The following is a 69,806-nucleotide window of genomic DNA, read 5'->3' as shown; positions in this document are numbered from 1 at the left end:
AAGAATTTGACAAATATTTCAAGCCTTATACAGTAAAGCTTTGTTTATCCATGCCTCAGACATCTGATGCAACCAGTCTACCAAAACTAACGTAATGAGAAAAATGTCAGTGTTGTAAAAGTGAACTCTGTTGTAGGTAATTGTTGAAATGTCTTGTTGATATTTACTGTAAGTAATAAGTTGAAATCAGTGGTTTAAACAATGTTTAAATAGACAGTAGAAAGCATTTCAGAGAATGTGTATTTAGACTACGCCTGAAATTCATGAGCCAGTTGTTCAAAAACACAGGTGAATATCCTTAAAAATATAACTTTTTTTTTTCGTTAATAAGGAAAGGTACTCAGATGACTTATGATTTCAGTGGGAATACATAATAAATCATTTTGTAAGAGTACTAGTTTGTTTTGTTTTCAAATGATGGATATCTCATTTTGGAATTAAACTCTTTAGTAGATTGGATATAAGCTTTTACAACAGAGGATTTTCATCTTTCAAATGTTGAAAAAAACCCCCAAAACAATCCACTTGCTGAATTAAACGCAATGAAAAGGAAATTTAATCCATCTCTGGCACCAACACATTTTGTTATTGTGCAGCCTATAATCAATTTTCTTCCATTTGTGCTCTCTGACACTGAAGGCTCAACTATCATTCTGAAGAAGAAGTTCTCTGCCTCTCAGTTCTGGGACGACTGCAGGAAACACAATGTGACAGTTGTGCAGTACATAGGAGAGGTTCTGCGGTACCTCTGCAACACACCCAAGGTAAAGAGCATCACCGCATTCATGTCATTACCAATCACAACTTTTCACATAATGCTGTAACATTATTCTAAGTAGGAATAATGTCTGTTATTACAAGGGTTTTGACTGATATGGGTTTTTTAAGGCTAACACCACTAATACAGATATTTTTAGATTGAAATCACTGATAGCCTTTATCTTAAAATGTTTCCATTTTAATGCCAAAAATGGCAAATATCCACTGTTTACCTGAGAAGTTTTTTCATGGTAGGGTGGAAGAACCTCTGAAACAGCATTTAGACCATGTGACCCTTAAAACTCTCCATTGAAACCCAAACTTTACTGTATTGTACTGTATTGTGTCTTTTGCATATTCCAAAAATAAAAAACTATTATATATATAAAAACTAATGAATCTTGTTTTAGGGTTAGCAGCTCCTCTAGGCAGGTTGACCCATCACACATATTCAGTGGTAGAGGAAACTCTGGGATAATTTACTACCTATAAAATTAAGAATTAATTTACAAAAACATTATTGAACAATTAAATTCATGAATAAAATGTGCAAAGAAAATGTTGTGTTAAAATGTTGTTGCAGGTTTGGCCAGCTGTGGTCAGGGAGGAACCTCCATCATACTGTTAGTGGACTAGTGTGACAGGCCGATATCCCATATTTAATGAAAGGACAATATTAGACATATCAGTCTAGCCCTAGTTATTAGATTCAGATTCAGAAAGCTTTATTGTCTATCACAAGCAGCAAATTGTCTTTGATGTGGCTTATAAAAAAGACATTAAAGACATATCACGTCAAAACAAATAAACAGACATAAGGGTCATCAATTTACAAATTATCTATTTACTGAAATATCAGGTTTTTAATTATCAAAGTGAATGCTTGAATATACAGTAAATGTCTTCCAGCATTTGTTGCCCACTCAGGATCTCTGGCGCGGCACTGTGGGCGCTGTGCTTCCTCTCTGCCATCTTACCCGTGCGTTTGCTCAAAACAGCTGCAGAAGCAGAATACTGTGACCAGCCTGCAGCAGGCTGCCATTGAGACAGATCTACTTTCCAAATCTGTACATTCCCACTGCGCAGCACAGCTGGCTTACTGAAATAGAAATCGTTAAAATCTCGACTATCAGGTTCCAGCCCTCAGTGTCATAAAATGTAAGCGTTTGAAAGGGTTGGAAAAGCTTCAGACATTATTGCTCGGTGCAAATTGTTGATATAATAAATGGACATTCTTTATATGTCAGAATCATGATAGCATACATTCGAGATCTTATGAAGGCTGGGTGGGGCATTTTTGGGAGTAGGGTAAATATTCTGTCTATGGCCATTGAAACAGTATCTACCAGAATCACGTGGAGCGTACTGTAGTCTCAGATTTCCGCGTGACTCTCCACCAGTTACAGGAGGTGGGTTTGTCTGTATCTGGTCTTCTCTAGGAATAGACGCTGGCCTTTACTCAGGAATACCATATCAAGTGGCTTGGCATCCAGATCGCCCTCTGTGATAGAATGTACTAGTGTATGACTTTAGGGTCACATTTATTCGAGTGATGGGCATACACGTATGTTTGTGTGGTTGATGTCAGGAGAAGTATTATTAACAGTGGTTGTATCAGTGGTTTTGCTAGTGTGGGTTTATTTTTAGTGCCTTAGACCAGGTTTCTACACATACATGGGGATTAGGCGTCATGGGTCACTTTTTTGGGGCGTTTTGGTTCCGGGAATCAGACCAGCATCCCTTCTGCTAATAGGCAGTCTTCCTAAACAGCCTGCCAACCAGCCCTCCAACTGACTTAGGGGACTGTCTCTTTATTATAGCCCCATTAAAGGGTATGGCATTATACTGTATGTGTTTAAAAGCAAAGTGACGATAGGAGTTTTTTGGCCCATCACCATTAAAGTTGCCCATCCTTGTTTTTTTTTAACCTTTGCATTTTGACAATAATGATTCCCCAATTCTTTGATATGAAGTATTTACAGTTATCTATTTCTAGTACATTCAGACTTGAATTGATCAGATATGCAGTCATTCATTTACTTAATATTTGCAAAATGCTTGATCAGTTTCTTTTTTATTCTTTTTACATGACAACGCAGAGAGAAAATGACAAGGCCCACAAAGTAAGACTGGCCATTGGCAACGGTGTCAGAGCGGAGATATGGAGGGAGTTTCTCAATCGCTTCGGGAAAATTGAGGTCCGAGAGTTTTATGCCTCCACTGAGGGGAATGTGGGATTTGTCAACTACGCAGGGAAAATTGGAGCTATTGGACGAGTCAACTTCTTCCATCGGGTAAGAATGAGCTCAGTCCAGAAAAACATTTATGCCTCTATTGTGAAACTTTTTAAGACTTATTTATGATTGGTTGAAGCAGTTCAAAGCTATCTAAATATTATATTTTGAGTCACTAGAGCTCATCCCAAAACATCCTTCATTATTGTGATATGTATCAACAAAGAAATTCTAACAATTATACTTAATTAATAGAATTGCCAATATTTTCTTCATTACACCATGACACCTTTTATGTTAACTGGCCAGTTCCATCTGAGTCTGACTTTCAGATAAATTAAGGTCAACTGTATTATGGAATGATAATGTTTTACTCTGCTGCTGGTATAAAGAGGTATTGAGCACATAATGCAATATACTGTAATGTGCTGTTTCCTCCTGTAGAAGCTGTTTCCCTACACTCTTATTAAATATGACACAGAGAGAGATGAACCGGTTAGAGATGCAAATGGCCTCTGCATAGAGTCACCCAAAGGTGAGGGAAACTTCCTCAGCTGTCCCTCTGAGCACAGTATAGTATTAATACAGTATGGCATTAATAGAATAATGTAGGAACAGTGTAACAGACGTGTCTCCTTTCTCCTCTTTCTTGAAGGTGAGACGGGACTGTTGGTATCGAAGATCACAGAAGTCGCTCCTTTTGTCGGCTACGCACAAAACGAACGGCAAACGGAGAAGAAAAGACTGCGAGACGTTCTCAAGAAAGGAGATCTGTACTTCAACAGCGGAGACCTGCTGAGGATCGACAAAGACAACTTCATTTACTTTCAGGATCGTGTAGGGGACACATTTAGGTACATGTTGTATTACTGTTTTGCTTTTGAAATCCACAGTTTTTATAGAATAATTGTTTTTTTCCATTTTTATGTAGCAATTTTGGCCATATCCTCCAACCACAAATGCAAGACCAAAACTAATGGTGAATAAAACAACATGAGCTCACAAGCTCTGAAATTACTGCCTTCCTCTTACCTTCCTACTGTTAAAAAGACTGAAAGGCCAAATCCAAATTGGGGGGAAAGTGGTTGAAGGAGAAAAGTGCTCAATTAGAAATATATTACATAATTTTTCTCTTTCCCAAAACTAGAAACTTGGGCCTTCTCTGGTCAGTGATACCTGAAAACCTGAAAATGATGCCATCTATGGGTCAGTGACCAATAAGGATCCACAAATCAGTAAAAAATACAATTTAAAGCTTTTTCTATTTTAGAAGGGAATCTAATAAATACTGCTTTCCAACAAAGGGGATAAATGTTGTATTGTCAACTCAAGAAAACCGAATTATGTTGTTTTACAAGAAATATCTGCATTATCCCGTTCAAATGTGGGGACAAGTTTCCATACAGGACGATGTCTAAATATACCTAAACACTTCACACACTATATTAAATTAGATTAGATTCAACTTTATTGTCACTGCACAGAGTACTTAGACAATGAAATGCAGTGACAGGCAGTGGGGTTGACCAGTGCAATTGATCAGCAGAACAATAAACCTCCTTGAAGAGCATGACTTGGGCTCTGAGAGAAGTTTTGAAGCAGTCTGTCCAGTGAACACAGTGAACCTCCTTGGCTTTAGCACTGCGACATTCTGATTTCAAAAGCCGATTGCTGGAACTGCAGATCAGAAGAGTGACAATTTGAGCTTCCTGTTTTTTTACAGGATTCGTTTGAGGCAAACCAAAAAATAACAGTTTCATTAATTGGACACTTATTTTGTCAACTCATGCTTGCTTGAACGGAAATGAGTTTCGTTTTATAGTCCTCCTAACATTTACACAAGATAAACGAGAATATTTATTCTTAAGGTAGAGGAAATTGCAGTCCAGGAGTCCAAGGAGTTGCATTGGCTGGGATTGTGGAAATTGTATGTCATGTTCTAGTACCTTTTTTCATAATACTAGGTGTTCAATCAATAATCAGGTGTGACTCCCCCTCATAAAAATGGAAGATAAAGGAAATTTAATACCATTTTTTTTCAACCATCTTAGGCAGTACAACTCTTATGTAATATAATTGGATTTTTCTTACCTTGAGAGCTACTAAAGTTTCATAAAACTACTACTACTCTTAAGAAAATGTATGAAAATGTCTACTTTGCAGAATAATATCATTTTAAGCCAAGTTTGGTTGAATTCCCCATTAAAGAGGTGATGCACTAGGGAAATTGTCAAAACTTGCACTTTGTTCCCCAGACATGCGCTTTTATTGGGCAAACGGGACAACATGTCCCCTGTTTCCTCTCTGCATGAGGCTAATGAGGACCTGGAAAGTTTACTTTTGCCCTAAGTCCAAATACACATGTACATATAAATTGGTAACTTCTTTGAACCCACAGGTGGAAAGGTGAGAACGTGGCCACGACCGAAGTAGCTGACATCCTCACGATTTGTGATTGTGTCAAAGAGGCCAATGTTTATGGAGTCCAAGTACCAGGTGATGGACATTTCCTCTCTACATTTTACTTTGTAGTATGTTTGATGGTTTATATTCGGAATTCAAAGTATCAGAACGACGAAGAGGAACTTTTATTTGGTAATGAATTTGCTTCTCTGTTTGTCTGGCTCTTAAATGTTGGCGTTTTATCCTTCTAGGGCATGAGGGGAGGATAGGGATGGCAGCTGTCACTATAAAAGAAGACGCCCAGTTTGATGGAAGCAACATATACAGCCATGTGGTCAGCTACCTTCCGTCGTACGCCCGGCCTCGCTTTATAAGGATGCAGGTAATTTCTCATGATTTTAAGCATTTAGAAATCGATATACAGCGCATTTTTGGTCTGTGTGTTTGCTGCATAGAAACCAGAGGCAGGGACTCGAGTCAGACTTGAGTCAGAATTGTAATTGCTTGAGACTTGACTTGGGTTCTGGTGACTTGGAACTTGACTTGGACTTTGATGACTTGAATGACTTAGATTGAAAGTGATGAGATTTGTTCCACCAGACGACTGAATTTAAATTCTAAGTTTTCTGAATTTGTATGGAATGATTGAATCTACTGAAGTTGAAACTGATTATAGAAAATGATATTGCATTGAAAACTCCTAGATATTTAGTTTTCTTTAAGATATGAAATTGATACTGGACTCTTGATTTGTTCTGACTTGGCTTCTACATTTAGACTTGAGACTTGACATTAATGACTTGGACTTGACTTAGTAATCTACATTTAGACTTGAGACTTGTGCCTCAAGACTTGAGACTGACTTGGGAGGTGAGCAAAGTTGACTTGGTCACACCTCTGATAGTAACAAAAGCAGATGATGAGATGTCAAACCTGTTGTTGTACCTGTGTGTGTGTGTGTGTGTGTGTGTGCACTTCCCTCTCCTCTAGAATGCAGTGGAGGTGACCGGGACGTTCAAGCAGATGAAGGTGAAGTTAGTGGAGGAAGGTTTCGACCCCGGCTGCGTCCAGGACCCGCTCTACATCCTTGATGCCCGTGAGAAGAGCTACATGCCAGTGACGGCTCAGATCTACGGCTCCATCACTTCAGGAACCATGAAACTATGAGGAGGCCTGCTCTTGATATTCAATAACTGTGCGTTGGCCGATCAATCTAGCCATATAGATACATCTGTTGTTACTGATGAACATCCAGCTCAGGGACTGAACTGATCTTTTTCATATTGATCATACCGTGCATGTGTAGTAATAGAAAATGCAGGCAAAATAGCATAATATTGTGTTTGTATAAAGCAATACATGGGAATCAAAAGTGTAACAAGTTTAAAAGAATTTTGTAAGGATTTATCTATGTTACTATTTACATGTTAGGCAGTTTTGTAGAAAGGGACCAAATATGATTCATATTTATGTGTCAATGTATGGTAAATGCAAATTACTTTCATAGAAAGTAAAGTAATTCTTATTGTAAAACAACATATATTTTGCACATGTATTTCTACCACAACATCAAGAGAATCCTCCTGTTTAAAGCCACAGGGTGGTGACAAATACACACTATGTGGTTCTGTGTTGCTTAATCAGGATTTGACAGCCTGACAGCTTTTTGCTTTTTACTGTGTACATTTACTGTGTATAGACATGAAGCCTTGCTCATCATCATCATCATCATCATCATCATCATCATTCTGTTCTATGATTGATCAGTTAGATCTAGTTAGGACCATTCTTTGTAAAGTCCATTGAGACATGCTTTTGATGAAGGGCTATATAAATAAATGAACTTGAACTTGAACATGGAAGGCATATCTAATGTTGTTTCCAATGATAAAATCACATGTTTCCAATGATAAAATAAAAGGAAGTTTGATCTCCACTCTGCTGTAGTTCATCTTTTGGTAAGACTGGTTTCAGACTGGGCATGAACTAAATTACTCATTATCCTCTATTCTTCTATGACATCAAATTTCCTTCATGATTGCATGCCATGAACATCCACAAATTTGTCAAGAGAGAGATCCAAAAAGCAGAATTCAGGAAGATAAAAAATTTGCTAAACCTTACTGGATTGTTTCTTGGATCTGAAGATAACCCAGCCTGACAAAAATAAGTTCATCACCTTTCAGAGTGAAGTGTACAGCTTCCAGGATGAGGACCAACACACTAACAAAGTGTCCAGAGCTTTGAGGGAGCATGCTGGGCTGAAACAAGAGGACACTGTGGCTCTTTTTACAGGGACCAAATATCTAAATCTAGATTATAGCTGGGCTTTTCTAAACTGTCCTGTGCTGCTGCTAAGCCCAACTACAACATAAGATCCAGATCTCTGCTGCCACGCGTCTCTTGTCGGGGACCAAAGTCCTCATCGCTGCTGCAGGCACACAGGACTAACATGCTTGTACAAATAGAGTCCAACTCAGTCAATTACAAGCCAATTTCAAATGCCAGTTCATTCGCACTTGGTCGCACGTTGGCTTTTTATAATGCAAGAAAAATGAAGGAGAGCACATTTCAGTTCTCAGGATCTCTCCATAGCTGTCTCCCTTTCACTGCCCCATTTTAAAAAAAATATTTTTCCTCTGTGAACTCCCTACCAGTTCTCTTTGTGTCTTCCCCATGGTGCTGTAGAGCAGCGATTTCTTCTATACAAATTTATTGTCATGTCTATTTTTTCAGATTTTTCTCTATTTTTTTTATTTTTTCTTAAGGCTCTAGGCCTCCTCTGATAATTAGTCCTTTTCACCACTCTGCATAATGCAACCTGTGACGTGACGGGGGGTCACGAGTAAGGCTGCACTTTGTTTTAAAGGGTCACGAGCCAAAAAGGTTGAGAACCGCTGCTGTAGAGTCGGTGTTGGTTCATGTGTTGTCAGACAGGTTCGTAAAACTGAGGGAAACTAAAGTCTCTCTGTCAAGCTCCAGGAGGCCTCAGACCAACGTCTGTCACCTCAGCGCAGGGTTAAATGGTTGTCAAAATGCCCAGACCACAAGTATAAACCATATTCATGTATACAGTCAAATAATGATCTGGAATAACTTGTATTTCTGTGTTATTTGCCAACTCAAAGATAGTTTGGAAAGGGTAGGGACCCAAAAACGGCAGAACAACCAGAAGGAACAGGGGCAGGGCTTCCTTGCATGTAAAAAGTCACTTTAATAGAAGTAATTGTGTCCACAGATGGCACATCCTCCAAAAGTCAAGAACAAAAAAAAAACATTCAGGTACTAACTTACACACTTATACACAATTTAAAGCCATGTTAAAAGTCCATGTAACTGAGAAATGCAACTGCCTTAATTGAGCTGGATATAGTCTCTTCCTTGTGTGTTTGATGTTTGTATTCCCTCTCTGTTGTGTATTATTTCTATTTAAACTATAACTGTAACTGATGTTTGTATTCCCTGTCTGTTGTGTTTTATTTCTATTTAAACTGTAACTGGTGTGCTGTCTTGGCCAGGTCTCCCTTGGTAAAGAGATTTAAATCTCAAGGGACTTCCTGGTTAAATAAAGGTTATATAAAAAAACACACAACGCGTTTCAACCAAACAGGTTATTTGCCTTAACCTTGAAGCTTGGCAAAGAAGCATAGAAGGCATCAGTGACTTTTCACAGGATGTGATTTACATTCCTCTTCCTCTACCATGCTGCTGGGTGCCATGTTGGACTGGAAAGGACGACAGAGAGAGATAAGACTAACAGTATAACACCATAATCTCAGAAGAGTCCATATTGGAGGATAAAGAGTGTAACAACAACTATTGTGTCTCGACAAAGAATGATCCACCTGCACATGCAGGACAAAGGTGGATCATTCTTTTATGGTGTCTGTTTGCTGTTTTAGATTAAAGCCAGAGAGAGAGAGAGACATGAGGTTAATCTTTGATTTGATGCTGTTTCTAAAGTTCAACAAGCCTGTTTTTCATTGTTATTGCAATGCAATTAAATGACACATAACAACGGATGGTTTTAGGCAGCAGGGCAGATGAATGGTTTTTGTCAAAGTGTAACTTTCTTACACTAACTTGGTTTTAAAGTATAATAAAAGTATTAGAGCTACACCAAGACTTAATGTGGATTTGAATTAGTCTTGCAAAGAGGGAGTCCTCACTTAGGATCCCAATAGCAGTATAGGCAAACAGACTATAGTAATGAGAACAACTTTGCATCACGGGAGGCTAAGGATTGTACAGTAAATGCAGACAATCCTTGATAATGTTAGTAAAGCCTTCATTTACCATTTATCGACTATTTAATCAGCGTAGTCTCATTTAGATCAATGTTTTTTCTCTATATGTACATATATATATATTATATTATAGGATTAATATGATTATTAGTCATTTTTCATGAGGGCCTGTTCCAAAATACTTTTTATAATTTTTTGCACCATAATAATAAAACAAAGCTATAAACCTTAAAATGCTAGAAAGGATGCAGTAAAAAGCATAGAGTATCACAAAAGGTTTTGGACAGACGAGCACAACACAGGAAAAAATCATGTTACCACCCAAGAACAGATATTGGCTGATCTAGTTACAACTGCTGTGGAGAAAAGCGCTCAAAGGTCACGAAGCGCTTACTGAACAGTTGAAGTTTTCAGGACCGAAGCCGGTAGGACTGAATCTTTTGTCCAGAATACAATATGAGTGCGTATTTTCTATATACCGCTCTTACAGGTTTGGCAATTTTGCCATTATTGCTTTACATACGGAATCCTTATTTTTTTAAAGACTTACGTTACACGATCACTGCACTTCACATCGTTTTTCGCATGACCAGATACAGCAAGCGCAAACCCTTCTACAGCATTTTGGAATGTTTCCTCGACAAAGTGGCGAAGCATCCGCACAAGCCGTTCATTGTTTTTGAGAAGAGCTCGTACACTTACAGAGAAGCCGACGAGGAGAGCAACAAAGTGGCCCGGGCGCTGTCGACACATGCCCAGCTGAAGGAAGGAGACACCGTGGCCCTCTTCTTGGGCAACGAGCCTCTGTATGTGTGGATGTGGCTCGGTTTGGCCAAGCTGGGCTGCACAGCTGCTCTCATCAACTACAACATCAGATCCAAATCCTTGCTGCACTGCTTCTCCTGCTGTGAGGCAAAGGTCCTGGTGGCTGGTGCTGGTAAGCTGGGAGAAAACGGGAATGCAAAAGACAAAGTGACTGGGATGAGATTAATACAGTATATGAAATGCATTGGCTTGCATTGGCTTGTGGTCAAATACATGTCACTTGAGTCAATTCTAGATTTTCCTGTAAACTGCATTTTGATTGCATGCTCAGTTTCTAATGCCAGTTCATTTGTACTTTGTCAACATTGCCTTTTTATTATATGAGGCTCCTTTCACTAAACATATTGCTATAGTCCTTCCAGTCAGGCCAGTTTGCAGCATTTGAACTTTGAAATTTACCCCTTTAAGAAAACAATTTATTTGCAAAACATCATAAAGGGTATTCTAATCTTGAGCCATATTATATTTGAAAACAAAATCCTGAAAACTGAATATGCAACCTTTAAAGATAATACATTTAATTTCTCCTAATCTTTCCCCGGTAGCTCCTTATCTGTCTCCCTCTTGCTTCCCCCCATTTTTATGATTTGTCCTCCCTGAACCCGTGGCTCGCTCTCTCTGCCCGTCTCTCTCAGAGTTGCGGGGCGCTGTAGAGGAGGTGCTGCCCTCCCTGCAGCAGCAGGGGGTCCGGGTGTTCATCCTCAGCGAGGACTGTGACGCCGAGGGCATGGAAAGTCTCTCTGACAAGATCCGGCAGGCATCGGACCAGCCTCTGTCCCCTCAGCTCAGGGCCAACGTTCATCTGAAGAGTCCCGCACTGTACATCTACACCTCAGGAACCACAGGTGACCCTCACTTCTGACCTGCATCTCTGATTTGCAATCGTTGGAGATCTGATATTAGAGCAGGGCTGGGTGATATTGACAAAATCAAATATCACAATATTTTAGCTATGAGTATTTGTGCTTTCAGAAGATATTTACACACGAGACAAATTTGGAGATGAGTACTGATCATTAGTAATCAGTAATGTGTAAACGGTAGTAAGTAATGTGGATATGATGAGAAGGTAAAGCCAATCATTGTTCATTTTACTCAGCCAGAACGGGCTAATAAGTTCAGAAAATGGTATCACTTTACTGTAAGGCAGCGTTTAAGACCAGGGAGAAGTAACATTGAAGTTATTTCACAATATAATGATAACCAAAATCCCAGACGATATCTAGTCTCTTATCACAATATTATACAATAATAATAATAATATTATACAATATATCGCCCAGCCCTATGTTAGACTAACCCATCGTTATGCACCTTTTTCTCCTTGGCCTTGAACTACATCATGTGATTTGTTCAGAGGTAGGACAATCGACATCTTACCTCGATTTCTAACGGTAATTCTATATTGTAGGGCTTCCCAAAGCAGCTGTAATTAACCATCAGAGGATATGGATGGCGTCGTTTCTTCAGTCTATTGCTGGCGTACACTCAGACGATGTCATCTACATATACCTGCCCCTCTACCACAGCGCCGGCTTTCTGATGGGACTCTGTGGAGCCATAGATAAAGGTAAAGCATATAACAATAACCTATAATTGTGCGATCAAAAGTATCACGAAACCACAAAACATGATTGCTGTTAGACAAAATATTCTGTTTTAGTTGGATCGGCTATGGGAACGGCTTCACTGACGGACAAAAGCAGCTGAAGTCTCAGTTCTTCTTACAAAAGTAGCTTTATTCGCACGCAGAGTGAACAAAGCATAGTGAATGAATGAGTGAATACAAGCTGGTGGCAGGTTCATTGCTCTCTGAATAGTGAAGCAGGAAAAAGGGATATGATTTTCAGTACAAAGACAAGGAGTGGATTGGGGGTTGAAAGTGTAACAATTGGTGTAACTCCTATGTGTGAGTTGCACATGTCCATGACTGTCTGATAGACAGGGACAGAACACAAAGATCTGGTAAACAATTTGCATGAAGGATTCAGTACTTTCCCATTCTGCAAACAGATACACACTAAAGAAAGGACGATATGCTTAATGCATAAATGATTAAAGCTTAATTTCTTCCACAATTACCTAGATGGAATTTGCATTCTGATGATGATGTTGAATAGGCAGCTATAATCTCAGGACCTTGACTGAGAGGCAGTTTGGCTCTGATTTCCACTGTTTGTGTTTCAAAGTCCTAAAGGTCAAAACTTTGCGTCACTTGTTGAGCAGTACTCTCTCAGCAAGGACTTAGATGTTGCTGAATTTTGTATCCCTTTATTTTTAGGTATCACTATTGTTTTGAGACGTAAATTCTCTGCCTCCCAGTTCTTGGACGACTGTAGGAAATACAATGTGACTGTTATTCAGTACATAGGAGAGATTATGCGCTACCTCTGCAACACACCAAAGGTAAACAATTTCAATTTCATCATCATTATTGCTTTGGAAGAATAACTAACAATATGTTGTTTAGTATATTAGCAGCACACAGTATTTTGTGAAATTGGTATGGACACTTAACATCATGTACAGCTGCAGCGGTCAGAGATCTGTACTCAGCCAAAGCTGCAAATATTTGTCGTTTATGTCACCTCTCCATCCCCGTTCACTTTTCAGAAAGACAATGACAGAGATCATAAAGTCCGACTGGCTTTAGGGAACGGGATAAGAGCCGACACCTGGGCTGATTTTCTGCAGCGTTTTGGGGACATTCGTATTTGTGAATGCTACGGAGCTACGGAAGGAAATATTGGCTTTGTCAACTATGTTGGGAAAGTTGGAGCTATTGGCAAAGAACATTTTCTCCACAGAGTAAGTGAGGAAAAAAACCAAATGTTTTGTTTTTTTATTCCAATACAAGTTTCAGTATTTTGTGGGATGTTAACACTTTACATCATAAGAAGAACTTACAGCGTAGGCTGGTCAGTTTTATCCAACTAGTAAAGAAGCATGATTTAGCTGATGAAAGTGCTTCTATGTAATCATCACATTATTACAATTTAAAGAGCGTATTTACAGAACTAGTATGAAATTAAGTGTGAAAAACAAGTTTTTGCCTTATTGTTATTTCTCAGGCTAGTGGTCGGTATGCGCTCATAAGGTACGACACGGAGAAAGAGGAGCCAGTCAGAGACTCCAGAGGATTATGTACTGAAGTCCCCAGAGGTGAGACAACAACAGCACTAGATCTCTCTCTCAAAAAAACAAAACAGGAATCTCAAATGACCTTCCCACTCTCACTGCTACAATTTCTGTGCTTGTTGCTTTTAACTACAGGAGAGACTGGTTTGCTGGTTGCTGAGATCGGAGCGAGGACACCTTTCAGCGGCTACGCCAAGAACAAGCAGCAGACGGAGAAGAAGAAGCTGAGGGACGTGTTCGTGAAAGGAGACTTCTACTTTAACAGTGGCGACCTCCTGAAGATAGACCATGAGGGTTTTGTCTACTTTCAAGACCGTATTGGAGACACCTTCAGGTCAGTGGGTCAAACAAATCCTTTGTGGAGTTTTGTGGCATCTACCCAGTGATTTAGTGGTAAATAAAAAGGTGGGTCAACCAAGAGCTCCAGCCGGTGGTCATCACGATGCAAACAATGACAATTTTAACAAAAAAATTAATTATATTTTCAGAAAAGCGTTAATTCATGTTTTCTTTTTCTCAAAACAAACTATAATCATATAACTTACACCAGTACACCAGTTACACTAAAAAGGTGGTAGACTGTTTTATGCACATAAAAAGCTTCGTAAACTGAGTTTAGGTGGGTTTACCCTCTACTACATCCCTGCATCTAAATCATCACAAAATGTCCTCATTGTTAAATGAAAACAGTGCATGTACCATCTTGTTGTTGTCATCATACACAGGTGGAAAGGAGAGAATGTGGCAACCACTGAGGTGGCCGATCATTTGATCATGGTGGATTGCATTGAGGAGGCTAATGTCTATGGTGTGAAGGTGCCAGGTAACAACTTCATTATTATCTAATGATTTCGGCAACATACAGAAAAATACTCATGAGCTAATTTGTTTATGTTATGTTACAAATTGTCGCTGTTGGGTGAAAACCTTGTACCATAAAAATGTAAACCTTTCAGAAACTAAGAAAAACAGTCTTGTTTTTAGCTTGACCACCAGGTATTTTTGAGTTCATTCACTGGGGGTTTGAATGGGTTTCATCAGCCCAAGGGTTCATAGAATTTTCTCAACCCATAGAGAACCATGTAATCCTTCAAGTGAGGTTAAACCATGAAAATTACCTAAATTGAAGATACAAGGTTTTCCCTTGACAACAGCGAAATGTATGTATTTCAAAGACTTCCTAATAACGACATGCAAACGGATGTTTACAATCCATGACCTGTGCTCTCTTTGCTTTGACCTTGACTGATTAGGACATGAGGGAAGAATTGGCATGGCAGCACTCAAGCTGAGAGAGGACATGGACTTTGACAGCAGAGCTACGTACCAGCATGTCAAAACCTACCTTCCCAGCTATGCAAGACCCCGCTTTATTCGTATACGGGTAAGTCCTGCTGAATTCGGTTTCAAAAGTATGCTAACGTATAATTCAAAATCATGCATTTCACTCTGAATGCCTTGCAACCGTTAAATAATGATCTGTTTTTCTTTTTCAAAACCACTCTCTGGCAGGACTCGCTGGCAGTGACTGGGACGTTTAAGCAGATGAAGGTGAAGCTGGCAGAGGAGGGCTTCAACCCAGCGGTCATCACAGAGCCTCTGTTCTACCTGGAGGACAGTAAGGGATACATCCCCATGACGCAGGAGATATTCAGCTCCATCGCAGAGGGAAGGCTCAGGCTCTGAATGTCCGCTGCGGCTGAGTTTTGTGTTTATCATTGCAATAATTGTGTAAGATTTATCAACATAAACTGGTACATTTGATTTTAGGTTTTAGACGATACAGGGTGCCAAATGTGCTGTGTACTGACTTTGAGCATTTATGTACAGCAAATTTCATGAGCTATTGTACCAGGATTATTTTAACCTTGTGTATGGAATGAATGTGTATCAAAATATTCGAGTGAAATGATTTTGTTAAAAAGAATTTTTAATAAAAAAGCAAACAGCATGACTGTAAATAAGCATAACAATTGTTAATCTCTCTTCTCAAATCGCCTAATATTTTTGTGATTTTACACTGACATGGTGAGAAAATGATCTTCAGTCTACCAAGATCCGGGACTGTGCTGGCTTCTGCTCTAGCCCAGCTCTAACACATCTAATACACTAGTAAATAGCTTGATTCTCAATAGCTGAATTATTGTGTGTATATAAACTGTACACTGTGAACTTTCAGGATCATTACAGAAGCTTATGTACAGTGGCAGCTTCCAGTGGAGTAGGAGTGGGAGCTGTATTGGCCACAGGAGAAGACGACATACAGCTCATCCTTCTGCAGGTGGAGGAGAAGTGTTTTTGGGCGACTTGGGGAACCCTCAGCGGGCAGCACGGCTGGTACCTACCGCACTGCACCCACTGGTTACAGAAACTGGGCACACTGTAGAATTTTGTCAGCTTTTTTAGGACCTGTTTACCCAGAAGACCTGAAGGCATCTCTGGGATCTTGAACAGGGGGCCCGACCCCGTGGCTGAAGGCAGAGGCCTTGGCTTGACATCCATCATAGCGGGGGCAACCGCAGGGTCTTTAGGTCCAGGCCTTGGTTCAAAGTCGTAGCCGTACCGTGGCCCAATGTTAGTGTATGGCAGAGGCTCGCTGTTGCAGCTAAGGGAGCGCATTGGTCTCCTCGATCGAATCCAAGCCTTGTCTATCCACAGCTCCACTTGGACCTTGTCCAGCCTGGGCGCAGGACACTCCGTCTCCCCAGATGCTGCGTCTGAGTCGGGGTTGTTTGTCCCCGGAGTCTCTTCCGCTCTTCTTGCCTCTTCTTCCCCAGCTCGTGGTTCCTCCGTTGTGCCCAGAGGCTGCGTCTCAGCCAGAAGATTGGAAGCCATTTTGGAGATAATGCCCCAGTCCTTGAGGATGTCGTCTGAGGTGGTGAACTGCGAGGTCACCGTAAATCGGATGATGCGTTTGGTGTGAACGTCTGCAGGGATGAGGTACATGGTGCCGGACCGCGTCAGCCTCCTCAACAGCTCCTGGGTCAAATCATTTCCTCCCTGGAGCGAGATAATTATTACTAATTATTAATTATTACTTCATTATTAATTATTACTTCACATTACTTCATCAGGTTTTCTGAGCTTATTCATTAAAGGGTCTTGAAAACTGCAAAGCCTTGAAAGGGCCTTGAGACTACAAAGCCTTCAAACAAAATAAAAATACTTTTACTTTAGATTAGTTTAAGGTTGTTGACCTCTGATATTACTTGGCCCTTCACCTGTGCTTGATAAGACTAGTTTAAGTGACACAGTGACTCACCTTTGGCATACAACTCAACAATCATTAAGCCAGTAAAAGAAAAGTTACTTAACCTTACAGAGATAAACCTGGATTCAGCACTAACGTTCTGCTTTAAACATGTTTAATCATTTGCTCTGGATATATACCGCATGGCTCGTTTGATGGGACAGTGTGAGTGTTTGCGTACTTTCAGACAGAAGACCACCAGGCCAAGGTGCCTCTCAGCAGGAACCTCAAAATTGGGGTCACTCCTTATCTGAGATTCCAGGAGCTTTGCCATCTCAATGCCCTGAAACCACAGGAAACATTCACATGTAATTTCTGACACTATAAAAGATACCCCGAAGCTTGCAGTAGTTCACACAATAAACAATTCCTACAGTAAATTCCACTTCCTTTCATTAGGCCTTCATTTGATGATATTTAATATTTCCCCAAATAATTTACATAAAGAGAACTTACGTGTCTGATGTGAGCCTGGAGGTTTTTCAGTCCAAAGGAGCGCATGACAAACCAGAGCTTGAGAGAACGGAAACGTCGGCTGAGGGGAATCTGCCAGTGCTGAACGAAAAAAAGAAAAGCGCTATATTACAAAATGATACACTATTATAGCCGAATCTTCAATTGGATGGAGACAGATAGGAATCATACCATAAAGTCAGTGGCCGCCTGTGAGTTGTCATGTCTGAGGTAGACGGGATCAACACTAAAGGTCTGTTGGAGCTTGTATTTGTCCTTCACCCTGTGGTAACAAAGACACACCATGTTACCTGGCCTCTATTCACCCACAAGCACTCTTCACTTCACAGACCTAAATACATTTAATTTGGCTAGATTGTTTTTTAATTTCACTTAGCTTTTATTCTATGTTGTCTATCGAAGCGAGATAATGTTATGTCCTTACTCACCAGAAGGCTGTGCAGTCAAAGTGAACCATCATCCACTTGGAAGGGTTGAAGACAAAGGATTGCGCAAATTCAATGCCCTCCAGAGACCAGCGCAGCTCAGGACAGAAGTAAGCTGAGCCGGCGTACGCAGCGTCAACATGGAGCCACAGGCCTTCTTCTGCACCTGGAGAACAAAACAAAAGACAGTAGTGAGCATCTGAAATGATCAGGAGGATCAAAACAGCATAACTCCCCCAGTAAGTTAGTCTAAATGCGGCATTACGACATTGGACTTTACAATGTTAATGAAGACACTATAGAGGTAATAAGTGTATATGAAGACCTACACACTGGCCCCAGTTCAGACAGGTTGTCGAAGGCACATACTCCTGTAGTTCCCAAAGTGGCACACAGCTGCAGAGCAGAAAAACAAACGCAACTGAGCAATTGATGCCACTATTTTGTACTATTCCTTAATTCAGTACCTAGTACCTACCATAAAAGGGACCAATCCCCTCCTCCTGTCTTCCTGAATGGCTTGTTTCAAAGCATCTCCTCTCAGAGAAAACTGCTCATCGGTGGGCAGAAACCTGATCTTCACCAGAGAGATCAGCCCGGCCTTCTCAACTGAGGAATGGGCCTGTGGACAGAGTCGCACACAGTGTCAATATCCCACTTTTATTTCATTTGACTGATAGGACGCTGTGACAGCAGTGGTGAGACTGACCTGGTCTGAAGCATAGGCCACCAGTCTGGAGTTGAGGACCGAGTCGTCCAGGTCCTGGTCCAGCTCGGCCCGCATCTGCAGGATCCTGTCTTTCCTGGCTGCCAGCAGAGCCACCAGGGTGCTCTCACTGACTGTGCTCTAACAGGAGAGCCAGGCAGAAGAGAAAGAGACAAAGTGCCCAATTAATGAGGAATCCAATTAACGTCTAGGTGTTTAGTCAAATGACGCCATCTATGGAGACTGTTGTGCAATAGCTGTGCATGTGCAATAAATAGTGCGAGGGGCAGCCTACCTGCAGTATGCCTCCGCCTCTGCTATCAGGGTGGTGGTGCAGGAAGAAGGAGGGGAGCCCCAGCGCTTTACACAGCCAGTCCATCACATTCATTTCCAGCTCTGTACATGCAGGGCTGGAGGCCTGTCCAAAACCATCACAGCACACAAGACAATCCTCTATCAGTGAGAAGGAAATTGTGACTTCACGGTTACATGATAGTCGTGACATTTTTGTTGTTTTATGCTGCATAGGGGAGACAGAGTATAACATGAAAAACAAAAGTTGTTTTCATTACCCAGGTGAAACCAATGCAGTTGATAGCATCAGCCAGCATGTCTCCCAGCATGGAGGGCCATGAAGTCAGACTGGGGTAGTAGGCGTGCATGTGAGGGCTCTGCCAGTGAACCACCTGGGGAACAGTCACATCTCAAAACACTTGCTCCACTTACTGTAATAACAATTCATCATGATTTCAGTGAGTTTCAGCGAGACAGTTTAATTTATTTTCAAGTTCCACATTATTGAAATGGCGATGGGCGACATAAGAACTTACTCCGGGCATGATGACTTTCTCGATGTCGTTGAAAATGCTCTCCCACTCCTCCGGCTCTGCAGGGGCGCTGTCAGGCAGCAGCTCCTTCATGTAGCCTGGCTTCACATCGGGAATCACCTTCCTCTCCCTGATGGAGCCCAGGTACTCTGTGATGTAGTCCACCAACTCCTTACCTGGTCAGAAACAGACAATGTAGCAGCTGGAATGGGCTTACATTTATTGTTATATTTATTTTACTTATATTCTACTTATGTGCAGTGGAATATAATAATGGCACAGTGCAAAGGTGTCAAATATAATAAAATGGAAGCCATGATTACCTCTGCGATTGTATTCCTCAGCCTGCATTCTTGAGATGAGAGGGCTCCGTCCACGAAGAGATACTGAGAAGTCGCTGTGTGTAACAGGTGGCTGCAGTGATGCTGTGTTCAGAGGGAGAGATCACAGACCTATATAGACCCTACTGTGATGAACACGCCCTCAATTACTGACGCATTTGAACCACTAAACAAATGTTCTCCACACGCTCTTTCCATTTTTGGGATCATGGGCCATATCATCCCTTTGCTCAAATTTTGTACTAAATATTTACCTTTCTGTGGGTGTTGACGGTGATGAGTTGTTCATTGTGTTGTGCACTATATCAAAACTAAAAAAACAAACAAATATATAATATAGCCATATAGCCAAATATCAAATATATATACATATATATATATATATATATATATACATATCTATGTATATATATGTATATATTTTATAGCTAGATTGAGGCCTTCTCTAAAAATTGCCATGTTTACATTTTGAATAATTTACTGGAAGCAAATGTTATTGCTGATGAAATACCACTTGACAACTTGTGACTTATCCCACGGCAGGGAATGAAAACCATACTCTTGTATTGAATACAGCATAGCCTACTTCATCTCAGAAATCGACACCCACCACACACATCCGTTAAAATAATATATATGAATATATAATATATCAGTGTGTCTGTGCATCCCAGGATGGGTGAGGAACCCATCCTGGGATGCACAGACACACTGATATATGAATGTACATGTAATATATACACATTTAGTTTGATGTTTTATGATGTAAAATGGCTTCTTAGTCACTTAAAGAAAACAAGAATAGTAATGTAGCCTACCCTCTGTGGCTGTATGTGAGGATGGACCGGCAGTGAGGCCAAAGGCCAAGCCAAAGGTTTGTGGGTGCAAGTACCAAAATATTTTTTCTTAAGAAAATAATTAATGTAAAGCTATTTCTAACCTCCCAAAAAAACAAATTTGGATAGTTATGACAACATGCCCCAACCAGGCATTCCTGACAAAGCTCCCTTCCCTGAGCACATAGCTTCACTAAACCATTCAAATGTATGGTCATTCAGGTTATAGCTGACCTTTGCTTTTATGTGTACTTGGGTTACCAAAACCTCTGCCTCTTATTTTTCCAATAAATAGCTTATAGTTTTGCAATTCTTTCCAGTCTTTTATAAATGTACAGTTTCTTATCAACTCCACCAAACTGGCCACTTTCATAATTCCATGGTTCTTTCTTGGAAACTTCCTAAGAAATTAACAGTTAGCCTACTTATGATCTAGGAAATTACTTGGAAATTGCTGAGCGTAAAATAAAGCGTCACCAAGTATATCATCAATTACTATCTTTACAATGAATTGATTCACAAATGTGCATGACTAGAAGTGCTCATCAGGAATAGGAAGCTGTACGTTACAGACTTTAATAATATTCCTCAGTATGTACTTGACATTGAAAAGATGAAGGTATGGTCAGACAGCTACATTTGATTCTTCTTGAACCCAGCCTAACGATGCCCGGCGACCACATGATAGCAAACTTCTGTGCGTCATGAACTCCTCTGAAACGACAGTGTCTCTCAGCTGGCAGACACAGCAGTGATGCTGCTCTCATAATTTGATACAATTAACATTCATTGCTATTTCCTCTTCCCATATAGCCTGAGCGTATTACAGAGGATGGTTGTTCTGGCAGGGGCTACCAGCGGTATTTGTATTGGATGATGACTAAACAAACAAATAGAAAGGTAAGGTAGGGGACATTATAAAAATGAACAATGGATGAATACACAGTAGAAGGTAATAGGATGATGAAGGCAAAGCCATCTATGTCATAGCTTATCAATGCCTTTGAACCTCTGACAAAAGCTGAAGCAGCAGCTGGACTGCTCACACACCCCGGTATTTACTGTGCATTGTGCTCAACATGTGCTAGCTCCCATCTAGTTCTCTGCTGAAGCCATTGGTGGGATGTAAATCTAGCCATAATACAAACACACTAGGCACACATCAATGTTATACCACTAAAACTATGATGAGAGGCAATCAATTCATTCCACTGATTCTAACAATGAGACTAATGGAGCAATAGAGGATGTTAACCTGAGCCGTTTGAAACCAGATTCCCTCTTAAGTCTCAATACAATTTTATATAGTCATTTTTATGTGATCAGTGGTGGATCAGTGCTCTTAGTCATTATAACTAAAAATGCTAATTTAACAAGCTTGTGTGTCATTTCAGGGAAATTCTGTGTCATTTTAAATTTTGTATAAACACACCTGTAGGCTACTTGAGTTTACTTTCAATCCCCCTGCAAACATCGCAGCCTCGCAGCCATTTTGGCTGCGCTGCTTTTACTGGTTTTAAAACATAAGCAAAACATCATCATAATGTTTCATAGTGTCTCAAATTTCTTTAAAGAAAGGAAAAGTACCTGGTTGTGACGCTACTCTCAGTTACAGTATCTGAATGTCATATGAAACAAAAAATTCCCTTTTGTTCTTTATAACACGTTGTACACAATTAACAGATATGATTCAGTGAACATTTCTCACAAAATCTAAGGATAACTTGAATATTTTACAACTTTAATTCTGACCACTAAGGCAATTTTTTTATTTACCTAAAGCACATAATGTTGCCATAATGCTGTCTTTATTCCATCAGCCTAAAACATACAAATACAACAACTGATGTTGCATAATGAAAGGAACACAAACTCACATGGCCGAAGCCCAATGTCCATAACATATTTCCCACTCAATGTTTGCTACTGATATAATCACATTTCATAAAGCAGGCTTGTTTTCTGTGGATAGACGACAAAATAGAGGCTGAGCGTATTCTTACAAGTCCTCTGAATCTCTGAGTTACTTCAGAGTTGAGCTCACTCTCACAAGTTCTCTGAATCTGAGCAACAAATGCTATTCAGACTTTTGATCCCATTGGAGGGAGGAAGACAATATAAGGCAATGACAAGAATAATGGCAAGTGTAGTCACAAACAACTCAGCCACAGTACATAAGAATCAATGTTATGTGAAATGGAGCAGAGCACAATGTGACTATTGTGCTCCTTGTGTGCCTATGCGGCTGGGACCCGGTGCCTGATGAAAGCAGGTTTAAGGGTAATTGTGCAATGAATTCTCTCTAATTGAAGCTTGAGTGCAGCCTTGTGGCATCAAAGTCAGAGTGTTTCATCATGGATCCTACTCTGTCGCTTTTATTCAAATAAGACGACTTTGAATGTCAAATTTGAATGCTGCATAGCACAAAGCAAACTTTGTGATTCATTCATTCATTCATTCAGTCATTTTCCATATCCGCTTATTCCTATTCAGGGTCAGGGAGCTGGAGCCTATCCCAGCATGCATTGGGTGGAAGGCAGGAAACACCGTGGACAGGTTGCCAGTCCATGACCAGGCGAACACATAGAGTGACAAACATGGACAAACACATTCATGTTCACATTCACACCAAAAGGCAATTTAGAGTCTCCAATCCACCTGAGCTGCAGGTCTTTATACAGCTACAGTATCTTAAACAGTTATGTAAGCAGAGAGTTTCTCTGTGGTGCGGCTGGAGGCTACCCACATTATTACAAATTGTTTGAAATAGATGTTTTCATGGTTAAACACAGCTATCTATGAGGGAGAATAGTTGGGAGGAAACCCACACAAATACAGTGATGCAAACATGCAAACTCCTCACAGAAAGCACCAGGACTGAGATTCAAACCCAGGACCAGGCCGAAGTAGTAACCAGTGAGCCACCAGGCAGCCAACTATGTCATTAAAAATTCTAATCAATAATATGAACAACTCATGTGAACTATCTACCTCCAATAGAATGTTTTTTTTTTTTTGTTAACTGTTAAAATTGCTTACATCATAGGATAATTCAAACTGGGGATCTGGTTGAATCGCCTACGTTGAGCAGAACCTCTGTTATGAAGAGGAGACTTTCCTTGTGAATAAAGGTAAACAGTAACTCAGTATTGGTTTAGAAGTTTAATTTCATGGTGACAATATGATAAATTGTGAAAAATATATGATATATGGATCCAACGCCACTTCATTCTTAACCACAATGTATTAACCACAGATTTTGTCTCCTACAAAGCTGTTTCACAGACAGGTATAACCAATATTTATATGGAACTGCCCCTTTTAGCAAAGATAATTACATATCTTCACTTTGACAATAACTATTTATCATTTCATATTATCACAAAAGCAAACAAACACAAATTAGGTTTATCACAAGTCAATTTTTCAGATTACAGTTTTACAACTGCATAATTTGTCCATTCTACAAAAGAGAGATCAGATTCACTTAACTCATGCTCTGGGCTGATTTGTGTCACTGCATGATGTGATATTTTACTGATACCTCTAGGGAATTTCTCTTTTTACTTGCCCCCCTCCACAGAGAGATCAGAGGTCAGAGGTCAGGGTCAGCTACAGAACAGCACCCCTGGGCACCTGGGTTCAAATCCGGCCCAGGACCTTTGTCACATATTATCCCCCTCTTTATACTTTAATTAGTCCATAACCATAGGATAGCCCATAATAGTCAGTATGTAGCACATAGAAACAAGAGAACATATGTGGTGACCACTTGTAATCACCTAGCAACCATATAGTAACACCATAGCAACCACTACTACGCATCTAGCAACCACCTAGAAACACCCTAGCATCCACTTACTATCACCTAGTGTCACCTATCCACCAGCTTTGCTGCTCAGCAATCACCTGAATTTTCTTCAGGAAATGCATCTTTCTCAATCACTGGCTGATGAGGTGAGCAAAACACAATGCCACATGGCTTGTGGTTGGCTAAGTAAAGAGTGGGATGTGCCCACGGGTGGCAGCCTTGGAGGAGGTGGCTGCCTTCCAGTCATCAAAGAAGCAAACAAAAGCTCCTTGTTCTGTGCATCTGTAAATCGTTCACCTACACAACCAAAACAAACGTCTAAAAAATAGACAGATAAATGCAAACCGCATCATACATGTAATTTGATTTACAAATGCAGATTCAACAACATGTGATATGTTTGGCTCTGAAAACATACAGTATTGTAAAAAAACAAAAAAAATGAAAATCTATATTTTTTAAGTTTGGTAGCATGTGAAAATCTGTTGGAGTTTTTTAATGAAGTATCAAAGTATTTGTGGATGGTACACAAAATATTTGTGTTTATTTTTATATCTTTCATGGTATATTTCTGAATACTGAACCACAATTCACTCCAATTATGCTTATGTCGTCTACCAGATGCAAAATTGAACATGCAGACGGGAGGGTAGGCTAGTTGAACTATTGAGTGACTTGTCTTCTGAAGCATATACGATCTTTGGTGAGAGCTCATCCCCTGTGGACGGCAAGCCGTAGCTGCGTCCAGTCTGTCGTAATCATTCTGGCGTAATGACCACAACTATATTAGACCTAACCTTTGCCACAAGAGGCAGAGAACTGCTCATTATAAAACGACAATACAATAACAATCTATGCCACTACAAAGTAGCTACACAAAAGTGACACTATTGCTATCATTTACATTAACCAAGTAGATCAAGGCTACGTTTAACTTAGGCAAAAGCTTTTCTGTCCTAACCTGCACATATCATTTATCGGTTTTGGTTTTCTCTCATAAACCACGCTCACACGAAGGCTGTAAAGGTCCACTAATAGTTTAGTGGATTTCCACGCCGTTTTCCTTATGTTTGAATAAATGGAAAAGGCAATCATAACAAATCCCATCCTGTGATAATATGATGACATCATTGGCCGAGCCTGCTGTTATTGGTTCCAGGAAGCGTTAGAATCAGGAATCAGCTGTCAAAAAAGTAGCTAAACAAGTGTAAGCAACGGAGCTGGAAAGAGGTAATTTATTAAGTTAACGTCGACTAATTAAATAATCAGTCAGCATATACGTGTCGTCTTTATTATAATAAGTTATTTGTTTATTGTTGGTTGTGATTATGGCCGTGGCTACCTAGAGTGTAGCTAAATAGCTAACATTAGCTAACCTACGTGAGCTTACAGCGTAGCTTGCTAACTAATTTAGCTAGCTAGCTGGCTAGCGAGATGAACTCGGAAGGTAGCTAGCTAACTAAGCGAATTAAGCTAACTTAGCGTTAAACAACTGACGTTAATGTTAACGTACTGGTGAATTTGTAATCCACATTGATTAACGTTAATGTGCTTGTTTGTTTACTAACATGTAATCTGTCAGCGCAAATGGTCGCAAGCTTGCCACCAGCAAAGTATTGATACATTGTTGTCGTCAATGTTGACATATCTAGCTGCTAGCTAACTACTAGCTAATGTTAGCTAATGCGTTATCATAGCAAGCTAACAGTAACACACTAACGCTAGCTAAGCTATAATCATCGACATGTCTTGATCACCGAATCCAGGTTAATTCTAGCAAACTTTACTCTATCTAATATGCACTGCAAATGCTATATGATAGCTTAATGACAATTTACTTAATTTATCTTATTGAAATGTTACTCATGATCTTGAAGACTAACATAAACAGTTGCTGTGTCCAGTCTATCTGTGGCCTGTCTGTGGCCCAACTGTATATAGGATTTGGGATGTGAATAGTCTTGGTTTACCAGAGGCAGTCATGGTTTTGCTTTTGTTTTGTCACAACCTGTTTTCAGAGATGTCAAGAGCATGTGAACAGCACTGAATGCTTGCTTGTGAGCTTTGACTGAACACACCCGTGAAGATGCCTGCAGTATCCACTGGGGTCAAGGAGCTGTATCTTTCTACATCTCTGGGTGACCTCAATAAAAAGGCGGAAATTAAGCCAGACAAGATAAACACCAGAAGGTATGTTTCACACTCATGGCAGAGTTTTACATTGAGCAATCAGAAACGTGACAATAAGCCTCCAAAGTATAGGCTATGTGATGTGAAAAATATATGGAGAAACTGGGGTTGATTAAATAGAATTAACACAGCCAACAAGCCGGTATGATATACTTGTGTAATGTCAGTGATATAATTGGTCAAAGGAATTGGAGAACATAACACATTCATGTTCAAAATTGTGAATGCACCCTTTCTTAACGTCAGTGAAGTTGGCAAATTAAGGTGACAATTGTCTCTTATTTACTGTATCACAGCTATGTTCAGAGTGCCTGTAAAATCTTCAAGACGGCAGAGGAGTGTCGTCTGGACAGAGATGAGGAGAAGGCTTATGTTCTGTACATGAAATATCTAACGGTGTATGATCTCATCAAGAAAAGACCAGACTTCAAGCAGCAACAGGTACAATGGCCGTTAATCAATTGAAAAATGTAACTTGGAATATTTCTATGGCTGCACTAATCTACTGTGGGAATTACTTACGTTTGAAACTAAGATGTTTTTTATGTGAACAGTGCTTCCTTTTTATGTAAAGACTTGTTGATCCATGGAAATGAGTCAAGAATTCAATGATTCACTAATTTCTGCTTAAACTCTTCTCTATTCCAATGTCTAAAGGAGTATTTCCTGTCCATGCTCGGCCCAAACAGCTTCAAGAAAGCCATTGAAGAAGCTGAGAAACTCTCAGAAAGCCTTAAACTCAGGTTAGGAGCTATGGTTGTCTTCACTTTGTCTGCAGCTTATTCAAGTATAACCTGCAAAATCTATTCATTATGTATTGTAAATCAAGAAGAACGCTGGCTTAAGATTGTACATATATGAGAATTGTAAATATGTAATCATATTTCTTTTCTGATTTACATTGCTGAGTTTTCAATTTGTGTAATTTCAAACAGGTATGAGGAAGTTGAGGTTCGAAAAAAGCTTGAGGAGAAGGAGAGACAAGAGGAGAAGAAAAAGAGGGAGGAGATAACTGAGAAAGATGGGGGTCGAGCCTCTCCTAAAGCACTGCCAGCAAACAAGAAGGACAGCAAGAGGGTAGAAATGTCAAATAATTAATATCTGCTCTTGGTATCTCAATATTAACAATATACATGTATGGTATTTGGCAGACACTTTATTCCAAAGTGACTTACTGTACTCTGTCTACATATGTGGGTGGTTAGCCCTCAGTGGAAACTGAGTCTAAGCCAAGCAGTGTGATTATCATGCTGTACTGACTGAGGGATAGTTAATACACCCAACCTATTTCATAGTCAAAGTAATGCAGTCTGGATCTTTTGGTTTGTGTAAACACAGTTATAGATGGGGTTCAACCTGACAAAAGACCCGCAATTAATAGGCGAGTATAAAGTTGAAGTCTGGCAAATGGATGTCGAGGTTACAGTTTAGCATTAAACCCAGTAAAACATTTCCCAATTTGTGAATTTGGTTAAACATCAAGTTTTATAAGTAACGTGATGAAATCCTTTCAACCTTTCCTTTGCCTATTCATTCACAGACATCTAATTGCACATGGCTGGGTTTTGCTTACATCTGCAGTACACAGTTTTAAATTGGCGAATCCAAGGTTTCAATTATACAGTTTGTAATATGTTTGCTAGCTAAAGGAAATGTGGATAATAAAAGTCTTAATGATGAGTAGTAGCACCCACTTTTTAATGATATGTAGTAACCCTACCTTACCAAAACAGTGTCTCAGGTTTGAATGTCTCACTTAATAGACTTGTCATAACTCACGTGGAATCATAGAATCAGCAGATACAGAATATATGCATGACATTGACTTCATATAAAGTAGTTTCTTACCATTTGAAGTTGAATCATGTAAGGGGAAATTAAGCCGAGTAGAATTCAGTCAAACCGGTATTGTCAACAATTGTTTATTGTTTCAGCTTTTATTTTTTGTGTCTCTATGTCAGGTAAAAGGAGAGCAGAATGAGTTGAAGAATGCACCCTCAAAAGGTAACCATAACCTCACAAAAAAACTCTTAGGAAGCTGTGTAGTTCTTTCTAAGACATTGTAGAAGTCCTAGTAGAAAGTCTGAAATTCGCTAGCGTTATGTTTATCCTCATGTGTAAAGTCCATGAAGTCTTGGAATTCCTAATTCTAAAGCCACCACTTGTGAGCCATTTATGGATAGTGGTCACTCCAAATTCTATATATATTTTGTATTGATTTAATTCTTCCATCTGGCAGCAGCAGTGCCTGCCGGAGGGATCACAGCAGAGAAGCTTTTCAACATGATGAAGGACCAGACAATTACAATCGTTGTCATGGACGCCCGCAACCACAGGGATTTTGAGGACTCCCACATCCAGGTCCCAGCCCAGACCTGCATCAGCGTACCTGAGGAGGCCATCACCCCAGGGTGAGACAGGAGGGGAAAGGAGTTTGGGGATCAGGCTTCATACCCAATGCTTTGATTTCACACTTGTTGTGACAGCTGACCGTGACAACGCTGTGACAAACAAATGAATGAAATGTTGACTGAAATTGGTCACCACTGTTGGAGACCGCTCTCATTGTTCTATTAATAACTTTGTATCTGTATCTGTATCTTAGACCTCCTAAACTGGACTGTAATTACTTTTCAGAATCACTGTGAATCAGATTGAGGCGAAGCTGCCGGAGGTTTCCAAAGAGCAGTGGAGGCGGCGGGGCTTTGTGGATTATATAATCCTTCTGGACTGGTTCAGCTCCGTCACTGACCTCAGACTGGGCACTATCTTGCAGAGCCTCAAAGACGCTCTCTATAAGGTAGCTTTTGACAGATAAGTGTATGAACTTTTGAATTTGTGAGTGTGTGTGAGCTTGAAGAACTGTTTTTCCTGTGAGGTAATGTGCTTGCACACTCCGCAGTGGGACAGCATCACCATCCTGCGCAGTGAGCCCCTGGTGCTGGAGGGAGGCTATGAGAACTGGCTGCTGTTCTACCCCATGTACACAACCAACGCTAAAGTTCGGCCCCCTAGACAGAACGTCATCAGCACCCTCCCTCAGTGTGAGTATCACCACCATACCAGCGCAGGGCAGGGCAGTCTTAAAGGAATACACCAAGTTTTGGGGAGACTGGCCCATTGGTCAATTTACCCGATAAGTGATGAGGACACAGACATTAAAATCATTCATATGTCTCTGGTAGATCACTTGCTCCGGTGATCCATGCTAACACTTTAACATGCAGTATGTTGAGTGATGGTAGGCAACTAGCATTATCTCAAAAGTCAGAAAATGAGAATTTGTAGCAGATCTAAAGCTAAATGGTAAGTAATCTTAAATTATATACGGCCAATTCTGGCAGTTTTGTGTAGGAGATTAGTATAATTTATACGAAACACAATATAAAAATAGCATACTGTTTTGAACTGCCAAGGACTACTTTCCTTGTTTCCATAGGAAGAGAACGTGGTGGACAATGGGTTGTGCAGGTAAAAATCACAGCGTAGCGCATGAACGCATGAATATGTGGTTGCTTACCTAAACTAGTTCAAAAATGAACGTGGCTACATAAGCTGTATTAATATAATGTAAGATAATAATTTTTAAAATTTATGAATCTACAGGCCATATAATAAAAAACAACTTTTTAATAGTAAAAATCTTCTTACTTTGGATAATCCTACTTCTCTCCTGTCACTCAACATAGAGTATGCTAAAGTGTTAGAATGGAAGACTAATGCAAATGATCTACTAGGGGAACATAGACAAGTGTCTATGTTCATCATTTTATGGCTAAGTTGACCAATGGGCCAATCTCAAAATCTTGGTGTGTTCCTTTAAGCCAATTGTTTTTACCTTTTAGTGCTCTGAGTGCTGAAAACATGCTTTAACCTCTCAGCACTGTTGGGAGCCAGTAACAAGAATAGGAAGTCAGCTCTGTAAAGGAAGCTTCCCAGTAGACACAGAGCCTAACAGTTTATTTCTCATGCCTCTATGACAAATCCTACGCTCAGAGTTACTGGCAGAAGTTTCATGGGAAAGGAAGTTTCCGGTGTTAGGCAAGAAAAGAGGGGAAACAAATTCTATGACAACTTCACAGTTCTCCCAGTGTGCTTGATTGAATTTATGAAATGACCAAGAGTATATACTAGTGGTTTTTTTTTTACTTTGTTGAAGGCTGTGGTTGTTCAAACACAAAAGTTTTGTGATTATAATTTCATCCACTATTGTTCATCAAGTGTAGCTGGATTTTTCTGTCTTGTGTTAACTTGCCAAGCAAGTGACTATCCATTATAATATTTAATTTACTCTTTACTTACTTATGTATTGAGCAGTGAACTTCAGCTACCCATCCCTAGAGGAACCAAAGCCTCCAATCCCACCTCAACCAGAGGTCGAAGCTACTCCTGAGCCTCAAGCCCCCCCAGCTCCCCTGCAGGTGAACGGGGTCACTCCAGCAGAGCATTCCACCCCAGAAACCTCCACGGTAACTGACAAGCTGCCAGACACTATAGATTCCCCCATCACAGGCTCCACAAACTCTGGGCTGGATGTTAATAAGACGGGCCCTGCGGCAGGTACACCCAGCCAGTCAGCTGCCGCAGCCAAGGCCATCCCACAGGTAACTGCACTGTCCGACTGTCAAACCTTTGAAGACAAGAATTTAAGGTCTCTTAGTGTCACTAGTTGAATTGACATCACTGTCTACCTCATGTTATTGTTTTACCCTCCTGTTCTCTTCTCCCAGATTGACCGTACCAAGAAGCCCTCTGTGCGGGTGTCGGACGAGGCTAAGCCTAGCCAGGATTTGACCCAGAACGGCCCAGTTGTCCCAGACCGCTCAGCCAAGCCATCCTTCAATCCCGGCACCTCTCTGTCTGAAGAGGAGCAAAGTCAGATACACTCTGAGGCAGCCGCTGTGATGGAGAAGGCCAGGCAGGAGCAGGAGAAACGTAACCAGGAGCGTCGCGTGGAGGAGGAGAGGCGGGAGAAGGAACGGCAGGAGGAGGATGTGAAAGAACGGCACGAAAAGGAGGAAAGTGAGAAGAGGAAGGAAGAGGAGGAGAAAAGACATCAGGAGAGAAAGAGACTGGAAAGGCAGAAGGCAGAAGAAGAGGAAGAGAAGGAAAACAGAGTTGGGGAGGAGAAAGAGAAGAGGGGGAAAGAGCAGAACTCTGACACACCCTCGAAAAGGGTATCTCTGGACTCGCCTGCTCCCAACCACACTGTCAATGAAATTAAGGTCAGTCTTTGCATCTGTCAGTCTTTTGCTACCACCACAGTGAAGTTTAATTTCATCCTTGTGTCCATGGAAGATCTGTAATACATGTGAATGTTCAAGGAGGGAAGTTTGTCACAATCCCATCCATTGTCACTGGAGAAGTCTGCCCCAAATCACATATCTGGGATCAAACGTTATCCTTTCTCTAATTGCTATGGTTATGGCATGGGACAAAGTGTAGGGATCTGTGGATAAACGGGCAATGGGTTGAAAACATGTACATGCTAGCTGACAAGGTCACAAAGTGAGTTGCCCATTCCATATTCATGCCATCTATGAACGCACAGCCCATCAATCTGATCTCATTAATTTGACAAACTCTTAAAAGCTGAATGATTTTAAGCTCTGTTTTGTCCCCAACCTCAGGCTCCTGTGAAGCCTAGTAGTGAAGTAAAGAGCGGAACCCAAAAGGCAAGGATTTTAAAAGATAGAACACCTGATGACTATGACAGACCCAAGGTATACCAACACTCGGCCAACAGTGTTGATCAAGGCATGCTTTTACCCACAATGCTTCAGCCAATTTCCAAATCCTTTCAGCCAAAAGCATGTTGTTTAACTGGAAATTGTTTGCCACAAAGTGGTCATGAGCAAGTTTCCCAAGAACAAAGAAACGGCTTATTACAGCGTTTGACTGACCTCTGAAAGAATTACATAATTCAACAATTGCAGCAACTATACAGTATATACAACTAAAGTGCATGCTTCGCTTTGTGAAATGTAAAGAACTATTGGAGCCATTTGTCACAGCTGGAGACAGCTTCAGATGTGTTATTGGTAACTTGTTGGAAAAGAATCCAGCAGTTGTCTCTCTAATCCAATCAGAAAGAAATTATGTTTTCTGTTAGCTCTGCTTTACTTAAACAAGCAAATAAGGTAAATGAGAGTTTTACGGTTTGACGGTGGGCATTAATGAATGCCACCCAGCAATAATGGGCTTTCAGAAATATGCAGGCAAAGTATTGACTTTCATTGCGTGTTGCCATTCCATTTGTTTTATCCTTATCATGAAAGCTCCCCTCATGTTTCTTGGCGTAGAAGACTATTTTAAGTGATGTGTGTGTGTGTGTGTGTGTGTGTTTATTCCACAGAGAGAGCCCCTGACCAGAGCAAGGAGTGAGGAGATGGGTAGGAGTGTACCAGGCCTGCCAGACGGCTGGATGAAGGTACCAGACACTTGCACCTGAAAAATGTTTGACCATGAGCCAATATAAAGTCACAGTGAGTCAGCTGGTCAGACAGTTATCCAAGATGAAAGTACTGTAGAAACATCTGTGAAGTAACTATATTTCCTTTAACTGAGATGAGATTGTTTCTGGCTGCTTGATACTTGCCTTCTATTCATGTCTTCTCCTCCAACTTCTCTCCAACCAGTTCCTCGACATTGTGACGGGCACCTACCGTTACTACCATTCCCCAACCAACCGCGTCCACCTGTACCCTCCTGAGGTCACTGTTCCCCAGACTCCGCCCTCCACGCCGCCAACAGCCAAGCAGAAACAGCCTCGGCCAGCCGAGCCAGACCAAAGCCGCGAGCGAGAGCGGGAGCAGTCAAAACTGAAACGCTCCTACTCCTCCCCTGATATCAGCCAGGACCTGAGAGAGGAGGCCCAGAAGAAGGTCACCGTCCCCGCCACTGCTGCCACACCCACCATCAACAGAGAGACCAAGTAAGGCACACAGAGATGGTTTATGACACTAAAACTAATTCCAACTAATTTGGGTGGGAAATAAAAAAAAAAAATTAATTGGAATGACAGGAAACAGAATTGAATTCCATGAAATTCCACTTCTAAGAGAGGTTGTCTTGACTTGCTAAACACTATAAATCAAACATTATGAATCAAATAAAAGACAGTTAAACAAATCAAATATATTCAGTCATAACATATATATAAATGTATTACAATTACATGTTATGCATCAAATACCACCTGAAAGGCTCCTTTAACATTTTATGATGTTATATATTGATAATATGTAACACTACATATAATCTCAGATATGTGTAAGAAAAAACAAAAAAAGTCACTCTTTTCTCTCACTGTGTCCCTCTGTCCTCCAGACCTGCCAGTACTAAGGTCTATACTAAAGTGGAGATCGCCCGGCCATCGGCTGCCAAGATCCGCAACCTGAACCCTGCGTTCGGTGGTCTGGGCGCCTCGCTGACGGGCCTGCGTAACCTCGGCAACACATGCTACATGAACTCCATCCTGCAGTGTCTGTGTAACACTCCTGCCATGGTCGACTACTTCAACAAGAACTACTACCAGGAGGACATCAACAGGTCAGGACCCGGATAATGTGAGAAATCGAGTGCGAGACAGCTGAATTAACAGAGAAGTGTTAACGTCCCTGTCCCTGTTCTCTCCCTCTGCCAGGGCCAACATCCTGGGCCATAAGGGCGAGGTGGCGGAGGAGTTTGGCGTGATCATGAAGGCCCTGTGGTCGGGTCTGTACAAGTGCATCAGCCCGCGCGACTTCAAGATCACCATAGGGAAGATCAATGAGCAGTTCTCTGGCTACGACCAGCAAGACTCCCAGGAGCTGCTGCTGTTCCTGATGGACGGCCTCCATGAAGACCTCAACAAGGTAGAGCTCACACTAGAGGACAAGCCAGCATGGGGATACAGGGAAATGGCCACCGGATTGGCATTTTAACAGTTTTACAGTGTTACGCACAGGGAAAAAGATCTGGAAGTCTGCTAGCATGGAAAGAAAGGGTATAATGGTTTGATTTATTTTCAAAAGATTTGATATTGAAATGGTTCTTTAGCCACTGATAACATATAAATATGCTCATCCTAAATGAAATATTGAGTAATTATGTACGAAGTGATTTAATTCTTTCAACCAAGACATAGTGTGGCCTGCCTTGTACTACCCCTGTATGTTGTTGCACATTTGCATTTTAATAATCAACACTTAGCCTTTTTATCATTTTCCTTCTTTCTTTTTTCACTGGGTTTCATTTTGATGGCAAATTAGAGAGTAAGTAAATAGCTGTGTGTCCTTGGTCCTCCTGCAGCAGTGTGAGTGTGGTGTGTCTGCATCTGTGTGGTCTGATGCTCCGTCAGAACCTCTGTGCATGTGGACCCAAGACATGCCTCATTGCCTGTACTGACTGACTTCTCCTCTACTGGCTTCATGTTCATTTGAATGGGGGAAGGGACTAGCTGGATTGGGAAAAGACCAAAGGAGAATATTTGATTTTCAAACTTAGCTCATTATTGACCTCTTTCTTTTTTTTTTTTAAGTAGACAAAATATTACATCCCTGTATGACCTGATCCCTCTTCAGTCATTTTTCCTAGTGTCTTCAGTGAAGATGACCGGGTGGGGGGAAAGTTAATACTAATGACTGTCTCCACCTGGTGGCATGTTGAAGTAGTACATCCACTAGATTTCACTTTTCAACCTATCCAGTCTTTCAAATGAAAGGAGTATGGTAGGGTGTAAGGGCTGAAATGACAGCGGGCCCTCCCATGCATTTCTCATGCCACTCTCTCCATCTCATTACATCCCTTGTTGTGTGACCTGTCTTCTGCCATCAGGCTGGCCCAGTCCCAGTCCACTTTGTCTCTCCAGACTAATTGAATGATGAAGTCCAGACTAATTAATGAGATATTAATTAGCAAGTGTTAAAAAAAGCCTGTCTTTTGTATCTTCCTGCCTACCATACTGGAATTGAACTGGATATGGCTGAACTCCATGAGAATGAGGCTGAAAGACATTAGACTGGTGTGGAATACAGCATCAGCAATTTATAATGGACAACGTTTGGTGCTCATGGCAATTCAGTCTCTAGTTCTTCTTAAGTTCCAGTCTTTTTCAGTCCCAATATTCAATATTTTGTCAAATATTTTAATTGTGACCAGTAAAGCCTATGTCGACTATCATTGACTAAGCACTAGTGGCATTGAGAAGGCAGGTTTTTGCTAACGCCTTAGCTGCAGTTGTTCCTATGTACCAACATGTTGTTTTTCCGTCTCTGGTGTCAGGCGGACAACAGGAAGCGGTATAAGGAGGAGGAAAACGACCATCTGGACGATCAGAAGGCAGCGGACCTGGCCTGGGGCAAACACAAGCTGCTGAATGAGTCCATCATTGTAGCGCTGTTCCAGGGGCAGTTCAAGTCCACTGTGCAGTGTCTCACCTGCCACCGCAAGTCACGCACCTTTGAGACCTTCATGTACCTGTCGCTGCCCCTGGCCTCCACCAGCAAGTGCTCCCTCCAGGTCAGTCAGTCAGACCTCACACACTCGTGTCAGAGTTCTCAAGATTTTTTTTCTTTTCAGCAAAGTTCTGATAGGATTTCAGTTTGTCAGACAAATTGAACTCCATCAATTCATTATTCATAATTTCATTATTTGTGAAATACGTCTGGGCGACTAATTTTCTGGAGTTTCCTCATTTAACAAAAACAGTAATCACAACAGAAATAAATTGTTTGACATCTGTAGAATCTGAAAGCTGTTTTGTGCTTTGTGAGACTGGAGTCAAATGAATGTTTGCTGCTGCGCGACAGGACTGTCTGAAGCTGTTCTCCAAGGAGGAGAGGCTGACCGACAACAACAAGGTGTTCTGCAGACACTGCAAGGCCCACAGAGACTCTACCAAGAAACTGGAGATCTGGAAGGTCCCTCCCATTCTCCTGGTCCACTTAAAACGGTCTGTAGTGCTGCGTTTGCTTACATTTAAAAGTGTATAGATTGAGTGGCCAGGGCCAAATGCTCGCTTACAACCTCATCACTACCTACTGACCAGTAGTAAATACTACTAGTTTTTTCAGTAAATTAGTTTTGAAAGTGTTTTTTTTATGCTAAAACAATATACAGTATGTTCTAAATGAGAGCAAAGTTATATTAATGAGTAGGGGTAAGTACAAAGATGTAACCTGCATCCATACATGAACAAGAGTACTATCCAGGAGATGAGACTATGAATATTAGCCATGGATCGACTCTGGAAATTATAATTGTTAGAGTCCTGATGGATCCTGATTTTCCCCTGACTAGTTAACTTTTGCTGGACCGAGCTTTGTTTGGGTTTCTATTTGTGTTACATTACTATGTTGACTGTGTATGTGTGTGCATGTATGTCGTTTTTGCAGCTTCTCCTACGAGGGCCGATGGAAGCAGAAGCTGCAGACGTGTGTCGACTTCCCTCAAGACAGTCTGGACCTGTCCCAGTATGTCATTGGACCCAGGCAGAGCCTCAAGAGATACAGCCTTTTTGGAGTTTCTGTAAGTAATAGTGTAGCGAGTTCTGTAGTGAACAACCAACAAAATTGCAAGGGACAGTATCGTCCGCCAGCACTGTAGCTGGATGGTCTGATGTGTGATATTGCTTTTATAAAACAGTTTATCAAATAATGGTAATTTGAGACAACAGATTAGGATTTTTGTCTTTTTATTCATCTCGTCCAACAACAATAACAGTTCCCTCAGGATTCCACTGCCAAGTGTTGCCAAGCAACACATGAACTGTTTATATTACAACACCTGTGAAGCGGAGTGTTGTGTAGTTGTTTTTATTTTTTTGATCATCAGTAAGGATTAAGTGTAATGATAATCTGTCTGCTCATATGGCACCATAATCAGCAGAGAGCGCTTACTTTCTTCTTCTCCACCACCAGAACCACTACGGGGGTTTGGATGGAGGCCATTACACGGCCTACTGCAAGAATTCCGTCAAACAGCGCTGGTTCAAGTTCGACGACCACGAGGTGTCCGACATCTCCACCTCCTCCGTCAAGTCCTCCGCTGCCTACATCTTGTTTTACTCCACCCTGTGATGGAGCTGCGCGACACAAGAGGACACTACACCGGTGCAGCGATGCTCAAGGCGAGAGGCTGTTGTGTTTTTTTTATTTAAAAAATCACAGCTCTGAGGACCTGTTACGCAGGGTTGCAGGGTTAGGCGTGTGTGTGTGTGGGCGTGTGTGCGCACGCGAGAGTATGGGTATGAGATCCAGTCTGAGAATGGTGCAGGCACTGTGCAATGCTTCAGCTACTAGAAGATCCCATAGCTGTTAAAAACATGCCGTCTATTCATATTAGAGACCTACTGAGACTTAACAGATGCTCCTATTACTCTGACTTGTATACCTTGATGGTTGTGTTGTAGGACTGACAGCCGGTTCAGATGCTCTTTACTCTCTTGTTTCTGTTGCACTCAGTGTGGACGGCCTTTTTGCAGAACTGATCTTCAGCTTTCTTGTACTGTGAATACACCAGGGTTAAAAGTTAAGACGGCATGTACATAACCTACCAATGCTGATATTGCACATTTCAACGTGTACATATAGAAGGGCAAGGTGTTTATCTGTAAAGTGACCAAATTCTTTCTTTTTTTTTTCTCGAGTGTAGCAGCCATCACAGTATCACCCTGTTTATGATGACGAACCATTTGATTTAGGAGTGTTCTTCATAGCCTTCTGCTCTGTTTTTAATGTGCTCTTAAAGGGGGCGGAGAGTGTCGAAGCTGATTTTACATGCTCCCCGACTGAGCAGCGGATTGAGCTTGTGCTTGTTCGTATTAGCCACGTTCTTTATCAACAGCTGCAACATGATGCACTTGCACAATATGCAACCATTTTAAGTTGTTTCAAGCAGATCACGTTCTTGGAAGGAGACGCTAATGACCGACTCAGAATGCTTGACTTTGAGATTGATACTAAAGCCGCGACCTTGTCCGAAGCCTGATCAGTTTTAAGAAAACTTTGCTGTACAAGGTTGGTAGTACATTTTGTTCTCTGTTGAATACACTTGACTATATACATTATTATACTGTATCTCCAATGCAAACACAAAAATCTATTTAGGGCAGAAATGTAACAGTCATTTACCTTTTTTATTTTTTTGAGGATGATTTGGTATCTCTCTTGGATGTCCTCCTTATTTCTATGATGCTGAGTTTGAAGGAACAGGTGTTTCCTGGTGGCCGGAGGCTACCAGTTTGATCTTGTAGTTTCTCCTCTATCAGATTGATTGCGATCTGGTTTAAAATTACCTTCAATGTTCAGTACTGACCTGAGGGAACGGGAAGGCGTCAGAAATTGGCCTTATTCGCTTACATGACTGTGTCAATCTTAACCTGACATTTAGAGACTGACTGACTGACCGACTGTCCCTGACAAGACCAAGCACAAAGCATACTGATATTATTTCTGGAGGAAATTGCTGGAGGAAATGTGGATCTGAGGTAACATGATGCGACTCTCTGAGTACAGTTAACGTGTCTAGCATGAGATCATAATGTATTTCCTTTCTTGTATATGTTGATTTTATTTCTTAACGCTCTAAAAAATTTTGTTTCAGATATAACGATTATATTAACCTCAAACAACTCATATGACTATACCTATTTATTAAAACTGCTTCCAAATTAAACATGTGGTCCGTTTTTTTTCACAGTGTGTGCATGAGCATCGAAAGATATTTTCAGCAAACGTCTTCAGTGCTGCCGTCTTGACAAAAACGGATTTACTCTGTTTAGTTTCCAATCCCTTCATCCCTTGTGGTTGTAAGACGATACAGTTTACACACATTGTACGCAGACATCTTGCCAGCATTTCTAGATTATGCATAATAATACCACACATCACACAAGTTGATGCTAGATCATCTCAGTTTTATTTGGGGAGAACAGAAATTACAGGATGAATTTCTGATCAAAAAAGAGATGGTGAAGCCTGCAGGGGGAGTTTTAGCTTGGCTGATGCAGGCACATGGGCCAGGTGTGTGCCAGGTTATCCTCATCATGTTTGAAATTCATAATTGTTGCAGTAGATTTGAAGAAAATGGACTGAACTTGGAAATCAACCCCTCCAAGGATGAGAAGAGGCAGCTCAGAGCCTGTGGATCTTGGGCTGGTGGAAGGGCTTGCGGCTGTAGAGCAGCATGTAGGCGTTGGGAGACTGAACTGAGCCGTCCTGTACCTCCTTGACCACAGAGTCGTCAAAACAGTGCCAGCTGTGGGTCAGGGCGTTGTGGCACAGAGCCGTGTAGTGGCCCATGTCCAGGTGACCTGTGTGGTTCTGGAGAGGGAAGAGTTACATGAGCAGAAACCAGGACAAAACCCCATTGCTGCACAACACAGGCCTGTTTTTGTCAGTTTATGTCATTATTAATTTCCTCTGGCTGTATGTAACAGATATTAAGTCTTGGGTAGCTGCCATAGTGTAACACTATCAGTGGTTGACGTTATTCATGGAGTTCATGCCGTTCTAAATGTGTGGCTGAACAAAACCATCTCAAATCAAGAGCCTTTTCTCAAAATCTTGCACAGTAACATTCAACACTAATTTATTTGATTTTGCTGTGGCACAAAATGTGAAAATTACCAAAGCTTTCTTTGGATTATTTCTTTCTGGATAATCTTTTGCCATACTGAGTCACATATCCTAAAAAATTCTGAAAGGGGATGTGTGTTATTTTCCTGGCATTGGAGTTTCTGTAAGTAATAGTGTAGCGAGTTCTGTAGTGAACAACCAACAAAATTGCAAGGGACAGTATCGTCCGCCAGCGCTGTAGCTGGATGGCCTGATGTGTGATATTGCTTTTATAAAACAGTTTATCAAATAATGGTAATTTGAGACAACGTGTAGTGGCCCATGTCCAGGTGACCTGTGTGGTTCTGGAGAGGGAAGAGTTATTGTGTGTTATTTTCCTGGCATTGGACAAACCAGTCAGTACTTCAGAATAAACAGAAACCAGAGAACAAAGACTGTGATGGGCAATGCAAAGCCTGGATCATCCATTGACAATGAATAGATGACAGACTTTAAATGCAAATAAAATTTGTCTAAACGTTTACATCTTAAAAAGCTTTTATATTACAATATCATTATATGTCCCAAACCGGGGGTTAGGGTTAGTAAACTAGGTTATTATGTAAACTTATTCCCAGAAGATTGTCTTGGTCTCAGTTATTTTGTCCACCATTTACAAATTATTCTCCATATAGGGTTACAGCTGGTGCAGCAGCACAGTTTATGTGACAAGACAAACTGCTCTCCCTTGTCTTGGTTATTGAAGACAGTATACTCAAAATGTGCTTTCATGAGATACAGGAATAAATTATATTTCAAAGATGATGAAGTATTCTACTTAAACGGTTCATTTAGCAAGTAGGGCTCCGAATCTCTCTCTCTCTCTCTCTCTCTTTCTCTCTCTCTCTCTCTCTCTCGCTCTCTCGCGCTCTCTCTCTGTGTGTGTGTGTGTGTGTGTTTACTCACCACTACAGCATAGAGACAGTAGGAGGTGTGCTGTGCTGAGGGGCTGGATAGAAACGGGTTGAGGTCAAGGTTCTCCATTGAGAACAAAACATTAGTCCTCAGTTTCACCTTGTTCATCCCTTTACAACCAAAACTGCAATAGATATAAACATGACATTGACTTAAAAAACATTATTGGATTACATATTTTTTAAAATTATTTTAGGGGATTCTTTCAGACATTTCAGACTTTAACAGATGCAGTGGTGATATGTTGTTCGATATTTACCCACCGTTTGAGGTGCAGCATGAGGATCTCGGGGGGTTCGTCCAGGGAAGTGAGGACCGTCGTGTCTCTCCTCACTCCACACGCTGAACACAACATCTGCTCTCCTCCGGTCAGTATACTCTGCTGAAAGAACAGAGACAGGCAGTCCTGCACAAGACAGAGACAGAACAATACAGAAAACAGAAAAACAGAGAATAATAACGTCAAGACCCCCTGTATCTAAAATATGACACACATACAGTACACAATGGTGTGTGAATGGGAGCTGTGAGGAATCTGCTGCTGTAAAAGATAGGCTACCTGAAGGGAGCACTTGATGATGTCTGTTGGGATGGGTAAGGACAGCATGGTGAAGATTTGTTTGCTGTGTGCCTGATGATTGCAGTGCATACAGAGTGTCATGTAGCTCAGCTGGCCCTCGAACAGATGTGAGACGATGGTGGGCTCCCCCGCTGCAGTGGGAGGGTTTCTATTTTGGTCCCGTCTTGACTCTCGTGTTGAGGAGCACATCTGGCGCCTCTCACCCTTTGTGTACACACACAAAAACACACACATTCACTCTCTCAAACGAGTTGACATACTAGGTATAGTGATCTGCAGAGGAGTGACGATGAGACAGCAGCCTCGATCTGCACCTTTTTGAGGTCGTCATGCAGCGCGTTGAGGAGGAAGAGCAGCAGCTCCTGGGCGTCCTGCTGGGATTGGTTGTTGAACTGGGGGTGGATGGAGCACACCGCCGACCTCGCCTCCACAGGGGCACAGCTGGAGCTCTGTCCCAGCCACATCTCCTCCAGCAGGCGGACAAACACCTCGGCCACCCGACACTTACGCCTGACCAGAGGTTAGATCAGGGGAGACGATGACTTCAACTGTAAACAACTGTGGTAGCCAAAACCCTTTAAGCATTTTAACCACTTCTCTATATTTAAATGGTTATATTCTCATGGCACCAAATATGAGTGTGAGAGAGAGAGAGAGAGAGAGAGAGAGAGAAAGAGATACTGGTCTTACCTTGCCAGCTCTTTGCGTGTTCCCTGATTAAGGAGGTATTCAACAAGAGGCACAGTAGAGCATAGACACTGTAACACAGCGTTTAAGTAGCAAGAGTTGCCAGAGTTTTCCAGACCACAAACCCCTGGCTGCCTGCAGCCCTGCAACCTCACTGCAGAGCTGCAGCCAGGCTCCTCAGTTTGCATCGCCTCGCCGCGGCTGGTGGTGTTTGTCCTGCAAGACCAATGACAGAACAGAAGACAAAAAGTCTGATCTCACTGTCTCCCATAAAGAGCAATATTAGACTTGGAACAAAAATATTTAACACTTTATTTTAGAGCTCAAAGTTTCCAAATACTTTAAAAAACAGAAAGTTATTTATCACACTTCTAACACTTTGGTTTGCATTTTGTTTTGGCCCCTAGCGTCTAATATTGTGAAGGGTACTATTAGCTTGAACTGAAAGAGTGTAATAAACAGTAAGATTAACCTTTGCTCAGAAAGATTAGTGATGTAAGTCTCTTGGTATGAGCTGGTGTGTGGCCCTGACAGGACGGGCACAGCCACACTGTTGTCCACGGCCAGCTGAGAGGCCAGAGATCTGGTGAACTCCGTCAGACAGATCTGCCTGCCTGAGTCCTGGCTCTGCAGACTGTGGAGAACAAATGTGTTGATGCAGATCATGTGTAGCGCGGCCCAGAGGCCTGGGAGAAACACATCCACTGCCGGTCCCTTCAGGTCCGACTGAGGAAACAGAGCGGGCCCGGTCCAGCCCTGGAGATGGGCCACCAGCTGAGACAGTGGGTCCTCAGGTGTCCATTGGTGCTGATGCGGCATAACTGGAGGAGATGAAGAAGATGCCTCCTCCATGACTGGCGTCTTCACAGAAGCAGCAAAATGGATATTGACCCCCAAGTCAGAGAAGGTCTCGGTGAGTCTGCCCTCCATCCACGCAGACTTGTCCAGCTGCACCAGGTGTCCGCGGCTGTAATAAGGCCTCAGGAGCTGGCCAACTACCTGTTCAACCACAGGAGTCCTACTGCGCCGCTGGAGCTGCTCTGGACAGTACAGGTACATGTTACAGATGAAGCCTGAGCTCACGTCACAGAGGAGGGCGAGGTGGAGAGGGCAAGGAGCCTGCTGGTAGGACAGGAGGTATTTCTTCACAGCCAGGTGCTGACCAGGTGTGTATAAGGCCTGACAGCGCCTGGTTAAGTGGCTGCAGAAGGCAGAGAGGGCCTCCATCTTGTCTCCATCCTCCACCCTGGACAGAGACAGGAGGTTGGTCTGGAAGCTGCTTCTCTTCAGGACACCCTGCCATCTGTCCAGGTACAGAGACAACTCAGAGTCCGAGACGCAGTCCACTCCTGTGGACAGACCGCTCTGCAGAACGATGGAGAACCACGTCAGAGCCTCGGCGTACTGCTCCTCTGACAGCTCTGCGCTCTGCTCCCTGCTCTGACTGTAGGACGAGCGGCTAGCTGCAGCGGCCCTCTTGGCCAGCTCCTGGACCGCTCCTCTGTCCAGCACCTCCAGCAGAAGCTCCCGGGCCGTGTTGTGCACCTGGTAGGTGGGGCCCGTCCGAGTCCTGGTGAAAGGTTTAACTTTTTTAGACCTGAAGAGGTTTGGTAGACACAGGCTGTCCCTCTGGGTGGCGACTTTCATCTCATCCACTAGATGGCACTCCTCCGACGTCCAGGCGCACTCCGTCACTGACAAGGCCTTGGCCTTCATCTCAGCCTCTCCTCCTCTCCTCAGTCTCAGCAAAAGCCTTCTCAAGTCAGTGTTGGTTTCTCTTGCAAAAAGACACCTCTGATGTGAAACCTCTGGGATACGGCAACAGACATGCCACAAAAAACTCCATTACTGTGTGCCTTCAAAATTTCTCCTCCACTTCTCAAATTTCTCCTGGTAGCTCGTTTGGTTTGATTAAGGGAAGAGAACCAGACACAGAACGCAGAGCTGTGCAATGGCGGTGGTTCTCCTGCTAGATAGTGCGTGTGTGTGTTTGTGTGTGTGTATGTGAGAGTACACATTGTCTGACACTCATGAGGATCTGCTGTGGAGGTAAATCACCTGGGACCCACTGTAGCTAGAATGCAGCTAGACAACAGTGTCTTGGCAACGTATAAACACCGACAACCCTTTGACCTCAGCGTTGATCTCATGTCATGTTTTGCCCAACATGTGTCACTTCAGAGTTTGGCTTGGTCTTTACCAAACCAATCAGAATACCGCTCACTGAAGGGAAATCATATATATTGTCCTTTTGGTTCATATGTTAGTCTTTTAGTAGGTTTTGAGAACATGAGCATTGCCTTTCTCATCTAAAACAGAGATTACTATACTGAGGGTCACTGTTCCTTAAGAGCAAGCAAGAGCTTTCCTAAGAGTGCTTTTAGATGCTGATGCTGATTTTGAAGCTCATGTTAGAAATAGGCTAGAACACCAGAACAGCTTTTAACCATTGAAGAAACACAGCAGAAGTGTTGGGTTTCAATTCACTAACAGACTCAGAGAGCCTGCATTGTTATTCTACAAGTAGATTATTGTATTTCCCTTTTCTCTGGTCTGCTGGAGTTTTGACACATCTTGCTGTCGGCCTGGCCTGGCCTGCCAATCTAACTTAGACGTTTGATGCTTGCAAGAAGAAACTGTTCACTTCCCTGCTGCAGTTAAATTGAGTTTATTCATTAGAGTGTATTTGGTGTGCATTCATAATGATCTCATACATATATTCATCTTTATTTGCTGCTTTTTTGTTTTAAGCTGCTGTATGTGAAGAAAATTGGAAGGTGCTCTATGACTTAAAAAATAATGATAAATAAATGATAGAACTGTGATGATCTACCAATGTACACTCCATTGGAAATGAATGGGAGACTCATACACTTATACAATATTTGTCTGAACGTTTACAACCAAAGAACTTTATATTGCCAAAGTGATATCAGTTCTGAACTAGATAGAAAGTATCTTGATCCCTAGAGAAAAATATGGATTATAACAGTCACTTTTCCATATTTCAAAATTAATTCTCAGTGGACCGTTATGTTGGTGTGATATCCCAGACTTGGGTTCGGGACAAACTAGTGTCTCTTGTTTGTGGCTGTGGGAGACAGCAGAGTATATTTAACAAAACATGCTGAAATGTCCCAGGACATAAAAAATACATCTTTCAAAGTCTGAAAGTCGGTGGTATCTCCCTTCAGCCCAAGCAAAAGAGACCATTTACTGTGGCTTTTAAAAGAAAGTAAGCCATTCCGAATTTGTGGAGAAGAAATCCATAATTCATCAGCTCACCTCCTGTTATCCTCATCCATGCGGCTTCATGACCAGGAAGAATCTCTGTCTGGCTCTTGGCAATGGGTCTCTGTGATGTCATACACAAAGGCATTTCCGTGTTGATGCTTTGTGACATGACACATCGATACATGGAGTCTCTACTTCTCTTTGAATCTTGTAGCAATACATTTTAGTCCCTAGACTACTTTGAACATTTCTGAAATCCAATTAAATCTAAATCTATCAATACCTGATTTATTAACCAACCCTGAAACACACATGGCAGTGAAGGAGATTTTGCATTTGCACTGTAAAAAAAAAAGTCTATCTTAACAAGTCATTTAAGTCTTAAAATCTTATTTTTCCTGAAACAAGTGAAAATTTCTGCCAATGGGTTGAGATAACTCAACTTGTTTACAATGCAGTTTGACTTGATTCAGGACGTTTCTAGAAACAACTGATACAAGAAAATTCTTCAAAAAAGTTTATTTCCATTGGATGTTGATTTCCATGAGATGTTTTTTTCACTTTTTTTTCACAAGAAAAATAACATTTCAAGACTCAATACTAGATGACATGACATTGATATATTTTTGCTGTATGGAAGAAGAAATAAACAAGCCGACAAGCAAACAATAGCGGTCCCTCAGCAGCAGTCCTTCCTGAGTGTTTTCTCCACAGCTAATGTATATCCAGCAGCAGCAGCGTGTCGTGACAATACTCTGCCTTTCTGTCATGGGGGTGGAGGAATCACACAATTACCTAGAGGGCCCCAGCAGCTCTCTCTTACATAAATCAAATCCACTTTCAAGCCCAGAATATGTTAATCCATTAAAATCAAAGGGTTTCTTCTCTCCTTCAATGCACCCTTTGTACATTCTCTAATTTCTAATATAGGACCTAATGATTAATTCACATTGCAGTTTATTCCTGCAAAACAGATTTACTCTTGTACATTTTTAAGACAGCCTGGAGACACGGTATCCACTGTTACTGGAAATGCTTTAGCGTGATGTGGCTACTGCATATCACCCACACAATCAATAAGAAAAAATGTAAACGGTGATGATTTTATTCATTTCATGTAGGAGTCTAAAGCAATGTGACACCGCCACGCAAAACATCTTCTGAAAACACTATTTTAGCACAGATTCTATCAAGCTGTCGTTGCTTTTGATGTTCTGTTTGTGAATCCACCGAGATGTGATTGATGAGTCAGAAAACAGAGGCCTTGGAAAATAATAATTACCACACATTCACATCTGAAGGCTCCGCTCTGCTATTTCTGTGTACTGCTGCTGTTTTCTGGAAAACAGGAGGACGAAGAAGAGAGGGCAGATGGATGAAACTGTCCCAGCTCTGGAGTTGTTTGCGCTGACTCCTTTTATGGATGCAAAGACACGCATAACACTGGAAAACTGTAAATAATTGTAACCACTCATACCCCCAAACCTGCTTATACAGCATGTTTCCCTGGAGTCAGACAGCTCTATTTGTAAGCCGCAGTCTCTTCTGTGTACAGGCGCAAGAAGAGTGTCCAAAAGATGAATACAAATGCAAGCCAATCCACACACATAATCTGACTCACAAATACAGATTCAATCGTTTAAATGTCTGTTTAGGCTCTCAAAATATGTTAGTGCTAAAAAATATGAAAATATATGTAAGTTTTGTAACTTTTGTCAGCTAACAAATCATTTATTTGTAGATGGTAATATATATTTTGTGTTTTTGCATTCACAATGTTAATACATATTTGTATTTGTAATATCTTCTATTTCTATTTCTATTTATTTTATCACATATATTGGTCAATAATGATATTAATTTCTCCCCATATATGTATGGTATGGCTTTTTGGCTTTGGTATGTTACAGGAGACAAGAGGAGCATGATGTTGTGCGGCTGCAGGTGGGGAACTAAACTCTCACTCTGCACCAGAACACTGTCAGTTTGCTAAAAATATTTCTGCCCAGCTGGCTGGTGACTGGTGATTTACTGTAATGGTAAAGGAGAAGTTTGGATGGGAGGGGCCACAGAGACACTGGGACTGCATGTAAAGTTCATTGTCCACAGCCAAGCCAGAGAATACATTCCAAAAAATATCCATCTAACAAGTTATTTAGTCTAGTACTGGCGCTTACAATTTTGTTTTCTTTAAAGCAAGTGAAAAATAGTGAAATAGTTTATTAATAAGGTCAAGTCAAGCTCATTTGTATAGCCCTGATGGATCACCCTACTAGTATTGCTATAATGTGACTTCAGTCAAGAAAGTTCAAGCAAGTCAAATTATCAATACCATGATTTCACTCAATACAAGACTAAATGACTAAATTGCTTTGTATTTATGATGAAGATCTTTAAATCTAAACAATAGGGTCGACCCATATTTGTATCACAACTAAATATATTTGGTTACTTGGCTGACACAGATTAACATTACTGCTGATGGTCCCTCATTTTCAGCTGGTAATAACCAGTGAAAGATCATATGAGTAATTCAGACAGAAAAAACCACAGGGACTTCTAGCGGTGACTCCCTGTCTCTCTTACAAATGCTGACTGGTTGATATTTTTCTACAACTAGTCATTTGTTTTACCAAATTTGTATCCATTATATACACAGATAGTTATTTGCATCCTGTTGTATCTGAAAAATTGCCAATTTAAATTCCACGTTATAAAATCAAATTACAGTTTGGAGCATCAGCACAAATATTTACTATCTGAATTTTGTTCTGGATTGTGCTGTACTTTTACACAACATAACTGCTGATGCAGTTACCCCTCCTGCACTCTGGGAGGTTTGGCATTACACACACACAAACACACGCACACACACATTTTCTTTTAGAAGGAACAAACTGTCTACACTTCTACGCTGCTCTGTTCTGGTACCAGGATGTTCACTGACTAATTCATGAGCAGCAGAAATGTATAGGAGTGAATAGTCATACAGCATCAGCGTGAACATAAATGGCTGTCTTGTGGGAAAATGCATTTCCAAGTAAGGCAGCGTTGTCCCCTGTGAGTCCTGTGGAAAAATACATTATGCTTAACTCCTGCCAGAAAATATATTTGATCGGTTATGCAATCTAGCCGAACCTATTGCCGAGCTCCAGTGACTGTCTCCTGGGTCTGTTGGCTAATAGTTGTATAATAAAATCAGTTGTGTTTCTGTACCTCTGTCTGGTTTAGAATAGGCGAGTGCAAGCTGAATTGTCTGTGTATTTTAGAGTGAGAACGTGCAGTGGAAATGTCCATAGCCCGGAAAAAAAAGGTCAACTCTGTTTTGGAAAACACTAGGAATTGTTATTACAATGGAAATGCATGCAGGCTTTCGTGTGATGGCTGTTTGGAAAATCAGCCACAATGTGGAAAATGAGAACTACTGATAAGTCTAATCTTCCTTTTTTTTTCCCTTTCAGCCTGCAGACCTAAGGCCACATCATTGCAGCTATGTCAGTACACTGGGTGACGTGCACCGATGTTCTCCACTGATCCCAGACAAGTTCATCCATCGGTAAAGACCAGATGCTGTTTGTATATGAAAGAATAAAAGTTTTATTATGGAAACTCTCCAGCTGAATTGCACGTCTCTCTGTATTAGAAGTGCTCTACCAAGAAGAGCCATTACTACACTGCAAACAGAGAGAACATTGTGTTTCGAGGGCAATGTGAATATTCATGTCAGGCTTGATAATCAGTTTTTAGATTGATATTCTTTGGATGAGGACACAAATTACCGTGTGCCACAGTTAGTCACCATTGTTTATCGTGTGAGGCCCGGAGTGCCTAAGCCTAATAGAGGGATAATGCATCTGTCTTTCTCTAACTGATAACTACATCACCCTTTTTCAAAGGCTCAGTCAAAATATCAGGTATTACCTCGTCCAAAAATCATTTGCAAGATGGTGGCAAATTTGAGAGTGAAATTACAGCAATGTTCTGCAGTCAGAATAGACTGTCAGAAGCTAGTCAGGTTCACAATTTTAGCTGCACACTGTTATATGAAGCATGTATTGAAATATCGATGTCATTCATATTCATAAGGCGAGTGCATGGGCAATTCAAGTTATATAAGAGAAAAATAACATTTTCTGGGAATGGCTGTGCAAAACAGTATCGTGTTTACTCTCCGGAACACACTCTTCTTGAAAAGCATCTCTCACGAATCCAGATTTGGAAATCCCAACCATATCCTTTCACATCAAAACATTGTTCAGGAGTCATATAAAGTATGACACACACCGGTCTAATGTCAACAGTCAGGACTCTCTGTAACTTTGGCAGAGGTTGATGTATTCAAAGTGCCGGTCCCAGGGAGCGCAGGTCTATTTATAAGGGCACTTTGTGTTATAAGTTTAGCAGCCGGCCAACACTCCAGAACTCTGGTCTGAATATATGGGTGCACTCCCTGACACTAAGTAGCTGTAATGAACTGCCTCAAGTTTTAGCAGATAACTGAATGGACAGCGGGGGTGTTGTTTCCACATCCAAAACCACACTGCAGAATTCTGCCAAGCAAGGTTACATACATAGCTCACCTATAGCACTTATTTCAGTAGTTTCCACTGGAGGAAATAGAAGCTTAGGTTATTTCCAGTCTTTGCTAACTCTCCAACATTGGGGTTTTAATTGGCCTTCCAGGAAAGAGAGTAGCATTCATGACCTTGAATTAGTTGGCGATGCGTTAAGCCGCTGTCAGCTGATGGGTGGTGAGTTGAGCAGCTTATCCTTTTGTTCCTGGATCTTATTTTTAACCTGACGACACCTGACAGCCCAGGACCTCGGGGAGACCTCAGAGGGCGAGGGATGAGCGGCAAGGAGGGGAGAGGAGTGTGTGGGTGGGAGAAGGGGGTGCAGCGGGAGGGAGAGGGGAGAAAGCTCTAGGTACGTAGGTGTTGCAGTGAGGGAAAGACTCTGTGGTTGGGAGAACTACACATCTAATTTAAATTTGCAATTCCTCAAAGTGGTGTCATGCTGATCAAAATGGAAGCATTTCCAAGAGATGCAGGTGTTTTTATTTTTCTAATGGTCCTGACTGCAGCCAAATTTCCCCTTGTGGGACAATAAAGGCGGGACTTGAGATGCAGCGTTCGTGTGTGTGGCGATGGGGATAACGAGGAAGGCCTTTGTGGTGTTGACACACAGTGTTGACATATGAGCGGAAGATAAATTAGTGAACCATCATCGTGTTCTGCTGTCCCCTGTTTAGCTGTAGAAGACAGGGAGAGAGAGAACAGAAAGGGAAAGGGAAGACAAGAAGCTTGGCCAGAGGGAAGGAGGTTGAAAAGGAGGTTAGGGAAGACAGGGCTTTGCTAGTTTAGACACCAGCAAAGCCGCAAGCTGCTAGCAGTGTGGACATAATGCCATGACTGTGGTGAAAGGTGTGCGTGACATCCTGGCCCTGATAAGGTGACCGAGTGTTTGACCTACATTTAGTCTTGCCAGTCCTCTCTTTCTATCCTAGCACTTAACACAGATGAGGCACTGTTGCTTCCATCTGAATGTGCCAGCAGGGTTTAATCGCCATGGCTTAGGACCGTATTATTATCAAGAGAGCAGAGAAGCAACACATAGCTGACCTGATTTCTCTTAGCAGGAAGCAACACCGCTGAAAACCAAAACCCAGCTGTAGTTGGTTATTGTGTGTGAAACACCTAACCGGCTCTGATCTCCGTCCCACAACTTTCCCCGTCCTGTAAGGTCAGAGTCGTGTGACGCAGGCCGAGTCTGCTGAAGAAGCTCCTGGACCCAATAAGAATGAGCAGCTTGCTGTGAATCTCCCACACCATTTTTCAACCTTGTAAACTATTCACTGTGCCCCTACAAAACACACTTTGAGACAGAGAGCAAAGAAAACCCAGAGGCTGTAAGTATACTTTATTTAGCAAACAAGATATTTATAAACTAGAAAGATCCCAGTCTTGAGATGAAAACATCCGACTGCATATTCTACTCTCTCTAACCGCTGAAATTAAATCCCATAACTGGCTGAACACTTTCATTTTGACATGAATTCCCTGTGGCCTGGAGAAGTGGATCATTTCCACATGTCTTCTCTTCAGTTTTTTTCTCATGTGATTTAGATTTTAGAGAAGTTGGGAAACACTGGGGGCTGGCCTGAGCTGGGACGCCAAATGGTGTCAAACCAGGAGCAACTTTCCACATCAGGTCTGTTAACAGGCCAATATGACAATGTGGCATTATTTCAACACAGCAGAGATGTTACAGCCAATAATGCAAAACCTACACATTTGCATATATAACCCTTCTGTGGGCTGTTGGTTCCTCTGCAGTGTTTTACACCTAAAACCAGGTAGGAATAGGTGTTCCAAGCAGACAGGTGTGATGTATGGCGGTCAGAGGCAGAGCTACATTTAGCTGGTGATTCAAGGCTTGTGTCCCTGTTCCTCAGCGCTCGCAGTGTAATTTAGTCTGCCTGCGTGGACATTAAAACTGGACTCTGGAGGTGGCAGGACCGCAGTCAGCACATTTCATCCAGGCAGGAGGATCTCATGGCTGTGCCGCGGTACAATATTCAAGTGACAAAAACAGCACTTAACTCGGCAGGGCGATACGTGCGGTCAGGAAGGCACACACCCTGGGAGCCGCTCCTGACCAGAAAGAAAGGAGAAGAGCAGTCGAGACTCTTTGCCGGTAATTTTATTTTGAGATATTTTGTAGAACAGGGGAACCAATGATTACAAAAAAAAAAAAAAAAAAAAAAAAAAAAAAAGAGAGCCAGCCTTTCAAGGCAAAAAAAAAATAAAAAAAAAATGTCCATAAATGTTCTACATGCTACACCTTAACCTAATTCATCATGCTTGCTTGGAAAAAAGTATATATAAATTTAATAAAAACATACAATTAAAATAAAATTAATGACGTACAATATACTTCACCATTAACTTTGCTTTTAATGTACCTTCTCTTGCCTCCATGCACGCAATTTTTTACAATACATTTAGATAAAAAATTAAGACTTTTAGGCGCTTCTTTAAACCATAAAGCAGTTTTTCCACTAAAGACAGAATGCACCTATAAATTTAAAAAATGAACAAAAAGAATGATATCCACTAGGACAATATTGATGGAAAATGGAAAGCTTCAACTTCTTTTAGAACATAAAAACAGATGAATTTGCATCCTACCATAAACAAAAGGAACACTTACACGCCCCATATAGTGCCGAAACGAAAATGGAAGTCTGTCCAACCCCTCGATCTCCAATAATCACATTGAAATAACACATTTTGTTAAAATAAATATCGCACGTCTGCTAGAAATAAATAATGATTACTGAAACACCTCACTATGTTAAATGCTTAAGTGAGACAGATTTAATCTACGTGACCATGTCACTTCATGGTATGAGGATGGTCATGTGTGTAAAGCACTAGTGCGGCTTCGAGTGTCTCTCGCGGCTGTTACCTTGAGGTAGATAACACATTTACATCAACGTCTACAATAATGGTTGCTGCTGGCATCATGTGTCAAATAAATTTACAGTATGAAAGGGTTATTAAGGAAGCTTTCTTTGGAAAAAAAAATAAGTTACAAACACTAAAAAAAAAAAGAAAAAAAAAAAAGAATCCCCATCCCCTTTTGCTTGTGTCTCCCATCCCAGGAAAGGCTGTTGGTTTGAAAAAGCACTTCCACAGCCTACAGCAATAATATTAGTGACAATGTCTCCCACCTTCTCAGCCAAACCTCAACTCTCACATTATTATACCTTTCCTCCCATCAATCCATCCATTTTCCAGCTACTTCCCTCCTGCTTTCTCCTCTCTGCTAGTCTACAGTACTTAAGTGTGCGAATGACATGCCAGTTTAGCAATGGGTATGTAGACATTAACCCATGAAGGCCTGGTGATCAAGGCTCAGAGTGATGACCAACACTCTTTCAATATATTAAATCACCCCTTTGAATTCATAATACCAAAAAAAAAAAAATCTAAATTAAAACGTAACCGTACATAAAAAGGTATGAAATGATTCAAGTAAAATAATATATATCATTATTATAAAACAAAACATAAAAACAGAACCACCTAGATTTTGCACTGTGAGGGAGGCTGTTTTTTTTTTTTGTTTTTTATATTTTAATTTAGATGCTTGAAGATGCTGCTGTACGTTTTGTGGGCGATCTGCGGGGAGCATTTGACAGCAGAGGGGGTGAGGGACGCCTGGATGGATTTTAGAGGCAAGTCATCTGCGCTGTCAAAGCCGGGCAGGGCCAGAGAGTCCAGCTGCATATTGAACATGATCTCTCCGTTCCTGCCTAGGAAGCCCTCGTCCAGCTCCCGCTCCCGCCCCTCCGACGGCTCCGGCTCCGGACTGGCCACGCTCTCTCCTCCCCCCTCCTCCTTCCGGCTGAACAGACGGTCCAGGTAGCTGGTGTAAGTGCTCTCCTTCTGGAGGTGGTCCTCTTTGTGAATGTCCCAGCATGCTTCATCTATCAAACAGCCATTCTCCGCGACTCTCTCCCCGCCGCCGAAGCTCTCCCAAGGGTGAGCGGGCCTGACTCCGTCCCCGCCCACTACTCCCAGCCCCCCTCCGCCTAACTGGGCCAGGTTAACCAGGCACTTCTCCTCCTTCTCCTGGCTTATGGACTTGGACATGGAGCCCGAGCGAGGAGCCTCCAGCTGGGAGACGGAGGAGTTGAGCTCGTTGAGGAGGCCCACCTCGCTCAGGAGGGCCACCTCCGGACAGGGCTCTGGCTGCAGGCTCAGTTTAATGGTGCCAGCGATGAAGGAGTCAAAGTCAAAGCCTTGGTTCTGCTGGCTTTGGGGCTGCGTCTGGTGTTTCTCCTGCTCCCTGTCCTTCTCCACCGGACTCTGGGTCTTCTCGGCCTCCCGCAGCGCGATCTGCGCCTTCACCAGCCCGTTCTTCTCACACTTGCTCTTGGCTTTGCGGTCGGCCTTCTCCTTGCTCTGCTGCTCCTTCCAATTGGAGAGGTCAATGATGAGCTTGGGTTCATAGTAGTGGTTGACCTCACTTTCCCTCCAGATGAGGTTGTCCAGGTAGGAGGGCGACACAGCCTTGTAGTTACAGGTGTGGCTGCACTCCAAGTCACAGTATTTGTTCTCGTGGTGGTCGTCCTGCCAGGATCGCTCTGGTGGGAACAGAGTGGAGTAGTCGAAGGACGGCTCGTCCAGGAACTTTTCGCGCTCTCCATCAGCATACTTACGGGGGTCAACCTGGAAGCAGACAATAGCAAACAACCATTTAGCCTTTGTCATCTCATTCAAGAGGCAAATTCATGTCAGTCAGTCTGGGGAGAGAAACTTCATTCCTGTTTACCTGTGCACAGTCTCAATATTCACAGTGTACAACACTTAAAATTATTTTCTACAAATGTTCTTTTTGGAGCAATATCTACTTAACAAAGGGGAGCAAGAGTTCTATTACTGTGAAAATCTTACTTTAACTATGAATCCTCACACCTTAGCTGCAGATTTTCACACAACTCCCACAGTCCTTTTCTTATATTCAGAGATGACTATCTATCATCACCACGACTGCACTGTGGGAGTGTACAAAACCTCTCACTTGTTTTTAAAGTACATACTCAGGAATATGGAGTGGACCATGTTAAATGCAAAGGCTTCCATCATAAGTGTGTATGCGTGTGTGAATGTTCAAACACACCTGGACCTCCTCCTCATCTGTGACATCAGAGAGGGCCCTTGGGTCGACCTGAACTTCGTCTGGGTCGTGGGTGCTGTGCAGGTGCCAATCAGCCTCTGACAGCTGGCTCTCATGATACCTGATACAGAATGAGAGTTAGACTCTACTACACAAACACAGAAACAGCCTCAAGTACAGGATCAACTATGCAAACAGGCCATTAAACTAACCCAAAAACAGAGGAACTTATTATTTTTCATAGCATGCGATAGTTATGTGACCTGCATATCCACATTCCCAGCGTAGTGTTTGAATAACAAAGAGCAGAGCAAACGGTTTTCTACTGAAATTAAACACCACATAAAAAAAATGTTTGAATAGGAAAAAAAAGGCCTTTCGTCTTTAAGCATATTTACAGCGAGTGGGTGTTTGAGAGCGCGTACCTGTCCCAGGTATGGCTGTGACTCTGGTCCATAAGCAGGATGTCATCCACCTCGTCCTCGATGTGGAAGGGGTGCAGAGAGACAGGCTCGTCCAGGGGGAATGAGTAGTCAGCCATATAGGGGTGGGCCAGGGCCTCCTCCGCAGTCAGACGGTCCATGGGGTTAAAGGTCAGGATCTTCTCCAGGAAATCCAGGGCTGGAGAGAAAAGGAGGAAGGAAGGAAGGAAAGAGGGAGGGTGGATGATGAGATTAACGAGTGGGAAACACTAGACATGATATATGATATGAAGAGGGAGGAATGACCCTCATCTTTGGCTAGGTCTTTGTAGAGAACATGGAAATGTATGTTCATGAGAATGCGTTACAATTTGCAAGTCGCATTTGTTTAACTTTCTTATGGCTAGGAGTAATTGTGTATGCATTTATGAGTGACTCGTGTGTGTGTGTGTGTGTGGCTACCTACCCTGGGGACTAACGTCAGGTAGCAGCTTGGCCAGTGGCGTGTGGGGCTGGGACATGTCGTTGCGGATGAACACGGGGATGACACTGTGCAGCTCCTGTCGGTCTTCTTCTCGCAGCACGGGGATCGACTCCAGGATCAGCTGCATCTGCTCCAACTCATGAGCCCCTGAAAACACCAGACAGAGACGTGAGGAGCTGCCAACATGCAAAATCTGTTGTGAGTGAAGCACCTTTGTTTGACTAAGCACGAGTGCAGCAGATCATGGGAACAGTGAGCCTGATATTTGCCTTGTGTTCAGCTCAGGGGGGTTTTACCAAACAAGAACAGTCAGTCTGTTTATATGAAGACTCTCTCACAATTTCAGTTGGATGTGTAAAGGGAAGCAATAAGCCTAGTGGAAGCACCTCACAGTCACCTGACCGGCTTCATAGACTGCCTACCTGTACATTTGTGTGTAAAAAGTGTGACTGAGAGGCACACATCAAGAGAGTACCAGTGAATAGGAGAGAGCACTAAAAAACAACAACTGACCTGCAAAGAGGGTTTTCCCTGTGAGCATCTCAGCAAAGATGCAGCCAGCGGCCCACATGTCGATGGCTTTGGTGTAGTTGTTTGGAGAGAGCAGCAGGCGAGGAGATCTGTACCACTTGGTGACCAGACCTTCAGACAGATGGCCCTGAGAGAGAGATAAGATACACTGTTGGTCATAGGATCCAAGAGACCGATGGAAATGTTTCCTGCTGAAAATAATTCAAAATGGTACCAGAACGTACGACTCGACAAACTAGATGCTTTGTCATAGCATAGAAAACGATGAAGGGCTCCCAAATTGGCCAAAATACTAAGTAAAATAATGGGAGGAGGGAAACCACTTGTAATGCATAAAGTCAAAAAATGTGCCTTGAATGCAGAAAGTGAAAGTTTATTAATGCTACATATAAGCACACAAATGAACAAAAGTGCATAAGTGAGAAAGGGGCGAACACAAAAAAAAAAGCTTATATTACAACGCGTTTCAACCTGTTTTCTGATTTATCTTTGGGCTTTGGAAGACCTTCCCCCACTGTTTTTTTTAATGCAGAAAGTAAGGAAATTTATTCAAGCTTAACATCGCAAAAAATCACGTTAGAAAGCTGTGGAACACTTATCACTAGCTTAGTTCACACTTGGTAACGCGCTTTGACTTGATTTTTTGTTATGTTAAGCTTGAATAAATTTCCTTACTTTCTGCATTATAAGTAGTTTCCCTCCTCCCATTATTTTGCATGTCATAACATATCAAAATATGTGTTAACGTTTCTAGAAATTACTCATTGGTCTGTGCATGCACACCACTTTTTCCTCATGATGACTGGTTCATTCATGGTCGTTAAGAGGCTCAAAGCCCTGCTGCACCCAGTAATGGATCAGTGTAATCATCTTGATCACGTTCCTCTGTGTGTCTCCCTGTTTGCCATAAAACACTGCTGTTGACGAGCGGCCCAGACCAAGCCATGGCTGCTCGTCAGCAACAAACTCCCCCACACCATCTCCTTGACGGACCCGCTCTGTCCCGGTCACGTACGCCATCCGATATGGAGACAAAGACCCCAGAGAGAAAAAGTGAGGGAGATGAAAGAGGGAGATCAGACACGTGCAGGCCCTGTCAGCAGACTGAGAGCAGGATAATCCCCCTCTGCCACACACACACACCAGTGACACCAATCTGCACTTCTGGGCCACTGATGTCAGTAACAATATGCGGCCTGCCTGACTACTCTCAGGGACAGGAGCATACCAAACACAAAGGAAACCGACCTGTGTGTGAGTGTGTGTGCGCACATTGGGGGAAGGGAGGTGGTAAAACAACACCCTCGCTGCCCTCTCTCTCTCCCCTACAGCTCATGCAGTGGTAGTTTGTGTTGAGACCAAAATGGTTGGCTCACCACTCTCAGACAGGCTCCTGTTTCTGCCCTAATTTAGCCACAAATACTTGATGTCATGCTATCCTGGTTTCCAAACAAAGAGCGAGTCACTGCTCCACATGCCCATGTCTTGGTGAGCCTATAAATGACACCCAATGCAGATTCAAACCCCCTCCGTCCCTCAGGTAACCAGTTGTCAAGCAACTAATGTAATAACCTAGCGGTGCAGCCTGTACCAAGTAGCTGGTAAAGTGATCGAGGGCAATAAAAGGTATTTTGAGCAACACACGTAGGCAGGTCACAGCCGCTGACTGAAGCTTCTCATTTGAGCTCTTGCCTGGCTGCCCAGCACCATTTCTGAGCAACAGTGAGAAAATGGTCTGACACATGTCGATGCGGTGTGGTTCATGGAGAAATAAAAGGAACCAGCTTAGCACAGCATTGCGACAGAGATGTAGCAATTAGGTTAACTTTTAAAAGTGTCTGGACATTGCATAAGGACAATTCTGCGAACCCTGGACTCTGAGCTGAAGGACTTACTCTGAACAGATTAGAGCTAGCCTACCTACTGAGGGGATTAATTGCATTAAGTGAACATTCCAGCTAGGCTACTACTTTTCCTAATTTCCAAGTGGGCCACTCTCTCCACAAAGAGACACCAGACACACACACACAGGCTTTAGAACAGCAGTCATTTCAATAGCTCGGGCCAAAGGCAACGGTTGCTGAATAACTTAACCAACCTGATCTAGATCAGGCCAGGCTGACATTTAGTGAGTCATACAGGCCCCCTTGGTGTGTCTGGCTGTGGTTACTGACAGCAACCTTTAGCAGAGAGAGCAGAGTCTAACTGGAAGTCAGTCGAGGAGGTTGGAGCAGACTAGAGCCAGTTCGGTCACCACCTCCACCTCCAGGGTAAAGCCCAGTAAAGCTGGGCTGGTTCACAGAAGCCGACTAGATGCTAGATTTCCTCCGTGGCACTGAACGTATTTATAGACAGCTTTAACCCACCCACCCACCCACCCACTACATTTTCAAAGAATAAAATGCCAAAGAATGAGTGGTCTTTGATCATAAAAGATTTAGCTATGTATAGCCATGCATCACAGTCCACAGAGACTAATAGATGAAAAACCCCAAAGTTTGTTCTCTTGCTGTGTGACCATCAAAATGTATTTGAAGAGTATGTGAATGTATTAGAAGAGGAGAATCACAGGATGTCAAATGTCAGCCAAGATGTGAAGATTTATAATTCAATTAAATTCTTACAACAATACAACCTTTCCTTCATTTTATTAATTAGGCCTAGATACTGCTCAATAAACATGCAGGCATGATTTGTAGAAAATGTTTTTTATGACACTGATGGTGTTTGACATTGTCCAGGCACTCTCACCCTGCCTGAGCTCACTGGTTCTTGAAAACCACAGCGCCATCGCAGCCGCCCATAGTAAAAGATAAAACTACCATCAATTACGAAAACCGTTAGACCTGTTAGGAGATGAGACTTGAGAAAATAAGGAAAAGCTCCCTTCTGACATTCATTAAGCTTCGACTTGCTTCCCCACGATTTCTCTTCTTGGATCTTATGAACTTTGGTGCCAGCAAGGCTTGTTACTGGCTGAATAATTGGGTCAAGTGTGTGTATGTGTGTTCCAGCGAGGGTGGTTTGGAGCGGTGTGGTGTGCAGGATGCATGTGTGGTGAGATGACTTGGTCCTCCATAACCCCCCCCCGCCTCTCTCTTTATAACATTCCAGAAAATTTCCACAAGCTGCCATCTCCACAGCGTCTCAAGCCACTGCTTATTATACTGAGCCAAAGGCAGGCGGAACATCCCTATCCAAGAGTGGGCCATGTTTACATTTACTACATCTGCTTCGATTCACAATAACATCCAAAATAGGCTATTCTCTGCAAGCTTTCCCATATGTACATCTAGCCTTCATTTCAACGAACAAGACTCAGATCTAGTAAATTATTTTCTTAGCTTCCAAAGCAGAATTTAATCTATTGACGTATTCAGATGACGAATTGAATTTCACCTTCAAAATAGAAGAGATGCTTGTGTTGCTACTCAGAGCAGATGTGATATCACTCAACTAAGGCACACACTAACTTTGTTACACTATCCTAGAGTAGTTTACAGCCTTGGCCATGTCGTGTTTAAAACCAAAGGGCATGCTCAAGCAAAACAGATGCTAAACCTAAATGGGTGAGCTACACCTAGCATTTTATCCATACTGTTCTTCCAAAGGGAAGGTTAATCCTACAGCAAACATAACACAGGCTTTACACCAGCTTCAAATAAGGCCTTGAGCAAGGCTCCCACGGCAAGACAAAGAGCTGGCTGGGAAAAGACGGAGAATCAGGGCTGGAGAAGTTGGATCACTGCACGTGAATTCCTGTCATTCTTGATCCTGGGCCACCAAGAGGGCTTGCCATGAGTTTCAGATAGACAGAAACAGCTCGTGGACACTGCACAATGGGAACCTAGCACACACTCACATACTCTCAACAAGCTTCATAAACACAGAACGAAGCCAAGCAGGATGGATTATAGCCTGAAGATTAATCATCAGAAGTCATATTTTCATTAACCCAAGCAACAGTTGTAATGTGGGGTGAAAACGTGGAACAACTACCTTGCACCCATATCACTGATGCACATATTTAGATTGCACGTTATTGAAACTATGCCAGAGACCAAGGCTAGCTGGCGAAGAGCCCTTCTTTATTTAGACACGACGCTATTCAAATAGCATGCTCCCAACCACCCAGCTGCTCTCGCTCGCCCAGCCTGCTAGATGTAGAGAGTGGTTGTGAAAGCAAATTTGCCCCCAGCAATTCTGCCTCATGTCCAGCCAACACAGAAACCAAGTGGTTTTTACACCTCCGCGGACACCTTACGGGTGTGTATAGGTTTGTTGCTAACAGGCCACTCAGCGGCAGCCTCATTTGGTCCCACATTCTGCAGAGACACCAGACACACAGGCTGCTGGTGCCATGGGAAAGGGGCTTGAGGAGGTGGGAATGCACTCCCCCCCCACAACACCACTTCAGGATACGGTATGTTATCACAGGAGAGAAACAGACAATAAATAGCAACAGTGGGGGAGGTGGGTTCAGGACCATAGCCTGTTGAAGTGAGCCAGTCTACAGATAAAAACTGAACAGCAGAGAGACCTACATACATACATAGCCTATCCTCCCACACAACTACAATATGGTTATACACACACACACATTAAAACACCAGCTAACACACACACATATACAGCTTGTACCGCTGCTACAGCAGTTAGTACACAGACAGTAGTGATGAAGAAAAGAGCTGACCTCAGCCACACAGTCTTTCATTTTCAATACCCACTTGCCTCCATTTTTCATCAGAAAAACTGCTTATATAGGGGGAAAAAGGCCCACATGGCAAAGCCTGCAACAGGGGAGGAGCGCAGTTACGGTGGGAGGGGCGGTTACAGTGACTGAACTGTGTGAGAAACTCTCAGTCACTTCTTTCCCGGCATCGCTGAGCTCGCCCCTTCCTCTTCCTATTGCTATTGAAGAGAGTCATATTGTCTAGACCTGAGTTATGAGTCATATCAGAATATCAAGTCAATGCTTGAAATGTGACCAGAGTACGAAAAACAATGTAGGCGGTGGGCTGAGAAGCCATAAATTAGCTTTTCTGTGGCAGAAGCCTCGCTGTTCAAGGCTATGAATGAAGCTGTGCCAATCTGCGGGATCGCGTCACGTGAGCCCACTTCAGACTTGGCGATGGCTAATCTGAGACACGTGTAGGCATCTGACTGCCTCAGTGCTCTAAGGAGATCCAGCAGCTAGAGAGAAGAAAAAAAAAATTCCCCAACCTAGATTCACTCTCACACACACACCTCACACCATCATATGGCCTTTGACTGGAATTTCCTCATGCCTTTATATGACAACAGGGAGACATACATACACTGGGTGATCCATACTCATGCTAGAGATAAAAGCAGCCTACTTTACTGCGACCATTATATTGCTATACAGCTTCATTCCTCATGGTAGTAAAGTGTAAGTTTATAGAGAGGTTAATTGTGTGTCGTCCAATATCTGGTATGCACGTATCTGGCTTTATCTGCCCAGGTTTACATTATATTGTCATGTGTTGAGAGACACAGCCAAACCAACACAACCCAAATAACACAGCCTTCTCCAAGACCTATTTTTAAAAAGGCGCTCTTGACTCTACAAGTCACAGGGACAAGGACAGGATGATGGCCTCCTGTAAAATGGAAACAATAGTTCCCAGGGTTGAGTTTTCAACGGCCACAGTTCTCCCGGGAAGGGAAACAGAGGCGTGACTTCAAGGAACCACATCCCTTGTTGTTTACTTCCTACTGTGGAACTGCATCGCCCTGGGGAGCAGACTGCGTTTCTGGGCAATAACGGAAACATCATGTGCCGAGGCAACAAAACGCTCATCCTTTGGCACAAAGTGCACAAACAAGGTCATGTTTGCTCTTCCTGGAGCTCTAGTGAATACCGCATTTCAACATCAACAACACTCCTAGAATCATAACATTTTTATTCCAAGTAGTGCAGGACTATGAGACTGAATGGAGGTTGGTCCTACCTTGTGAGAGTAGTGTGGGTCCATGATGCGAGCCAGGCCAAAGTCCCCGATCTTTAGTACCAGGTCCTCTGTGTTGACAAACAGGTTGGCGGGCTTGAGGTCGCGGTGCAGCACGTTGGCAGAGTGGATGTACTTGAGGCCCCTGAGGAGCTGATACATGAAGAGCCTGGCATGGCCCTCAGACAGGAGGCCCCTCTCCAGCAGCTGACACAGGTCCGTCTCCATGTACTCCTGCACGATGTAGACCGAGTTGACCTCTGTCAGGGAGACCACGTCCTCCGTTAGCCTGCGACCGCTGGGGCCCAATGTCTCAAACACCTGGAAGACATAACAGACCGAGCGCTGAGGGTCAATAAATGATCATCATTAAAATCACGGCAAAAAACAATGGGAAGAAAAGGGCTTCCAACGTAGCGCAGGATATAATCAGAATAAAGGGATTGGAAGCATCTTACTTGTGCAACGTCAAATATTTATTAAAGCTTCAAAAGCGCATAAATAAACAACAGCGCATAACGAGCAGGTGAATACATACAGGCTATAAACATGCAGAATATAATATATTCTATTCTCTATATAATATATTCTGCATGTTTATAGCCTATATATGTTCACCTGCTCATTATGTGCTGTTGTTTATTTATGCACTTTTGAAGCAGACATTTTGACATCTGCCAAACCCAGAATAGCTAATGGGATGAATATTCTTCTTATTTCAATGAACGAGAAAGCAGGAATTCGAGAGGATCATTTGCATCTTACCTTAACAATGTTGTCATGGTCGAGGCGTCTGATAATCTTGATTTCCCGGAGGGCATGCTTCACGCTCTGGGGGTCTGTGAGGATGATCTTCTTCACCGCTACACGCTTGTCACAGTCCGTGTCGACCGCGGAGAAGACCAGGCCGTTCCCTCCGTAGCCCAGAGGCTTCAAGTCCATGTAGCGAGGACCCAGGTCAAAGCCGTGGATGTTCATCAACGACTCAAACTTTTCTGCCATGATGAGCGCCTGGCTTTTAACACCGAGCTTCTGATTCGCCGTCTGCTGTCTCTAACGTTGGGGATCTGGCCTGCGGTCAAGGCCAATGTAACACTGACAGAGGGATTTATCTGATGGACTCCCCCGCTACTTTGGAGGCCGTGCTAACTCACCCCTGTACAGAGAACTACTGATTTCCCCCTGTCTAGCCCTCACTGTCAGATGTGGGGCACTAAGCTGTAGTCAAAGTTTCTTGACATCTTGTGTAAGGGTAGTAAATTTCAAAGTGGAATTCCTTCTCCAATCCTGGTTGTGGGCTTCTTTAACTCAACAATGCTTGGTTGACTAGTGTTTTAAAGACTGCAATGGAATGGACTTTGACGGCAATTAAAAAGCACTGAAATTGTGTGAAACTATAAAAGCATCTAGTTGCATCCTCACAGTGCAGATACATTCAGTGTATGACTGGTCCTGAGCAGCTTCATACTAATGTGCCAAAAAGCACTTTTTTTTTTTTTTTAATTTATTTATGTATTTTCCTGTTAATTCACCTGATCTGAAGATCTGAAATGAGTCTGGCCTTGAGTCTTCAAAGTGATTCACCCTCAATGATCAGGTGGCTCAAGCTCGCCACAGTCGCAATCAAAACTATCCTCCATTTTATTTGGGCATAACCTGAAAAAGACAAGGACAAACCAAGAAAAAAAAAGTTAAGAATAAATAATCCATAAAAAGTGCCATAACCATTAACAGTTTCAATTTCATTATTTTCCATTTGAATATCTAATTAAGTATTCTTTTCCCATGCAAATTGATAGACACTTTATTTCTCAGAATCTCAAGATAACTACAATTTGGGGAACTTGCATATTAAAACCTTGAAAAACTACAGATAACAGAAAACTGGTCTGAAACCAAGCCATGTGGCCAACGATACTACAACTCTCTCTGGGCATGTATGAGAGAAAACCCACCCGTCAACCTTATTACAGCTGAAATATAACGGGGGGGTGGGTTCACAAAAACAACAATAAAACAACAACAACAAAATGACCGGAACAGAAACATCTAATCCACCGGCTTGAGTAGAAATGTATTATGAATGTAGTATCGTGGATGGAAACTAACCCCTCCCCCGCCCGGTTTAGGCGCTTGTTCGTCCGGTTTCTGGAGTATCGATAAAATTGTCTGATAACATAAGCCATTGAGAGGTCAGACGCGATTAAGCTACATGAGGAAGTGCAGGCGGCAAACATTAGAAAAGAGAAAAACAAGCTGTTCAATGTTTTGTTTTTTTACAGCTTATTTTGCCTTCCCGGGTCTGTGACTGGCTGGCGGAGAGACCCCGGAATGGAGGCATAACGTTACTGGCAAGCGAGCTGACAAGCTAACCGACCTACCTCTCTAGTTGGTTTAAATGTGTCAGACAACCACAGCCGCCCGGTAACGAACACATAAACAACCCGATACCTAGACAACGGTCACATTTACACATTGCTTATTAAAGAATACCTAACTCGCGTAACGTTATAGTGAAACCCAATGAGATCACGAACAAAGGAGTCGTTGTTGGCGAAGGCTAGCGAGCTACTGACTACGTGGTATTTCTCCCAGCACAAAGCCGACGTCAGTCAAACCTCTCAAAACGGACCTAAATCTGCCTTAAAAATGACAGTAACAAGACTTACTGATGACAGAATCCAAAGTATAAGAATTCACTTACAGTTCTCATCCGTCGCATCAGATTATTTTCTTAAATCAAACCCAGATGAGGTTTGAGTGCGCTCCGCTCTCCCTGCCCTGCGGATCTGTTGCAATCGCCATTCAGGCTGGGCAGCACTATGAAAGGCAGTGTTTGCGTCAGATGCTGCCTTAACGGGCCGTGGGAAATATCCCAACTACGGTGAGAGCACGCGTGAAGTGGTAATTTTCTATCATAACAATGGATTTAAGGCCATTACCAATGCCATTGCTGAGAGTAGCCTATTATTCAGCTAGTTGGATGTCATGATTATTGTAATGATATTTCAGTTTCACATCTTCCATTCTGTTAAACGGAAATAGGCATTAGAAACTCAAAAGTGTAATAAATGCATAAATTATGCCATGAAACATCTATTCTTGCAGCAGTCACTAAATGGAATGCTACTAGATGCTGTGAATTGGAACAAAGTGTGGTTGCTTCCTAATAAATACTGTATCACCAATAAAAGCGAAGAGGTGTCTTTTAAATTAACTCACACGATTTACTGATTATACTCACAATGTACTTTTATATTTTAAGTTATGTAGATACCAGTTAATCATATTTGATTAAGCTACTTATTATCCATAGCAGATTCAGATTTCATATTCAAACAATGAAGTGGTCTGGCGATTGTAAACCAAATTGTAATCTAATTTAAACTAGAACTCATATATTATCTTATAATCATATTATTCATACCCCACCCCTCCACCCCCAAAAGTGCTGTATTTCATGTTATTTGTTATTATGTATCATTCTGTATGCATAATTCATATTGTTCAATTCATATTGTTGTATGTTTATATTTTCACTGTTTAGTTGCCATGCATTTTTGTTTTTGACATTAATTAAAACCTCAATCACATGCATAATGCACATTTTCTCCTCTTCACTCTTCACGCTGCAGCACCAAGTACCTGGATCTGCGCTGCTTGATTTCTAAGATAATAGCCACCAAAAAGCTACTTTTTAACAGGAGAGATTTTGTCATTATTTCCAACTGAACGCACTTGAATACGGGACAAGTTGTTTTTACGACCTCCGGAAGAAGGAGATTACGAGGAGCACTTGAAGGTAGCAAGAGTCATTCAAAACGGGTGGTGAAGGTGGAAAATCATTTGGGACAGGCGGTAGATTCAAAATCCGACTAAATGGAATAATAGCAACGGTAGTCTCACAACAACATACGAATAATGCTAATAATACAAATACTAATAACACTACTACATAACACCACCACCATTACTACTACTACTAGTAATAATAATATTAATATGAATAATAATAACAATAATTGGTTTGCTTTATTGCTATTCTTTCCAAAAGATCAAACTGAAAGGGCTATATTGATAGGGTGTGGGAAAGAAATCCAATTGATTCTTATGCCTATTTTTAGGCTGTAAGTGATTACGAATAGTCCTATGCAGCATACAAAGCAAATTAACACTGGAAATAATCACAAAATATTGGTTACAAGCACATAAAAATGTTGTAGGCCAGCACAGGTGTTATGACAGCTTATCTTACCTGAGCTATAGGACTATGCCTATAGGGTTTTATTTTTTCGTCTCTTCTATTTTCAGGTGTTTATTTTTAATGTTCTTCAAAAAATAGTCTAAAACTGTGGCGTAGTCTGACTGAGTATCCTCTTCTGGCCTGCCAATATTTAGATAAGTTAAAAAAAAGAAAAAAAAAGAAAATCAGTCGTCTTAACAGGCTATATTCTATTTAATTCTCCCATAAACAATCTTTTAATTCAACCATCAATCATTTACATTGTTAGGCTTGTTGTTGTTTCCAGGCTTCCTCGTTGCAGACAGGCAGTTGTTATCCGGATACAATTGGTTTCCGTTCTGTTTTCGCCCTGAAGGCATTAGTGTTGTTTTCAGATTGGGGCACCTATTGCATTAGTCGTGTTAGTGCGAAAAATCCCTCGGACAGGTCACTCACTGCATGCGGCTGGCGGATTTAGAAAGTCCATCTGGGATCGAGATGCGCACGGCTGTTGGTTTCCCTCTTTTTACATCAACGGCGGATAATTTCCCTCAGATGTCATCTCTAGGCTTACATCTCCCCCAAATTAGAGACTCAGAGTGGATGAAATAAATCAGAGATCAAGAGGTTTCTATTTGTGCAGCTCGGATCCGTCAGACTGCGGTATCACGCTGTGAATGAATGGGTTTGCAGGCAGCATCAGCCGCAGCAGACGAGCCTACATCAGCATCCGCAGACCATGTGAGGATCCATGTGCCGGGGAATGCAGATGCCTGTAACGGGCCGGGATGGGCTCTCCGGGATGGGGATGAGAAATGCGACAACAACCTGCATGGCTTGGGAAGCGAACTGCGTTAGAAAGCCGAGTTAATGTCTAGATTATAATCTGAGAACGAGGGATGTAGCCTATATTATGAGATAAAGGGACCATAACGAAAACAATATCATACTTCTATAGGGACTCGAAGTGCGTCAGTGGTGCCCAGCTTTTTTTTAGTGACCTTATAGTAATCTTTTATGTCTTATGGTATTACTATAATATTCCTGTAATATCCTATACACACAGAAAACACACCATCACCTACTAAAGAACCACTTTATTTAATGGATGATTCTTCATAGTTCTTTGGTATAGCCTTTAAAAATGTTCTTAATTCTTATTTGAGTTATTGGATGGTGTGATGGCATAAATTTGGAAATGACCATACCCCTCTATGGTCCGGGATGGGGGGGTTAACTGCATACTAGCCTAATTGTAGGCCTAAATGAGCCTATACAAGGGCAATTAAACAAAAACACAATGCAGACTAAGCAAAGAAATGCTAATGGTTCTTCTACAGTATTACTCCGAAGAACCATTTTCAGTTCCAGTTGGCAGCTTTTTTGTGTGTGTGTAGGGACCTCTATCCTTTGCTGTGATATTTGTATAGTATACTAAAATTCATTGTAGGATAGGGTAGTTCTTTTATGTAATGGAAAACAGAGTGAGAGAGGGAGACACGGATAGATGTCATCAATCAGTGCAACTTAATGCCCAATGGTCCAATCTTTCATGACGAGGCTGCTCAGACGGATATTAGGTTTATTCATGGTGGGGAATCCTCTTTGGCTTTGAGGACACATTAGAGTTTCTGTCTTATTTCTGTATTTCTGTCTATTTTATGAATAGAATGGGAATCAGTGAGTGAGACTTATTTGACATTACTAATCCACTTGATATTGTACATTATGTTGTTTTGTAAATAATGTGATACTTTACTGATCCCCCCCTCCTCACCACGGGGAGGTCAAAGGTCACGGGCAGCTACAGAGCAGCCTCCCTCCAGCTGGTAGGGAATCAATGTCTTTGCTCAAGGGCACTGCAGCACGGAAGAGAGGGTTTGAACCTTTTTTTTTTTTTTTTTACAGTCTATGGTTTGAACTCAGATCATCCTGTTGTTGAAGGACAGTCTCCCTACTGCTGACCAGGCATGACACTTCCAAATAGTTAACTGAGAAAAACTGTTTGATATCCCTATTAATGTATTGTTTGCATTATCACTGGACTCACTCAATCCCAACAGCTTCATAAAACCCACAGGAGTCAGTGATAGCTTGTCATTAAAGCTACACTATAAAAAAACAAAAAAACAATAGCTAAGGTGTTGTCAGGACACGCTGGCCTCATGACTGCTCTTTGCCCTCTCCTGTACATGAATGGATGTGGGTCAAAAGGTACCTGTCAGAAAAAAACAATAGATAATTCTCTCTCGGCGTGTGAATAGCCCACTGTTGACAAATCAGCCTCTGCCGATCATGCTTATATAAGAGTCAGGCTAGGTGCAGTGTGTCATGCTGCTGTAATTATGGCTTGAGAGAACGATATGCGCATGGATCTTTGGCAGTGGAAATGTAGCTCTGTTAGTTAACTTAACAGATAGAGGTCATGCAGTGCACAACAAAGGAAACTTTTCATCATCAAATTCTTGAAGATATACTGCGATATCTGGTGAATAAAATCTGATAAAACTGGAGCAGGCCTTTGAACCTACTCCTTTAAATTGGTATCAAATTGATTTGCAACGTCTTCTGACTGTGGCCTTTTGACAGTTTGGAGAACAAAGATGAAAGGTCAACTAATGGAGCAAGAGGCAAAAACTTCACCTTCTCTCATTGTCAATAACTCTTTTTAAACTAATATCTCAAATAATTATGTTTCTCCAGCAGGATTGTTATAGCCTTGGTTGCTGTAGGCCTTTCTGGTTAGTTTAATGTCAGGAGACAACCGCTAATAAATAGGTTTAAACAGAACAATATTAATCTCTGTCTGGTCTGGTTTGTCTCAGTAATTTAGCAGAGATTAGAATAGTGTCTGTTACAGCCTGTTACTGCTACTGAGTCTTGTATTAATGCTCTGTGGTTTAAAAACAAAACACTGTACTGTTGCAACGCAGGGGTTTTGTTTATTGTCCACAATGTGTTCTTGTAGTGTTACGAGTGGAGTTACGCACATGCATGCTGTTTACCTA

General features: G+C 42.0%; 6 protein-coding genes across 8 annotated transcripts in view; 3 read left to right on the top strand and 3 right to left on the bottom strand.

The window, feature by feature from the left end:
* Nucleotides 1-7,267, top strand: part of LOC139913446 (long-chain fatty acid transport protein 2-like) — an 11,290-nt gene extending 4,023 nt beyond the window's left edge. Inside the window, exons 4-10 of the mRNA XM_071901461.2 lie at nt 640-764; nt 2,859-3,053; nt 3,438-3,528; nt 3,649-3,847; nt 5,392-5,489; nt 5,648-5,778; nt 6,387-7,267. Coding sequence (XP_071757562.2) covers nt 640-764; nt 2,859-3,053; nt 3,438-3,528; nt 3,649-3,847; nt 5,392-5,489; nt 5,648-5,778; nt 6,387-6,563 — 1,016 coding nt within the window. The 3' untranslated portion in view covers nt 6,564-7,267. The remainder of the gene's footprint in view (nt 1-639; nt 765-2,858; nt 3,054-3,437; nt 3,529-3,648; nt 3,848-5,391; nt 5,490-5,647; nt 5,779-6,386) is intronic.
* Nucleotides 7,268-10,020: 2,753 nt separating this feature from the next.
* Nucleotides 10,021-15,444, top strand: LOC139913450 (long-chain fatty acid transport protein 2-like). 2 transcript variants are annotated; one of them, XM_071901469.2, is made up of 10 exons: nt 10,021-10,580; nt 11,104-11,313; nt 11,880-12,038; nt 12,750-12,874; nt 13,082-13,276; nt 13,540-13,630; nt 13,742-13,940; nt 14,332-14,429; nt 14,860-14,990; nt 15,119-15,444. In XM_071901469.2, the coding sequence occupies exons 1-10, from the start codon at nt 10,100-10,102 to the stop codon at nt 15,290-15,292; spliced, it is 1,863 nt and encodes a 620-aa protein (XP_071757570.1). In that variant the 5' UTR covers nt 10,021-10,099; the 3' UTR covers nt 15,293-15,444. The 2 variants fall into 2 exon arrangements, with proteins under 2 accessions (XP_071757570.1, XP_071757571.1); XM_071901470.2 differs by lacking the exon at nt 11,880-12,038.
* Nucleotides 15,445-15,518: 74 nt separating this feature from the next.
* hdc (histidine decarboxylase) lies at nt 15,519-19,691 on the bottom strand. The gene is made up of 12 exons (XM_071901490.2): nt 19,612-19,691; nt 19,292-19,464; nt 19,034-19,147; nt 18,757-18,879; nt 18,465-18,602; nt 18,234-18,377; nt 18,085-18,151; nt 17,759-17,921; nt 17,502-17,592; nt 17,313-17,411; nt 17,038-17,139; nt 15,519-16,606 (listed from the first exon to the last, which is right to left on the bottom strand). Exons 1-12 carry the CDS (start codon nt 19,637-19,639, stop codon nt 15,791-15,793), a joined length of 2,058 nt encoding a protein of 685 aa, XP_071757591.1. The 5' UTR covers nt 19,640-19,691; the 3' UTR covers nt 15,519-15,790.
* A 5,677-nt stretch (nt 19,692-25,368) lies between these two features.
* usp8 (ubiquitin specific peptidase 8) lies at nt 25,369-39,117 on the top strand. Of its 2 annotated transcripts, none has more exons than XM_071901472.2 (19): nt 25,369-25,506; nt 26,295-26,466; nt 26,763-26,907; nt 27,124-27,209; nt 27,402-27,543; nt 28,428-28,470; nt 28,709-28,877; nt 29,104-29,266; nt 29,369-29,510; nt 30,784-31,070; nt 31,197-31,691; nt 32,822-32,896; nt 33,105-33,400; nt 33,796-34,017; nt 34,112-34,322; nt 35,731-35,967; nt 36,258-36,400; nt 36,843-36,975; nt 37,368-39,117. In XM_071901472.2, the coding sequence occupies exons 2-19, from the start codon at nt 26,363-26,365 to the stop codon at nt 37,524-37,526; spliced, it is 3,252 nt and encodes a 1,083-aa protein (XP_071757573.2). In that variant the 5' UTR covers nt 25,369-25,506; nt 26,295-26,362; the 3' UTR covers nt 37,527-39,117. The 2 variants fall into 2 exon arrangements, with proteins under 2 accessions (XP_071757573.2, XP_071757572.2); XM_071901471.2 differs by having other exon boundaries at nt 28,706-28,877.
* Nucleotides 39,118-39,581: 464 nt separating this feature from the next.
* LOC139913444 (uncharacterized) lies at nt 39,582-43,962 on the bottom strand. The gene is made up of 7 exons (XM_071901458.2): nt 42,719-43,962; nt 42,250-42,447; nt 41,874-42,069; nt 41,539-41,763; nt 41,243-41,385; nt 40,971-41,103; nt 39,582-39,770 (listed from the first exon to the last, which is right to left on the bottom strand). Exons 1-7 carry the CDS (start codon nt 43,960-43,962, stop codon nt 39,582-39,584), a joined length of 2,328 nt encoding a protein of 775 aa, XP_071757559.1.
* Nucleotides 43,963-53,597: 9,635 nt separating this feature from the next.
* Nucleotides 53,598-65,389, bottom strand: mapk6 (mitogen-activated protein kinase 6). Its single transcript, XM_071901479.2, has 8 exons — nt 65,281-65,389; nt 63,342-64,232; nt 62,580-62,897; nt 56,587-56,731; nt 56,056-56,220; nt 55,593-55,788; nt 55,171-55,288; nt 53,598-54,719 (listed from the first exon to the last, which is right to left on the bottom strand). The coding sequence occupies exons 2-8, from the start codon at nt 63,576-63,578 to the stop codon at nt 53,622-53,624; spliced, it is 2,277 nt and encodes a 758-aa protein (XP_071757580.1). The 5' UTR covers nt 63,579-64,232; nt 65,281-65,389; the 3' UTR covers nt 53,598-53,621.
* Between the last annotated feature and the right edge of the window lie 4,417 nt (nt 65,390-69,806).

Source organism: Centroberyx gerrardi, chromosome 1 (assembly GCF_048128805.1).
Source record: "Centroberyx gerrardi isolate f3 chromosome 1, fCenGer3.hap1.cur.20231027, whole genome shotgun sequence".
Classification (NCBI taxonomy): domain Eukaryota; kingdom Metazoa; phylum Chordata; class Actinopteri; order Beryciformes; family Berycidae; genus Centroberyx; species Centroberyx gerrardi.
The sequence above is the reverse complement of the archived record's forward strand: the minus strand, read 5'-3'. Positions and strand labels throughout refer to the sequence as shown.

Excerpts from the sequence above, each read along its gene's own strand:
- LOC139913450 (XM_071901469.2), top strand. The coding sequence starts at position 10,100 with ATGAGTGCGTATTTTCTATATACCGCTCTTACAGGTTTGGCAATTTTG. Across the intron at positions 14,430-14,859 it reads CTATGGTGTGAAGGTGCCAG|GACATGAGGGAAGAATTGGC; the intron begins GTAACAACTTCA and ends TTGACTGATTAG. Across the intron at positions 14,991-15,118 it reads CCCGCTTTATTCGTATACGG|GACTCGCTGGCAGTGACTGG; the intron begins GTAAGTCCTGCT and ends ACTCTCTGGCAG.
- hdc (XM_071901490.2), bottom strand. The coding sequence starts at position 19,639 with ATGCAGGCTGAGGAATACAATCGCAGAG. Across the intron at positions 18,378-18,464 it reads TGGCCTATGCTTCAGACCAG|GCCCATTCCTCAGTTGAGAA; the intron begins GTCAGTCTCACC and ends CTCTGTCCACAG. Across the intron at positions 17,922-18,084 it reads GTCTGAACTGGGGCCAGTGT|GTGCAGAAGAAGGCCTGTGG; the intron begins GTAGGTCTTCAT and ends TTTGTTCTCCAG.
- usp8 (XM_071901471.2), top strand. The coding sequence starts at position 26,363 with ATGCCTGCAGTATCCACTGGGGTCAAGGAGCTGTATCTTTCTACATCT. Across the intron at positions 27,544-28,427 it reads ACAAGAAGGACAGCAAGAGG|GTAAAAGGAGAGCAGAATGA; the intron begins GTAGAAATGTCA and ends TCTCTATGTCAG. Across the intron at positions 32,897-33,104 it reads TGCCAGACGGCTGGATGAAG|TTCCTCGACATTGTGACGGG; the intron begins GTACCAGACACT and ends CTCTCCAACCAG.
- LOC139913444 (XM_071901458.2), bottom strand. The coding sequence starts at position 43,962 with ATGAAGGCCAAGGCCTTGTCAGTGACGGAGTGCGCCTGGACGTCGGAG. Across the intron at positions 41,764-41,873 it reads TGCATGACGACCTCAAAAAG|GGTGAGAGGCGCCAGATGTG; the intron begins GTGCAGATCGAG and ends GTGTACACAAAG. Across the intron at positions 39,771-40,970 it reads ACTGTCTCTATGCTGTAGTG|AACCACACAGGTCACCTGGA; the intron begins GTGAGTAAACAC and ends TTCCCTCTCCAG.
- mapk6 (XM_071901479.2), bottom strand. The coding sequence starts at position 63,578 with ATGGCAGAAAAGTTTGAGTCGTTGATGAACATCCACGGCTTTGACCTG. Across the intron at positions 56,732-62,579 it reads ACCCACACTACTCTCACAAG|GGCCATCTGTCTGAAGGTCT; the intron begins GTAGGACCAACC and ends TCTCTCTCTCAG. Across the intron at positions 55,289-55,592 it reads CACAGCCATACCTGGGACAG|GTATCATGAGAGCCAGCTGT; the intron begins GTACGCGCTCTC and ends ATTCTGTATCAG.